The 70926-nt window shown below is 34.3% G+C and overlaps 8 protein-coding genes across 27 annotated transcripts; 4 read left to right on the plus strand and 4 right to left on the minus strand.

Annotated features, from left to right (window-relative positions):
- Positions 1–253: 253 nt before the first annotated feature.
- Positions 254–1370, plus strand: LOC122303064. Its single transcript, XM_043114596.1, has one exon. The coding sequence runs from the start codon at positions 468–470 to the stop codon at positions 1029–1031; it is 564 nt and encodes a 187-aa protein (XP_042970530.1). The 5' UTR covers positions 254–467; the 3' UTR covers positions 1032–1370.
- Positions 1371–5018: 3648 nt separating this feature from the next.
- Positions 5019–8059, minus strand: LOC122276990. 11 transcript variants are annotated; one of them, XR_006228942.1, is made up of 7 exons: positions 7838–8056; positions 7378–7489; positions 6876–7229; positions 6596–6783; positions 5794–5888; positions 5398–5461; positions 5019–5319 (listed from the first exon to the last, which is right to left on the minus strand). XR_006228942.1 is itself a non-coding variant. In XM_043086871.1 (6 exons), exons 1-5 carry the CDS (start codon positions 8011–8013, stop codon positions 5438–5440), a joined length of 546 nt encoding a protein of 181 aa, XP_042942805.1. In that variant the 5' UTR covers positions 8014–8058; the 3' UTR covers positions 5019–5319; positions 5398–5437. The 11 variants fall into 11 exon arrangements, 4 of the variants coding, with proteins under 4 accessions (XP_042942805.1, XP_042942812.1, XP_042942809.1 ...); XR_006228944.1 differs by adding an exon at positions 7625–7731 and having other exon boundaries at positions 5398–6783; positions 7860–8059; XR_006228943.1 differs by adding an exon at positions 7588–7731 and having other exon boundaries at positions 5398–6783; positions 7860–8059.
- Positions 8060–17291: 9232 nt separating this feature from the next.
- On the plus strand, positions 17292–21191 carry LOC122277016 (malate dehydrogenase). Its single transcript, XM_043086900.1, has 7 exons — positions 17292–17498; positions 18445–18603; positions 18716–18891; positions 19576–19853; positions 19935–20070; positions 20154–20265; positions 20870–21191. Exons 1-7 carry the CDS (start codon positions 17456–17458, stop codon positions 20962–20964), a joined length of 999 nt encoding a protein of 332 aa, XP_042942834.1. The 5' UTR covers positions 17292–17455; the 3' UTR covers positions 20965–21191.
- A 5138-nt stretch (positions 21192–26329) lies between these two features.
- LOC122277022 (transcription factor MYB13-like) lies at positions 26330–28473 on the minus strand. Its single transcript, XM_043086907.1, has 3 exons — positions 28154–28473; positions 27844–27973; positions 26330–27287 (listed from the first exon to the last, which is right to left on the minus strand). The coding sequence occupies exons 1-3, from the start codon at positions 28284–28286 to the stop codon at positions 26708–26710; spliced, it is 843 nt and encodes a 280-aa protein (XP_042942841.1). The 5' UTR covers positions 28287–28473; the 3' UTR covers positions 26330–26707.
- A 7491-nt stretch (positions 28474–35964) lies between these two features.
- LOC122277026 (chromatin modification-related protein eaf6) lies at positions 35965–39740 on the minus strand. 2 transcript variants are annotated; one of them, XM_043086911.1, is made up of 7 exons: positions 39578–39740; positions 39257–39351; positions 38826–38926; positions 37763–37832; positions 36709–36736; positions 36543–36603; positions 35965–36377 (listed from the first exon to the last, which is right to left on the minus strand). In XM_043086911.1, the coding sequence occupies exons 1-7, from the start codon at positions 39588–39590 to the stop codon at positions 36269–36271; spliced, it is 477 nt and encodes a 158-aa protein (XP_042942845.1). In that variant the 5' UTR covers positions 39591–39740; the 3' UTR covers positions 35965–36268. The 2 variants fall into 2 exon arrangements, with proteins under 2 accessions (XP_042942845.1, XP_042942848.1); XM_043086914.1 differs by lacking the exon at positions 39578–39740 and having other exon boundaries at positions 39257–39361.
- A 4230-nt stretch (positions 39741–43970) lies between these two features.
- LOC122277033 (actin-depolymerizing factor) lies at positions 43971–47497 on the plus strand. 2 transcript variants are annotated; one of them, XM_043086921.1, is made up of 4 exons: positions 43971–44159; positions 44200–44264; positions 45555–45820; positions 47065–47497. In XM_043086921.1, the coding sequence occupies exons 2-4, from the start codon at positions 44250–44252 to the stop codon at positions 47213–47215; spliced, it is 432 nt and encodes a 143-aa protein (XP_042942855.1). In that variant the 5' UTR covers positions 43971–44159; positions 44200–44249; the 3' UTR covers positions 47216–47497. The 2 variants fall into 2 exon arrangements, with proteins under 2 accessions (XP_042942855.1, XP_042942852.1); XM_043086918.1 differs by having other exon boundaries at positions 43972–44264.
- A 2215-nt stretch (positions 47498–49712) lies between these two features.
- Positions 49713–52194, minus strand: LOC122303069. Its single transcript, XM_043114609.1, has 2 exons — positions 50818–52194; positions 49713–50726 (listed from the first exon to the last, which is right to left on the minus strand). The coding sequence occupies exon 2, from the start codon at positions 50511–50513 to the stop codon at positions 50106–50108; it is 408 nt and encodes a 135-aa protein (XP_042970543.1). The 5' UTR covers positions 50514–50726; positions 50818–52194; the 3' UTR covers positions 49713–50105.
- A 9393-nt stretch (positions 52195–61587) lies between these two features.
- On the plus strand, positions 61588–66936 carry LOC122277044 (cryptochrome-1-like). Of its 8 annotated transcripts, none has more exons than XM_043086932.1 (7): positions 61588–61803; positions 61930–62036; positions 62126–62917; positions 63636–63857; positions 64121–64827; positions 65354–66032; positions 66429–66705. In XM_043086932.1, exons 3-7 carry the CDS (start codon positions 62608–62610, stop codon positions 66479–66481), a joined length of 1971 nt encoding a protein of 656 aa, XP_042942866.1. In that variant the 5' UTR covers positions 61588–61803; positions 61930–62036; positions 62126–62607; the 3' UTR covers positions 66482–66705. The 8 variants fall into 8 exon arrangements, with proteins under 8 accessions (XP_042942866.1, XP_042942874.1, XP_042942870.1 ...); XM_043086940.1 differs by having other exon boundaries at positions 62129–62917; XM_043086936.1 differs by having other exon boundaries at positions 61930–62024.
- The last annotated feature ends 3990 nt before the right edge of the window (positions 66937–70926 follow it).

A 70926-nucleotide genomic window follows, 5' to 3' on the forward strand; every position in this document is an offset into this window, starting at 1 on the left:
TTTCGTCATTCAAAACTTGGAAACCAAGCTTGCTCTCTATTGAGTTGGGCCCGGCCTCGCTCCATGGCAGCTGAAAGTAAAGTCTGCAGGACTAAGAAATCACTTGATTTGTGGGCCACAACTGTTCCAACGCCACAGTTGTTCTCCTTCTATTATTGATCCTTTTCTTTCTCAAAAAGATCTCAATGCCTATATTGTCCTTCGCAAAGATACTTTTTGCTTCCTCTTTCAAATTCCCGAAATGGCATTCTGGTAACTTTGTTAAAAATAAAAGAGAAACAAAAACCAGAGGGAAGTTGGAACCAAGCTTCCATTAAGGCGAGTCTGTGATGCAAAAAAATTCTTCAATAGAAACATCTGATCGATCTGAAGTTCAGATTCTGAACTCTCTCCAGCTCACTGTCAAAGCGTACGACGTCTCCCTTCAAAGAAGACAAATCATTGTCACATAACGAAAACCATCTTTAATGTCCCGGTCGAGCTTGGCAAAGAAGCTTCACCTCGCTAAGAAGGCCTGGAAGAGCTTCACCCTCACGTTCCAATCCAAACTTCACAAGCTCAAGACCTCCAAAGTCATCACAACCACCACTCGTCGCCTCCGAGTCCTGCGCACCTTTCGCTTCCTTTTTCCCTTCAAACGCCATCCTCTCCCTAGACCTTCCTACTACAGCCAACATTACCATTACAGCCACCACCACCACCACCATCACCACAGCCAGTCCCATAAGATGAAATTTGCTGCTATACACATAGACGAGCTCTTTGAGGGGACTGCTGCCTCGGTGAACAGAAGCACCCTGCACGCGCGCGCAGAAACAAGTAAAGGTAAACAAGTGATTGACGAAGGGAGTTTGCCCAAAAGGAGCAAGAGCGTATACAGTGTTGAGGACGCATGGGAAGCGGTCATTGCTTCGTCGCCACAACTGCGAAATGTGGATGAAAGGGCGGAGGAGTTCATCTCCAAGTTTCGCGAAGATATGAAGCTCCAGAAGGAAAGATCTTTCCAGGAGATGTTGGAGCGCAGTGCCTAAATTTGGTTTTTTCTTTTTACTTTAAAAAAATGGGGTTTTTTTTTCCGAACATTCGTATTTTCTTCAATCTATTTTTCAAATACGAAGTATGAAAGCTATGCAAGATGCTTGTTGCTTTGAGATTTTGTTCTTTTTTTTTTCCGAGGGGTGCAGTCAACGCTTTGATTTTACAATGGGTTTGAAAATGTATAGGAACTTACAGGTTGTGGGCTTCTTCTGTGTTCTTATCAAAGTGGCTCCCCCTTTTTTTTTTTCCGTTGATTTGGTATTATATAGTGAGAGAGTGTTCTTTGTCTAGTTGTGTGAAACAAATGAAAAGTTGTTAACGATGTAGAGCAACTCTATGTTGATTAGTTAGAAGAGAAATGATATTTATAATTTTAAAATATATAAATCTCGCTTATTCTCTTTTTAAAAAAGTGAATAAAATTGAGATTAATCTGAAAAATAATTTTTTTTGTAACTTTACTGTTTTATAAAGAATATGCATAAAATGTGTAAATACTAAGATTCTATATAACATTACTATAACTAAAAATGGTCTAAAAATTCAGTGCATTCAATATATGACTCGGTCTGACTTGGCCAGCCGTAAATGAAAAATTGTTGACAATGAACATACGAATCCGAGAATGTTCATACAAATAACAAATCAAATTCCAGATACCCATATTGGAATTATAGGAACTCCCTTAAACCTCGAGAAAAGTATTTGGTAGCAACTTCTTGCCCGCCAGCTAGGCGGACACGAAGTCCACGAAAATATAAACAGCATCCTCTTTGAATTCCTTGTTCTACTCTACATGCATACACAGATACAATAGTACTCAAAACAAATTGCTCATTGAGCTCTCACGATGGCAGATTTTTGGAATGATGCTACACCCGCTGAGAATTCTCACCGACTATCCTTTTTTCAAGCATTTTTTAAAAATCCTTAAACATTAAAAAAATTCACAAAATGATTAAACAAAATTTAACTATTAATTAAAAAAAATATATAAGTGAGAATTCTCGATAGCCACTCTCGATAAAAGTGTCATTTCCTTCTTGAAAGTGTTCTAAGAGAAAATCTATTCCTAAGCCGGTTGGCAAATCACACACCACACGAATATGATGTGGCAAACCCGGTCTAACTTGAATCCGGTCTACTTGTGCCTCTCCCTCTCTCGTGTGTCTTTTTCTCTCTCTTGAATCTGAATCTCTCTCCCCCCTTCTCTCCCCGCACCAAATCTCTCTCCCCTGGTTCATCTATGATTCTCCCTTCATTTGAATCCTTCTCCCCCATGATGGACGTTTCATCTTCTCTCATCTCAGATCTTGCTCTCCCTTACGAATACCCAGTTGCAGATCCCATCTGAGAAATCTCTCTCCCCTGCGAGTATCCGGTTGTACTTCCCTCAATGCTTCTCCTCTATGCCAACTGAAGAAGAACCTTAGATTTCCAACTTCAGGTGTTACAGGTTGCTTCTCCTTTGCCATCGTTCGGTATGATCAACCAGAACCCTAGATCTATATTATTGCACGATTTTATGATTTATGAGTTGGGTTGTGCTTATGATTTTTGAGATGGGTTTTATTTCTGGGCTGTTATTGCACGATTTTATGATTTCTGAGTTGGTGTTGTGCTTATGATTTCTGAGGTGATTTCTGAGTCTATAGGGAAAGGCAATCCGTTTTCTACTCCACGACCCAACGCCTAGATAAAAACTCTCAGAATAAAAATGATCTCACTTTAAAAAGTTCAGCACAATGTCCTTTCTCTAGATTTTTCTCTCATTCCTCGCCGATCAGATATGAACTGTCTTCAAACTTTTCGAAGGTCTACTTAAACATTTCCTTCATCTTTTGTTTCGCTACCTTTTATCTATCAGTTATTTTCTTAAAAATTTCTATTTTTTTCCTCTTTTCCAATTTCAGATCCTTTGCCTTGCCTTGCCTTTGCAGAGCTGCAAAGGCCATCGAAGAAAGATTCTCTACTTTGTCAATACATTGGTACAAGGAAAATAATATTTCCAATATATATACATGTGCGTGTATTTATATATATATATATATATATATGTGCATAAATCCATATTTATTAGTATAATTGTATTCATGCATGTGTCTATGTACTCATGGAAAATTTCATGCTTCAATGCAGGGAGTGATGAGTAGTGCTGGTCTACAATGAAGTACGGTGGTTTAAGGTAACTTCAGGATATATTTCCTTGTTTGGTTTTGTAACAGTTCTTAGTTTTCTTTTTTTTCTTTTTTTTGTTAGATTCGATTTATTGGTTGTTTTTTCATTTAGTCTGGTTTTCTTGAATTTGACTTGTGTTTTTTATTTTCTTGAATTTGGTTGATCTAAAACTATTCAATATTCCGTGCTCAGTATCTTTAATGTTCATTAGTTCGATCATTTCACGAGTTCAATATGTTATATTTGTGTGTATGGGTTATATTTCAGTAAATTGAAATAGTCTGTGATTTGCTTTACAAATTCAAATGGATATATATAATGTGCAGAAATCTCCACCAATATATTTACTATTGTCCTTAGCTTGTTAGAATAATAGTCTATTTGCAGATTTTGAGTTGTTAGTAGTGTTATAACTGTATAGTGGATGCTCGTAGAATTAACTTGAAGCCCGTGGCTTAATGCTTTTTTTTTTATTTTGGTTGAAAAGGATTTGGTCCTCCAATCTCTAGGCTTGTCCCGAGATATGGAAATATACTTCAAAGACGATATAATCGACTGGATTTGTTCAGGTTCATGTAGAATATCTTCTCACTAGAGCATTTTGGACCCACCAGTTGGTAGCTCCCCACTTTCAATAAATTGAGCATATGCACTTTTAGTTTCTTGAAAGAGTTAAATATGCTCAACAGCCAAAAGTAAAAAGAAAGGGGACCAACAAAAACAGAAGGTAAATGTACTTAAAAATGTATAAAGTTGTTTATTTAAATTAGTAGTTGATTTATTTGGTCATCCAATTTTGCTAATTGCAATATCTTAACCCTGCAGATTACGGTACAAGTGTTGGTGAAAACTTACAAGTACAGCAACGAAGAGCTGAGTGAATCATACAGGGATGAAAAAAATATTTGTTGGTTTTCCCATGTGGTGAGTGTGTGGTTTGGACTTTACATTTGCTTCATGGGCTGTAAAAAATATTTATGAGTTCATTTTAATAGATGTGAGTGTGATTTTATCTAAGGATCAGGTTGATAGATGTGGATGTGCTTTTGTATTTGACAGCTTCTAATCGTGATATCAGGTTGGTAGATGTCGGTTTGTAAAGATATGAACCTGGAATGAGATGGTCTCATTTTGATTGCAAATTCTTCTGCTCCTGGACATTGATTTGGTATTTCTTTTCCATTTAGGGGATATAAGTTTTTGAGAGTGCAATTTTCTATAAGAGATAGTGCCGAAAACCAAAAAGATCCCATGCTTTATACACAGCAACATGTCGCAACAAAAAACTTCCCTATGCGTCAAACATGGACATCCACTAACTCAGTTACAATTTAAACTAGTTCCACTCATTCAAAATTTGTCATTACAAATATGCTCGCATAAAAACATAATTACATCAACTATGATTCATCATCAACACATTCGATGCTCTTGCTATGACCCTGTTAAAAATGCTATAAAAAGAAAATAATAGAGATTTATCATTGAAACACATTATAATGTTACTGTTATTCAGTTTACTTAAATGGAATACAGCATCAGAGATGACACAGAAATTTTAATTTGATAAGAAAATTTCCCTTCACTTTTTGGTATAATACGAGGATGGAAAATACCAATCTCATCAAGGAAGACTTTTAAAACCTAAACCTACCCAAACCCCACCCGACCCAGATATACTAATTCCGCAAAACTTGTCGGTGACAATCAATGATGTGTCATACAAATAGAATACCCACAAATCTATACATTCTTTACAACCATCACCTCCAAAAGAAAGCCTATAGATTTTCACAAAATACTTCAAGAAAGCCATAAAAAATAGAACAATGATTTTCATACAAGAATAACACCAAGAAATCTGTACATTATTTACAACCATAACCTCCAAAAAAAAGTATCCAAATTTTCACAAAATACTTCAAGAAATCCATCAAAATAGAATAATGATTTTCAACCCACAATTTCACATCTTATCATTGCCCGTTTGTTGTGTGACAGTACTGCATTGGGTTCCAATAACAACATCTTCAACGTTAGCACCAACAACTTGGGATGCATCATAAATTGTGGATAGTAAGCATTTTCTGGTCCATAATATCCCTACAATACACAAATAAAAATACATTAACTAGTTGGAACCGAGGCACCTTCCTTTTATGAATGACCAATATATCATACCTGAGCCGGTGGAATTGGGGTAGAACGCCTGGGTGGCCTTTTATCTTCCTCTTTGTTCATCACGCTATTTCAATTGAGTTTTTAGATCGACATTACAAGAAATAAATTAAGTTAAAGCAAACTTCTTCAAACTAACTACAGTTACATTTGACACTCACAATTTAACAAGTTTTAAAAGATGATCACCATAAAGTTAGACTAAATAATTAATACATGCATCACAAAAACGCAACTCCACATACAACTAGACTAAATAATTAATATAGGGTCCATCCATGTCTCAATTGGATAGATGCCAAGCTCGAGGGTCATATCTATCTAATTAGTTTATAACCACATACAACTATTCTCTTAATTTAAAGCATTAGAAATTAAACAGTTTGCCTTGATGAGTACTTGGGATTAGGGAGAAGCATTGGAATCTGATGGCTAGCAACTTCAACTTTTCTTTCTCTTCCATTTGATGAGCCAATCAAATCCAATGCATTTAGCTGGGCAAAAGTTCAGTATAAGATGAGAATTTTACTTTTTGCTTGCAATTGGAATGAGTGTCAAGGGAAGTGTGAATTTCGAAGGTGTAGCATTCACTATATCATGCCAAATTGCAATATTTCTAGCTAGCGCCTGGCCCTTTTCTCCCATTTAAATTCAGGAAACCTTTCATCATTCTTTAAATGTAATCATACCTTCAAGTTACATTTAAATAACCACCAGAATAATTACTTTCCAAAAAAACTAAGAAAACACATACCTCTCACAAAATTCTATGATATACTCACTTCCACAAATGCATGCCTGCCTATACGAAAGTACTCATTTCAAACTAATTTGGATGGGTGGCAAGGAATTAATTAGGTACCTTAATCTATTCGAGCATTATCAAAACCAGACTGTCGGACTTGAGGGAAATAAATAGTTTAATCCTAAATTAATCACAGGTCACAAAAATTAACTGAAAAACATAATCATTCGTCAAGATCTCCTAGATATAGAAACCTTTTGTGAAGAAAAGATATCTCTCAAGTTTGAAGGAACAAAGTTAGCATCTGTTTGTTTGGAAAAGCCCAGGTCGAGGAAATATTTGCCACCAAAAATAGCAAAATCCATGTGGTGTCAAATCATTCCTAGACATTTCTTATGAAGTAACGAAATATTTTTCACACGGCCTCAAAAATATAAACTTGGCTTACAGAAGTACCTCGCAGAATGAACTCGGTGACCTCGAATGCAGATGGTAGACGGCAGGCGGCAGACAGCAACCGAGCAAAGGGAACCAAGCGGGAGGGGTGAGGTGAAGTTAGAGGGAGAAGGTCTGGATTGAAATTCAAAGAAACTGATTTGGGGAAAAAGTGGGAGCTAGATTTTGAGTAAAACACGTGCATTTTACTGTAGCATTAAAAAAAAAAAAGCCAGATCAGCAGAATGTGTGGTGTATGTTACTGTAGCAGCTTAAGTATAGAAGAACTCATGTTCTAAACCTCGTTTGACAAAATCATAGATGTAAGTGTTCCAGGCTGGTAGAATCCAGCTTAAAGACCAAATAAAAATCAAGATTAGTGCAGAAAAGCATTCCTGGGATCTTCATTATGCATCTTGTTCATTCTACATGTTGTCATCTCAGAATGTAAAAGTATGTCCCGAATGGACTAATTGCAATCAATTCAGAGATCGCTAATTGAAAAGATTAACCAGACAAGGACTTCACATGTGATCGCTTGATAGTACTATAATAGAGGTCTTTCTTCATCATTCCATCTGACATTATATTTGCGATTTCTTTGTTCTTTTCTTCCTTCTTCCTTTGATCCTCCTGGTCATAGAACGCGCACAGGCTGCACAGCGATAGCAATTTTAAAAGATTAAAACCAAATAAAAGCAAATGGTAGAAAGCATGCCATCTGCAATTCATGTCTTGAATAATATCAAATGAAACGACACAAGAAGCAGAAGTAGAAAGCTTGAAAGATTCCCAAATTTCACCTTTCAAAAGGCCTCAGTAAGTCTTTTTTGGCCAAGGACGTCATCAGGTACAAAATCAGCTCCCCAATCAGGCAAGCAGCAATCCTTTTCTCCTCTGCTGGAGCTGGCACCTCTGCAATCAAGTTGAAGATCCAATTAGAATGGTAATGCAAGCATCAATGTTAAAATCAAAGGAAGTTACAAACTCATAGAACAATAAAGCTCAGATACATAAAAAGAACAAAACGTTCTGAGAAGCACAATGAACTTTGAACTTCGGAGACACCAATAAGGCCACACGGACATTCAGATGAACTATGAAACTCAACGAGACACCAATACAACCATGTGGAATTTCGGTCAAACAATGGATGGCTGGAATTGAACACAACAAAAATAAAATGTGTAAACTTTGCCGAGGCAAAAATTGCACTTGGGAAGAAGAGAACATGCAAAATTCCCAAATTAAAATTAGGAATACCAATCTTCAGATGCCGCTTTACCAGCAATGTTTCCTTCATTAGGTCGCAGCAGCAGCCTCAGTTCCAGCCGCACCAGGGCGGCAGTGCGATCACTGTTCCATACTGTTTTCTTTCCACTAGGGACCCCGACACACTTGTGTGGTTGTGTGGTTATTACCGTACAAGTCCTCTTCATACTTTTAGGAAGAGAAACCTCCTTCAAGAAAGAATAAGAAAATAAGCAAGTTGAAATGGAAAAGAAGATACTTACTATTTCACTACAACTCATTTACTATTCTTTTTATATTTATTTTTTTAATTTTTTATTTCCTTAATAATTAAGGAAGTAAGTATTAGTAAAGTTATATTTTTTTTTAATTTATTCTTAATGATTAAGAATCTTAAAAAAATACTTTAAAAAAATGAAAAAAAAAAAAAAAAAACTTGTAATAAACTTGAGTAGTGGATGAGTAGTAATAGAATTGTAAGTCTATCACTACCAGTTGAAATTCTTGTTGCCGAAGAAATGTTTCATTATAGAAAAAAGCTAGCGTGCCTCCCAATTAGTACAGTATAGCTTCCTAATTTTTTTATTTTAAATTTAGTGATTAAAAAAGGAATTTTAAGTATATTGATGTATTTTTTTTATTTTTAAAAATATTTAAATATATTAAAAAATGTGTAAAAAAAAACTATCTCTCAAATGGAATGGTGTTATTCAGACAACAAAATAGCCTATTGCCATACAGAAAGGGCGATTCAAAGCGAAGGATTAGAATTTAGAATGACAGTAATAAATCTATGAGATTACATATTGGAGACAGTATAAGTGATGTATATTATGTGTGAACTGTAGGTTTAACGAAGGTTGTAATCATAAAAAATTTCCTTAGAATGCTGGTAATGCTCCACAATCATTATATCAAAAAAGCAACTGTAAATAGTTTCCAAATTCTCTAGCCATTTCCCAGGCTGTTTATGAGTGCTACCCACTCGTCTAAGTTAATAACGTAATGATACGGTGAACATGACATACCCCATGGATTTTACATACCTCAAACATATATATAGAATAATATCAATCTAGTTTGGTTTAACAATCAAACACAACTTTAATCGCACCATTTTAGAATGTGTTTATATATATTTGATTAAAGGGTAATGATGTGGACACAATATATTTTAAAATATAATATTTTTATAAAATGATTTTATTTTTAAAAGTCTCATTTCAAGATATAATTACGTAAAGTATGATGAAAAATTATGTGTGTCTATTACTTTTCTTTGATTAATGGAATGGGTAATATTTGGTTAAAACAAATTTGTAAAAGTAAAGTTAATAAATTAATGTGCTTCTTGTGATGCACAGATTGTAAAGTTTATTTTTATTATAAAATATAACGCATTATATCTAATAATATCAACTTGTGAGTTATGAAATTATTTTCGTGAATCTAGTACTTCTCTAAGTAAATCGGTTAGTATCTTACATGCCTTATATATAAAACAATTCGAAAACATCTTACAACTTTACATAAAGGAATAAGTTCGTACCTTACATGTCTTATATATAAAATACTTAGAAAATATGTTATAGTTCACAATAAAATTATTATAAAAATATCTTTTGAAATAGTAATAAAAGGAGTTATACGAGAGAAACACAAGTTTGATTGTATAGATTTTCAAACCGATGGTATCACCGAAAGCTAGAGTTAAAAGGCAAATTGAGGCTATATTTTAATACATCGATTATGCTACACCAATCACATGAATACCAAGTTTGACGCTCGACCAGAATAAAAGATTATTATGATGGTTGGTTAAACAACAGAAGTTAGAAATTGAGATTGAAAAAATTATAAATAGAAAAAAACTCTAAGATTAAGGTTTTACTATAACATAAATCAAGGATCTCATCTGAATCCTATAAGCTGGGCTTAAATAGTTAACAAAAAATGGCAAAATTGTAATTAAGGCCAGATAATAAAATACAAAATAAGATAACTATGGTTAAAATCTAACCTAAGAATCAGGAATGAAATCCTTACTAAAGATAAACATTACCATAGAAGCAAATTAACAAAAAATAAAAGAGTTAACTAAAGTTGACGATTCAAAAGTAAAAACGGTTGATTTTGGGATCGAGAATGTGCCCCACCAGGCAAAACGTGGTGACCAAGACGTGTGTGTTGAAGAGAGCTTTCCAAAGTGGAGTCATATGTACGATTCAGACACCTGAAACCAAAGTTATAATTAAAGTATTGATGTCGCTAAATCTCCTCGCCCAACCGAGAGATAAGTCTTATCGTCCAATTGAGTTATAGGTTCAAATATGCCGCTTCTTACCCAAATCTCTTGCCTCCCGCTCAAATCTAATGTCTCTCACCCAAATCCTAAGAATATTCATCATTTGGGCCTGGATCCTCCTACATCAAAGTTTGTAAGGCTGTTGTAATAAAATTTGTAGTGTATTTCTACTACTTCATGAAATATTTTAGGCACGAGAGGAAACTTATTTTGTGGAAAATGAATGACAAAATAAATGAAGAATATGAGAGCAACAGGAATGGCACAGGCACACCTCTAATGTACTAGTTATCGTCCTCAAGATAAGCGCTCGGTAGTTAAATGTAAAGTGGATAACTCCTAGAAGCATCAAAGCACATTGAAGATCATTCTATACCTATGAAAAGGAATAAAGTTTTTCCACTAAAATGAATTGGATGAATTTTCTCAAACTCAATTGATTAAGAATAATGTTAGTATGGCCTCTTATTTTGACCGCTCATATATAAAAGTGCAATTTGTACTAAAGAGCACACCAAGTGGACAAATTGAGGGGGCATAGTAGCACTACCCATTGTTTAAATAGTACATATATGAATAATCAGTCCATGCCTCTTTTTTGGTTGTTAGTTGACAATTTCTTAACTCTATTTGGTCTATATAACATGCAATCTTCTAAATTGTGTAGATTGTTAATTATGAAATTAGAAAACCTCAAGACCCAACTTGATGATATGTTTTATTGATTGTTTATCATATTATAATTTATAACTGCAAAGATATGTTTAATTTAGCTCGAGTTTCAGACAAGTGATGAATTTCCATATAAAAAATCAATTTGATATTAAATTATGTAAATTTGAAGACTTAGAGCATGAGATAGATAGACATATAGAGTGAGCTATAAAACTGATATAATAACATTTGTTGCCCAATAAACTGTCTTCCTCTTCTCTTCTATATATAATAATAAATATTATTGACCTTTTTGATCCACCCATTTCTCAGTATAATTCTTACATCTTTGATAAAAATGCCATGAATCTTAATCTTATGCTTTTCAAGACATTCATGATTTCTCTGTTTAGTTGTTTCTTTTATGCTCCGAAACTTTTCAAGTGTTGCTTTTAAGTAGTTTATGTTATGAAACTAAAAGAGAAAGAGGATATTGTAAGAGAAAGAGTTGTTATTCAATACAAAAATTTGATCATATACAAGTGAATGATACCCATATATATATGAGTACAAAAGAGTAGGTATAGCTTAAATCTTAATTGATGGCTAAAGACAAGTCTTAATTGATGGCTAAATAGTCTTAATCGATGACTAAAAATGGTCATACAAATAAGTTTATAACACTCTCCTTTTGGATAACCATATATAAAGAATATGCCTCGTTAAAACATTGCCAAGGAAAAACCTAGTGGGAAAAAAACCAATGGCGAAGGAAAAAGAGTATAATATTCATGTATATCGTCAAGTGTTTTAAAATTATCTCATTAAAACCTTTCAAAAGAAAACCCAGTGGGATAAACACTCTCCTTTTGGATAACCATATATAAAGAATATGTCTCGTTAAAACCTTGCCAAGGAAAAATCTAATGGGAAAAAAACCAATGGCGAAGGAAAAATAGTATAATATTCATGTATATCGTCAAGTGTTTTAAAATTATCTCATTAAAACCTTGCAAAAGAAAACCCAGTGGGATAAAACCTTAGCGAAGGAAAAAGAGTACAATCAGCACAAGTCTTCAAAACATTACTCTCCCTGAAAAGTGCATGATAATAGGTCTTCAAGTCTCCGCATTCTAATGTTCTGCACAATCTTCTTAAATGTTACAGTTGGTAATGCTTTAGTGAATAAATCTACCAGATTATCACTTGACCGTATCTGTTTGACATTAATTTCACTTTTCTTTTCATGAATTACAATGATCTCTCTATGTGGATCTAAAAGATAACATGCATCCGTATATCCAACTAATTGTGGACTTGATACATATTGATAAAATAATCACATATCAATCGTACATCGGAGGTAACGAATAACATCTTTAATATCATTTAAATGTCTTCGAGTTGGTGCGAAACTATATCTCACAAGTAAATTAACTGAAAATACAATATCAGACTGAGTGTAATTTGCAAAATACATCAAAACTTTAATTGCACTGAGATAAGGTACTTCAGGATCAATAATTTCTTCATCGTCTTCATAATGATGAAATGGATATTTCTGCTCATCAAATGATCGAACAACCATTAGAATACTCAATGGATGAATTTTGTCCATATCAAAATGTTTCAAGAGTTTATAGTGAAAGGTCTTTACGTTGATGCATCTCAATATTGTGTACCAACTCTTTAAATAATGCTGTTGGTAATGTTTTGGTAAACAAATTCACCATATTGATTCAAGATCGTTTTAACATTAAATTCACTAATCTTCTGGAGTTGTGCTCTTCTGGAGTTCTTGTAAATAACATAATTAGTGGGGAAGTCATCAAAATTAAGTCGCCAACTTCTATATTCAACAAAAACAGTAGCCACCTTTTTAGACCAAACAAGCACAGCAGGATTTTACAACTCTTATGTAGCTGTCAGGCGCCGAAGGGCTATGATGCTACATCTCTCTTGTCTCTTGTAGAGAGATACTTCACGAGAGACACTGTAAAGTAATAGAGATGCTTTGTCCTTTATTTTACTCACCCGAGGATGTTTCTCTTATGATAGAAGCATAGATTCATTTTTCTGAAAGGATTTATTCTGATGTCGTTTCAGAATCAAGATTTCTCCATGCTCAATATTTTGCCTCTATTATGACCATGTCTGAGAGGTTATTAGCTAAAGTGAATGAGGTCAACCAACTCAATAATCAAATATCTTAATTGCATTAGAAACTCTCTGTGAAGAGTCGTAAGAACAAGAAACTGAAGGAGGAGAATAGGGCGTTAAAACATTATACCCATGATCTTCAAGATCAGCAGCAATTGATATTTGAAGAAGTCCAAATACTTAGAGAATAAGGACAAGCTGCATTTAATCTCGCCGTGGATATCTGAAAAAGTCCAACTTCTAATAGAGTAAGGGCAAGCTGTTTTTAATCTCACAGCCTACTAAATAACTGTAGGATATCTGTGTTTAGCGTATCCTCTATCAATATATATAATTTTGTCTTGTTTTCATAATTTTCTTTATAAAAGAAATATTCAGCTCGTTTTCATTCGCATCCCATCTTCTTTACTTTTCTGTAATTAGTCTGCATTCTTACTCTGTAATCTCTTTCTGTAATGGCCCTACATTTTCTCGTGATTAATATATGAAGTATTCTACATCTCATTCACCAGTTGTTTCTGCTTCTACCGTAGGTGCTATAATGCAATACAATAATGATCTGACTAATAAGTCAGATAATGATGCTATCTACGAGATTGTGAGTCTCGGTACCTGATACTCATTAATCATTGTCACATTTTCTCAACGACTACAATCCAAAATTTGTGAGGTTGACAAATTCAACGAGAAAATTTCTATCTTTCAACAACTTCTTCTGGAGTTCAACATGAAGATAAGAGTAATAAAGAAAGAGAATAGGAATTTAAAATTCTTACTTAACTTTTCTTTTTGATTGTCTACTCCTTTAGATAGGGATGCCATACAAATTTTTCAAGAGCAAGATTGTTTAAAAAATGAGGCAAAGAGCCTCAAATTTCTGTAATTTTGTTTTGAGATAATAAAATAATATTTCATAAATATTCATATTGTGTTTCTATCTTCTGGTATACGTTCTATGTACTCCATTTTATTTTTCTTTTAATAATGCACATTTCTTACAAAAATGTAATATGAATCTGAAATACTAATTGCATTTAAAATAAGCTATTTCAAAACTAATAATTTCATTCATCTCCCATTCGAAGTCAAAAGGGTTTTTGATTTTATATTTTAAATATGTGCAGCTTTCATGAGTTCTTCTGGAACCTCAATGATATTTAAATCATCTATATAAACTGCAATAAAAGCTAATCTAGATAGTGAAAATATATGAAAAATAACTTATTCCACGTGTGTTTGGATTGTTTTAAATCATATAAGGATTTTTGAAACTTGATAGAATAAATACTTCAAGACTATATATTTCATGTATTTCATATCTAGTGATTCATATAAATATGCAGTTAATCATGCATATCCAAACTTTCGGTAACTATCAAACTAATAAAAATCTCCACATAATTTTATCAATTTCAAAAACATATCAATATTATTTCTGTGAGAAACTGATTCGTGATTTATATATCATATTTTCATTTCCTTTATAAAAATATCTACTGATATTCAACAATCATCACCTTTTAGGTGTTTGGACTACAAGTCCATATGTATCACGTTTTACTTATGATATCAATTCTGCATTCTGTAGGAATTGTTTTTTTCTATTTTGGCTAATATTTTTATATCCGTATTTTTCGACGGTTCTTGGCTTACTTTCTTTATTACTTCTAGTAATGTCAAGTATCATCTTATATAAAAATACGTTGTCAACAACAGTTTTATTTCTATCCAGAATTTCTCCAATACTCATGAAATGTATCGAGATCTCATTATTTTCAGGTACCTATCCCTCTTTAAGGGAAAACATTTCATGAAAAACCTCTTCAGGAGGATTATACTCTTCAGGAGCTTTTATTATGAGAGAATTTTGTACAGAAAGTTTGGATGGATCTTATTACTTGTTTTGTGGGTACGGCCTCTTCAGGAGCACCAATTTCTTTTCTTTGTGCTTTTCTCTTTCGATACGCTTTATCTTTTGTATTCATAGGTCTTCCACGCTTTTAGACATGTCTTATGTTTATTAGACTGTTAAATTTCTTAATTGTTCTACGAAGACTTTAATTCTCGCTGGGATTTTAGTAACTAGAATATGAGATATTTTTATCTTATTGAATCCATAAATTAATTATCATCTGAACTTTCAGTTCATCTATGATAATTAAGATAACGTCAAATTATTTTATTTTATTTGCTTGTAGTAAATTTTTCTTTCCACTCATGGTAGGAAGATTTTATAGTAAAAGAATCTTTTGGTTCTTTATAGACGTCCATATGAAAATTATTTGACTTATTGTAATTGATTTCGGATGATCAAGATAATCATAAAAAAATACAAATATTTTAAATCATATCACTTTTGATGCATCATAATATTTGATTCAATAATTGTATAATATCATCTCAAATAGAAAGCTGGTAGTTTTTCTAATACAAACTTCTGGCCCGAAATCATAGAAGTACTATAAAGATATTCATTACCATGTCTAAACTCTTGGTTTTTTTGAAAAAAAATACACCATTCGCTTATGGGAAAGATATAAATCCAATACCATTCACTTTAGGGAATAATGTGGAACTAGTAGAATGTGACTGATGATTTCTTAACAAAAACTCATTATTTTACTTAGCCACTAGAAGACCAGATATAAATTTATAATATATTATGAACTTTTACACTCGATATTGCTACTTTATGAGCACATTCGAGGCATTCATTTTAAACATATATTTTTTAGTAGATTTTCTCTATACAGTTTCAATTATGCAACTTCAGGTGCATTAATCATAATGAGTTTTTGGTACACGTATCACTTATTTAAACTATCTCATAAAATCAATAGATCTTTTATTATTGGATACTCAATAAAATTATTGGTTTAGAGCGATCCTTCAGGGATGCTTAATTTTTATTATAAGATAATCTTATCATCAATAATTCATAACAAGTATAAAAAATAAACAAAACTTGTATATAAAATGAATAAGTATAAAATTTTATCAAGTAATAATAAGAAATATAATCTTTAATATTCACATTGAGGATTGAAAATAATATATTGAAAAATTTAATTGAAATATAAGACCACTAGCTTCAGAATCAACAGAATTTCGTACTAATAATGTGTTATAAAACTAAAAGAGAAATGATATTGTAAGAGAAATAGGATATTACAAGAGAAAGAGTTATTATTCAATGCAAAAACTTGATCATATATAAATGAATGATACCCATATATATAGGAGTATAAATGAGTAGGTATAACTTAAGTCTTAATTGATGGTTAAAAATATATCTTAATTGATAGCTAAATGGTCTTAATTAATAGCTATAAATGATCATACAAATAAATTTATAATAATTTACTCTTTATCTTGAATTTTTCATACTTCATAGTTGAATGATATATTTTATTTTGTATAAAAATTTTAAAAAATTATAATAATTAAATAAAATAAAATGAAAATAATTACGAAAATAAACAAAAACTAAGACTTTGACTTTTCCTTATAGCTATTGTTGCTGGAATCAATATCTCGTCAGCAAACATAATGGTATAGGCTGTAGAAAAAAAAAATAATAATAATAAAGGAAGTAGGAATTTCTGAAGCCACTCAGCTATTAATTAACAGATGGAAAATGATATTTTCACCGGGGAGCTACAGCTCATATATATATATTATATTTTTTAATGATGTTATAATTAAAAAAAAAAAAACTACTAGCGGTGTCTACCGCTGAGAGCGGTGAACGTAGCACCCGTCCTTTACCGATATATAGCAAGGCAACGGCAGGACCTAAATAGTAAATGCAATTATATTTATTAAAATTTTGTTATATACAAATACAGTCGTGTATTAATCTGTATATCAATACTGATTCATTCATACTTAAAATTTAAATTAACACTATTTTCAATAAAATTTACTTTTTGACCAATTATATCATATTAGTATACAGATTAATACATAATTATACTTACAATTATATTTTTCCTATATTTTTCTTATTTATTATTTTTATAGAGCTCATGCACCCTCCCACCCAATTAATAGCTGCACCAGTTCTCAACTGAATTGTTATAAAGACTTTTGGGAATGACCTTACTTACCCTTTGACTTCTTGGTCTGCCACGTCACCTCACATTTAAAATCAAATTTGATTTATATGACACCCGTGGACATACCCGTTGTCATGCGCATCTTAACGGAATATTCCTCCTCCAACCCTACCACCCCACCAAGACAAGTTAACGACTTACAAAAAGCAAAAGAGCGAAATGACGACTTCGTCCTGTTTGCTCCTTTTCTTTCATCACTAAAACGCCGACATTTGTGCACACTTGCGGCTATCAGCATTCCCTGATAACATCGTAAAACCATTTCCACGCCAATAAATATCCGAAGGTTCCCCTTTTTGTCCCTCGTTCCTGCCAGTAATAGACTGATTCGCTATCCGATTCCGCCTTCGTCGAAAAGCCCATTCGTTTCTCAGTCCCCTCGATCTCGATCTAATGGCGAAAGAACCAGTCCGCGTCCTCGTTACCGGAGCCGCAGGTATTGAATCCATTACCACTTTCTTGTTGAATCAGATCTATTACTTTCATTTTTTTCAATGATTTATTGCTTTTGTCTGAGACTCATCCTACTATTTTTTTTGTGTTCTGTATTCAATTTACTAGTTTCGGAGAGTGGTTTAGATCTGGTATATGACGATCCACAAAATGTCCCATGTGTGCGAAGAGAATCATTGATCTTTTGATTCTAGATTTCATTTATACTTTTTTTTCTCACGATTAAGAAACAATCAAGCGGATCCGTGCTTGTGATTGACTTTTTGTAACACTTTTTTTTATTTGCTTATTGAGCTGGACAGAGTATGTAGTTGTTTGAATCTGGTGTAAATATTGTTGGTTCGGTTGCATTCTTTGTGACAAAAATCCAATATTGCGGATCTAAGCTTGCGCTTGGGGTGCCATATTTGGTTTGTGTAATGATTGTTGTCGTTGTTACCGCTTCCCCCCCCCCCCAAAAAAAAAACCAAAAAAAAAAAAAAATCGGATTTATTTCTTTGCTTGGCCACGAATCAAATCCATGAATTATCGATAATTGAATAAATTAGTGAAACGACTCAACTGTCCGATATTAATTCTCACACGGTAACAATGAAATACCCATTGAGCGAGATATTTAAGGTTTAGTTAAGGAGAATATCATTATTTGTACTCGAAATGATTTTTCAATGCGTGAGTCGTGTTGCCAAAACATTTTCTGCAGCTTGAGCAACATCGTCATGATGATTCTTCAACCATGCACGTTACGCAGTTAGTACCATGCTCAATATAACCTTGGGAACTTGTTATTTGTTTCCTTTTTTAATTCTTTATCATAAAAAAGTAGCCTTAGTACCTGATACAGTTAATTCTGTAGTTGCCCGCTATTGAACATCCTCTTTATAATTTATATTGAGTGATGTGCTGAGGATCTATTGCTGGATTTGCAGGACAAATTGGATATGCGCTTGTCCCTATGATTGCTCGGGGAGTGATGTTGGGTGCAGACCAGCCTGTAATCCTGCACATGCTTGATATCCCGCCTGCTGCAGAGGCATTGAATGGGGTGAAAATGGAGTTGGTGGATGCTGCATTCCCACTTCTTAAAGGTATACTTATACTCTTTAATGGGTCAAATGACTCAAGAATCTGGATGCCCTGGCATTTTACTCATATTAATGATATGTAAGATTATGACGTATAGTGTGATATATCTAACAGGTGTTGTTGCTACAACTGATGTTGTTGAGGCATGCACTGGGGTTAACATTGCAATCATGGTTGGTGGGTTCCCGAGGAAAGAAGGCATGGAAAGGAAAGATGTGATGTCGAAAAATGTGTCAATTTACAAGTCTCAGGCTTCTGCCCTTGAAAAACATGCAGCTGCAAACTGCAAGGTGAATGAGTTCCTTGAAATAAGGAAAATAGAGTTTTGGGTAATTTTGGTGTCTAAGATGATTGAATTCAGCTAATCATATATTATGTGTCATCTCAAATCCAAAACCCTCTTGCAGCACGGATGGCAGTTAAAAGCTGGAAATAAATTTTGCCTGATTTTTTCTTCCTTTTTCTTAAATGCATCCTGATATCAACTCAAATAATGTGACATAGTAGACATCTAAAGGTTGTCTGAAAAACTTCCAAGTGTGTATGTATGCCTCATGAGCACTAAATGGTTTTTATTGATGTTTAGATTGCATTTACAAATTTATCACATAGGTCAATGATGTCTAGTTTGAATGGCACCTCCTTCCCTTGTAGCAAAGGGTGGAGGGTCAAGTTGTAGGCTCAAGATCTCCACGGTAACTTACCAAGAAGAAATCATTACTCAGAGTCAGTTAGTTTCAAATAGCTACTTTTACAGGTCATGATAGTTGGCATAGGTTGGAGTGGCACCCGTTCTGAATTTGGAACCTTTCTTGTGTACTAAACCATTTAGTTTGAAGTCAAGTAGAACTTGCCAGATGATTTCGTGTCTTTGTCATGCCCATACATGAAAATGAACAAGCAAGTTCTTGTACATGAATTTGGACCAATTTACTTTGTTGAGCGCATACTAATTGCTTCTGCTTCCTATGCAGGTCTTGGTTGTTGCTAACCCAGCAAATACCAATGCACTGATCTTGAAGGAATTTGCACCGTCTATCCCTCAGAAAAACATTACTTGTTTGACAAGACTCGATCATAACAGAGCTTTGGGCCAGGTTTCTGAGAGACTGAATGTTCAGGTTTCAGATGTTAAAAATGTTATTATCTGGGGAAATCATTCATCAACCCAGTATCCTGATGTCAGCCACGCAACAGTGAAAACGCCATCTGGAGAGAAGCCTGTCCCTGCTCTTATTGCTGATGATGCATGGTATGAAAATGGATAATGCTCATTTTGATGAGTTTTTGGTTTAAGTTCATTGAAGTATTGATATAAGTTCCTTTATTAAAGGTTGAAGGGAGAATTCATAACTACTGTTCAACAACGCGGTGCTGCAATAATCAAAGCTAGAAAGCTGTCAAGTGCATTGTCAGCTGCCAGCTCTGCTTGTGACCACATACGTGATTGGGTCCTTGGAACCCCAGAGGTTCGTATTATTCTCTCTGTTCCTTGATTGTATACTGTGTAAAAGTTGGTTCCCTATCATTGACAATTTGGCTGTAAATTCAGGGCACTTGGGTATCCATGGGGGTGTACTCTGATGGTTCATACAATGTACCTGCTGGACTCATTTACTCATTCCCCGTCACTTGCTGCAATGGAGAGTGGACGATAGTTCAAGGTAATTTCATGCTACACAACTAATTTTGCGATTTGAAGGTCAATTCTATTCAAGATTTAGCAACAATATTAACTAATGATTGGCATTAGATGATGCTCAACATGCGTAGTGTTCAAGCTATGACCTCAACTGGAAGAGGGATGAGACGGTTTAAAGTTTTATCTTTTTCTCAAATAAAAAAAAAAAAAAGTTTTATCTTGTGTCGAGGGAGAGTAGATTTTTCTTTTTTTTTTTCTTTTTTTTTTTTTTGGTTTTGGGGGAGGGGGTGTGGAGGTTGGGGCTTTGGTTCAAGGCCTGCTGCTGCCTTTTTTCAGTGCCTTCTGAACTCTCCCAGCTTCTTGCACTTGGGATATGCCTTTTATGTTTCTTAATAACATTTTCGTGTACTTGAATTAAAAAAGCTCTCCCAGCTTCTTTATCATTGCTTTTGAATGATGGAAATTAAGATCTGGTTGTTATTTTGACTTGTATGTGCAGGTACTATTAATGGCTTCGATATAAAAAAGTTGTTTGTAGATAGGATTTGTTATGCTCTTTGGTTGTCTTCAGTGTATGATTCTTTTGGTGAAGCTCACATGTTTGTTTTTATCCTTTATCTGCCCAGGACTTTCAATCGATGACTTCTCGAGGAAAAAGCTGGACTTGACAGCAGAGGAGCTCACTGAGGAGAAGGCCTTGGCTTACTCATGCCTCTCTTGAATGCTCTCGTTCCTTACATAACGTGGTAGCACGTTTGGTTTTTTCCTGTTTGTCTCTAGAAGTAGCTTGCAGTTTTGAATAATGCCATTGTTAAAGATTTAGAGAAACTGTTAATGATGGAGAGGCTGCTTCTTTAGATTTTATATTTGTCGCAGCTTTAATTTCTACTCGGACTGTTGAATTTATAACGGTTATCCTTATATTGCTATCAAATGCGCATTTGAACATTTGAAGTTGCTTTTTCGATCTATAATTTGTGGGTATTTTTTTGTTGGTTCTCCCTGCTTTTGCATAAGAAAAAGCTACTTTGCCACCCAAACCGTACCGCTCTAGTTGACTGCCCGGCAAATTTTTTTTTTTTTTTTACTTAATGATTAAAGAAGTGATTTTAATTGTATTGTGGGTTTTTTTTTTTTTAAAAAAAATTATTTAAATATATTAAAAACATGTAGAAGGAAAAATGAAAAAAAAAAAAAAGGCCTAAAAATGCATGGTGGTAACAATGAGTGATGCTATTTAAGAGTATTCACATTTGGTATTGCGGTTTGGAACGAAAAGCGTCCTCTATCTCGATCCATAAAATGGGGAAGATATTTTCAGGTGCTATAGAAGTTTTTTATATTTGGAGATTTAATGTATATCCACAAATCTTATTTTGGTTCATGTCCTGCGTTTCTTCTCTCTCAACGGTTGGATGCCCTCAATCGTATTGTCCCTCCCTCGCATAGCAGCCATTTGCACTACACGGACCTTAGACACATTACCGTCGCGTCCTCACTTCTCCACCGTATGAAACTCAGCAAACCAACAAATTCTCCTATGTTCCAACCATTCAAAAACAGAGTATGCTATTGTATGAAACTCAGCAAACCACCAGATCCACCATGAATTGAGGCCGCTACCATGTGTCAACTCAGATTCATCGTTGCCAGCCTCAAGCCAATCCAGTTTCGCCACCGGCAACTTCAATTTTTTAGTGGGTAATGGATGGTTGATGAAAGAGAGAAAATTGAGGCCAATGGACTTGAGGTAGAGCATTTTCTCTCTTAACTGGGATAGACAAAGGTTGGGTTGATGGAAAAGAGAGACTTAAGCGAAAGAGAGAAAAAAAAAATTGGGAAGTGTACTTTCTTGGGCGAGAAAGTGTAGCAAAGTCATAGTGGAGAAAGTAGAAGCAGGATTTCGGATGAAAAGAAGAGAAAGTGAATGAGAAATTAGAAGATAAGAATAAGGATTCTAACACGATATATATATATATTTTTCTAATGGGAATAGAATGTAATATTTGAAAAGAAATAGAATAAGATAAAAAAGTTAGTAGTTAAATTTGTAAATGAAAGTGAAAGAAAAAAAAAAAGAATAGAGAAATATTATTTTAATAAAATAGATAAATGATAGGAAATGAGATGTAGGGAGTTCTTGAAAGATTAATAAATTTTAAGAAAAAATTTGAGGGAATGTAGTTTTTAATTAAATTATTGAAAATTTTATGGAGAATGGGAAGACAATGCTAGAGTAACACCGCTCTTGGCGTAACTGGGATTTGATGAGAACTGGTTATTTTCATGGTTGCCATATGCCAGCTGTCCATTCGTTACTTCCCCGGCTGGTGTTACCGAATGTTTTCACTTTTTTTAGGAGTTGGCACAAAACTTAACGTCATCTTTAATCGTGTTGTATTAACTTAATTCAGATAATTAGTTATAAGTTAAAAACACTTGTCCAGATAATCAGAAACTAAGGCAGTGGTTTTTAGACAATAGTCTGCAGCTGTTCAGCACCAGAAATCATCTTTCGCCTGTTGCTCTTGGAAAAATTAATTGGTGTTTTCAGAGCATGGATGACTGGTAGTTCTATCCTGTTATAAATGTCATGTTTACATAATTACTCATTTTTAATGACATACCACGGCATGTTAGCATTATGCATTATGATACTACTACATAAGTAGTTTTTTTGGCATTTTATTTTTTATTTTTTGGTAAACTGGTTGAAAATTTTAATTAATTTTACTGGCCCATTGACGATGAGGATATGCGATAATCTAAATCAACCTGCTAGTTGTGGCGTGGTCCCTCGATTGGCTCCGCAGCGACCGAGTCAGTGGTTACCGATATCAATCCCTACAGGGCAGGCATTACCACACCTCCCCTTGGGTCAGAAATCCTCGTAGAATTTGCGCTTTCACGCCCATAATAGACAATCTACTATCTAGTGATCTACATCCTTTCGCAGTCCACATTGTTGACCATCAATTCTGGTATGGGACCATTTTTTGAGGATTTTGCTGAAGAGAAACAGCTCAGCCCCTGAAAAATTGGTTTAACACGAGAGTTGCTGGGCTCGTCTTCATAAAAAAAAACCAGGCTTTTAGGTATCAGCTCATAAAATGGCTTTATTACGCAACCAACCCTCCATGCACCTGACCAATCTCAATCGCTTTCATCCCTCCAGGTCGTGATGATTTATTTAGCTTTTGGTCTAAAACTTATTTGACACGGTATGAGAATTCCATGGAATAGGGAGCCACCAGCGGTAGTCTAAGTATTTTTTTTTTTTTCTTTTTTTTTTTTTTATATTGGAGATTTGGAGAAGGGGATCGAATCTAGGATCTCTCTTATGGAGGTTGGGTCTCATGCCATCTGAATCACATGCTCTTGGTTAAGCATTTTCCTTTAACAAGATGTGCAGAGAAGTAGAATCAACTTTAGAACAATAAACCCAAGTGCAGTGACTTCTAAAGCTATCGGAATTCTGGTAAAAAAGGAATGGAAAATAAATAAATAAAGCAACAAATGGCATTCAAAATCGATGAAATGATGAGAGAAATTCTGGGAAATTCCATAAAAAAAGTGATTGTTTAATTCATCTTTAGAAAAACCCTTTTTCTTTTGTGGGGGAGTGGTGGCAATTCAATGCTAGGATATAGTACTATAACTGGTGATGTAAAGTAATTGCATTTCATTTGATGAAAAATTATAAAGAAACCAACCACAAGAGATAAAACTGCATGCGTAATCAGTGGTGTTTAAAAAAAAAAAAAAAAGTGAGGCAGTCTTTAGATATCGTGGAAGAAAACCTTGTGAAATAACGAGGAAGTAGCATAGATAATTAATTGGCAAAGACTAGAAATTTTGTTGAGTAAACGATCACCACCAATGGAAAAGGCAGTACTGATGGGTTAGTGGACAATTATCTAAAGGCCCAGAGGCCATATCTAACGAGAGAGCCTTTCCTGTCTGTCTGTCGCAATTAATCCCCTTCCATGTTTTTTCTAAGCTTGGTTGACTAGATGCAGTAGTAATGTTGTTGGTTAGTGTTCAAGTCATCATGTTGAGAGGAAGATAAAATAAAAAGGAGCCAAATACATTGAAAGTAAATAATACATGATATCCGTTTGATGGCGGTCTGGCCTGTTCTCACAATCAACGCAGTTTTATGATTGGGTGTATAAGCTTTACATGGTCAGCAAAGGTTGGCAAGTCTATTCTCAAGCTCTTCAATATCTTCAGTACCTATGAACCATCTTTTTCTTTTTTCTTCTTCGTGAAAATTTAAGCATGACCTCACTTAATTGTGCTTTGATGACACTATTCCTACTTTTCTTTTCTTTTTCTTTTTTAATCTTTTTTTTTTTTTTTAATCAATTTCTTTGCTTCATTCATTAATGGTCCTCTTTCATCTGCATGCGTTACTTGTGATTTTTCCTCCTTTGGAGTCGAATAGTCAATAGACCATGATTTTTTCTCTCGTGCGCCAAAATGTGTATAGCCAAACGGTCAACAAAACCTCTTTTTCTCTTCAATTTAAACTTTTGAGATAAATAATAATTTTACATTATATCAAAACAAAAGTCATAAGTTTAAATTCTAATTCTATACTCTATCTCACTCAATTAATTAAATGTTACACATATACATATTGGGCTCAATAGTTAAGGAGCGTGTTAATAATATAATCAAGTAATTAAATCTATCTCTTCACATAACATCAAAGTTAAGCTCTTGAATTCAATTAAATTAAATATTTCAAATTTGGGCTTACTCATTGAGGAAAAATCTAATACACAAGTGAGGATAATCAGTATGAAGATATAAATTAAATAATAAAACCTACCACTTTTAGCATTAAAATTTACATCTTTCCCTAATAGCAATTGCTTCTTTTCTGTCCCAATATTTCTGAGATTGTCATATGATGCTCAATTATATATATAATGCTATTATTACGTTGTACGCCCCGAAATCTTATTAATTTTCAGCTCATCTGTCAAATCGACTAATTCAAATACCAGCTGCACGTTAAAATTCTATCTTCTATATATGACCAACACAACAATTCACCCTAAGCAAAGAAAAAATCTTATTCCTTTTCATTTTCCACGATCAGATCAGACAAATAGGAGTGTAAGAAAAAATCAGAAAACCGATTGAATTGGACCAAACCAAATCAAATTGGTAGATTCGATCCGTTTTGTAAACAATCCTGTTCGGTACTGGTTCTTAAGAATCAAAACCGGTCTTAAAATTGTGCAATACAAATTTTTATATTTTGAAAACCGAACCAGTCCAATATATATATGTTAAATTGATAATTAATATAACATGAAATTTTAATCTTATTATTTAAGTATATTAATCTTATAACATAAAATTAATATAACATGTAATATAATATAAAATTAATTTTATAAGTTTTAATATAACATTTGATATAACATATAATTTTAGATTTAAACATAAACATAAATATTAAGTTATTAATATAAACTTACTCTTGATATATATATATATATATATATTATCAAAAATAAATACATTTTTGGCATAATAGATTATAATATATATATATATGTTCTTTTTGTAAATATGCTTTTACACATTTGATCATATATACTTATATAAAAAGTCTATAATTTATATAGACTATAGTTAAATTCAAGACTATACTAGTATGCGTTAATTATTATAAAATAATGTACTTATACTATAATATAAATAATATATATAAACATTATATTATTATTAATATAGACAATCTGTAAAATTGGACCAGACTAGATCGAAATTGGAAAAACTGGAATTCTGGTTTCGGTAGTGAATCAATTCAGTATCAGTTCTTAAATTTTTAAAACCGATATATACTGATTTGGTTATAAAAAAATGTACAAAACTGGACCAGTTACACTCGTACAAATAAATAATTTATCCAAAGCAAAGAAAGAACTTAGTCTTCCTCGAAGGAACAAATATTAATGCCATGAATCAAACAATTTAATTCCTGTCATCTTCTATATATATAAATATATTTATATATATATATATATATATATATTATGGTAACAAGAAAATTGACATGGATAAGCTGAAGAAGTATAATTTATTTGTTCAATGAAAGATTAGAATGCGAAGATATATATATATATATACTCTATTCTTCTGTGGTCCTCCTGTCACTTTACAAAGCTATTTCTAAGTAACTAATCTTTTTGTTTCCCTATAATTCCCTTCAATTCATCACAATTGTTATCAGTTTAGATGTATTTTTCCTAATAATTTAAACTCACGGCCAAGACCTGCTTTTAGTTCGTCGATGGATGATTAATTCTAGCTTTTGGACTTGGAGACACATCTGCCCCCACACTAAACATTTGTGTTGTCCTTTCGCTGTCTCAACGGTCAAAACATGATACCTTGCAGCCATTGATCAAATCCTCCAAACCGCCAAACAGAAAGCGAAACTTTCAAAATTCTGATAATTCCGGTGAACCCCCGGCTCCGATGAAAAGGTTGTACCAGAACTCCATGCCATCGTCAACAACTGAGCCATAAGGATAGCCTTGTTCCACTTGTTCGATTGAATTGAAGTGATACTGAGCTTGTGATTCATCGGTGATCGCCGGTAAATCAAACGGCGCCATGGTGTTCTCTGGCAGTGGTGGTGGTTCAAACCACATACTACTGTCATCAATCTCAGGAAAAGTTCCCGACAAGTCCATGTCTTCAGCCTTAATATGGCTCATCATGTAATTGTTTGGTTCCATGGTTAATGTAACTGAGGTATCCGTGACCGATGAAAAATCACTAGAAGATGGTTGCGGTGACGTTGATGTGTATGCTGGACCTTCAAACCCTTGATGGGAAGCAAGATTAAAGTTGGAGGATTGCGATTGGCTTTGAGCATTGGATTCACAGTTCGTGGATTGCAGGATGATTTCTGGGTTTGTCTGGTTTTGTTTCAGTCTTTTCTTCAAGTGGGTGTGCCAGACATTTTTTATTTCGTTGTCAGTTCGTCCTGGTAATTTAGCTGCAATGGCTGACCACCTGAAAATTGGAGGAAAAGAAGTTTCGTTAATGATGTTAATTTGTATGTGCTAGTAGAAGTGGCGACAAGAAGAAGAAAAGCTTACTTCTATTTATACGATTAAATAGCTAATAGATTATAAGTCTTACAATCATGCACATAATATAGACATGTATCATCACTGCATGTGCTTCAACAATATTGTTGCAGTCATGTCGGGTCAACCTAGAGAATCTTTCAGCCCACTACTTGATTTTCTTAAGAGATAAATCTTCCTTTTTTTATTCCAGTAATGGCTAGTCCCCACTACATGTGAAAAAAGACTTGTCATTCGTAGCAATGGCTCCAGTGTCCTCCGAATGATTGAAAAGACTACTTAAAAGCTTTTGGATTATAGAATCTCCATCAAGATTTAGCCTTAAAAAATGTCCAATAAGATGTTGAAAGCGAAATACAGTGACTTGCTTATAAATTTACTCTGTTATGGTTCATGTCAGCACCAATGAATTTATTTATGAAATAACCAGAAAGAAAAACAATCTCTTAAAGCTGAAAAACCCCAGTATTGGTGCATACCTATTCCCTAGCATTTCATGCAACTTAATGATTGTGTCCTCTTCTTCTCTGCTGAAGTTTCCTCTCTTGATATCTGGCCGCAAGTAGTTTGTCCAGCGGAGTCTGCAACTCTTCCCACATCGTAGCAGACCTAAACAAAACAAAGGAAATGAGCAAACAGATCATTATTAAGATAACTAATGATTAGTTCCCAGTCTGTATAACTTTGTTTTCATCCCTTCTTTGAAACTTTTTCGTTGGATTCTATGTAGTGGTATCTGCATGGCCTGGACCTGTTCATAGAGAAAAACAGATAGGAATTTGTAGTTACCGGCTAGCTTTGGAAGCGCACGCCAATTGCCATGGCCATAGTTTTGGATGTAGGAGATCAAAATCTGATCTTCTTCGGAAGTCCAAGGCCCCTTCTTTAGTCCGACTTTGTCACAGCAAGGAGCTCTAACCATGATGATCTCAATTCTTTTCGCGCTCTCTCAAATGCTCTTTCCCTTTACTTTTCAAATGAGATCCGTGAGCTCAAAATCTTCCTAGCCATTGTTTGGATATTTATAGTGGAAATATTCCACAAACCGAAAGTAGCTTGAATAGACCAAGACAAAATGAGCATCAGGATTATTTCATTCTTGGCAACTTCCGGGAAGGAGGATCTCTCCCTTCACGAAGAAAAATAAACGTAAATATATACAATAGTATTGCAATTTAAGGCTCGAGAGCCGGAGACTACCTTGCTTGGCATGTAGCGACTACTGAAAGCACACGAGGGAGTGAATCAGACGGAACGTCGTCCCTCTTTTTTATATAGAATAAACATTTATATTACAAACCGCCGCCAAAAAGACGCCCTTATTGACATTTAGTATTTTTTTTCATAATTACTAATTTTCTACTTATTAGATTATTTAAAGAGTAATTCTATATATGGAATATACAAGTGTCGTGTAATCACTTAAAAAAAAAAGTAAGATTTATTATTAAAAAATTAATTTTTTTATCATATAAATATCGTATTTATTTACTTGTTTTAAAATGATTATACGATGCTTATATATTTACGACTGCAACTACCATTTCTCTTATTTAAATGAAAAATTGCAACATGAAAATGGTGGGAAGTCAGCTGCATGCACTTTCATATAATTTCTTATTAGCATTTTTTGTCTTATTTATAGTTGCCATGCACTACTAAACATCATTAACATGATTTGGAGATTCTTTTTAATTTTCGGTCCGAAGAATTTTATAACATTTAGTTGCACGTAGAAAGTATTAAATGTTGTAGAGTTCACATATCATATATTTTTATCTATCTTCAAAGTAATTTTCCGTTTTGTTATGGTATATACTTTTAAAATAAAAATTTTATTTACAATCATTTTTGTATATTCTTTTATGCACTATATTAGTTGTGTATTAAAAAAATTAATACAACCAATCACATCAGTAGAATGTATATAAAGTACGCAAAAGTAACTGTATGTAGTATTACTTTTTAGGTTAATGTGTGAACTTTCTTGCTATCCACACACAGTCTAATTAACACGATTGAGAATAGGATGAAACCAAGCAAAATCTATGATGCATGGTTAGTATTATATGTATTTGTCCTCCAAATATTGGAGTCTGGTGGAGATCGAACACTTGCAATTGCATTGGCATTCTCATAATTAAGAGATGTCAAAAGGACCTCAAAGTAAAATTACATTCAAGTTTCGACCATCCATGCAGGGGAACGGGGATACATACATGAGGATTGGACAAAATTGCATGTAAGAGTTCATGGGTCGGATTAGGGAGGTTAGCATTTACCAAATGGAATTGGGATTATAAAGGTAATCAATTAAGAGAGAGTTTAGTGGGATTAGAGTCGCCCCATTTCTCTGTATTTTTATCATAAACAGAAGGAATATTAATCCACAAAGAACAAAAGATAGTTTGCCATTTTGACTTGGTCAATAGGAGGAAATTGATCAAATAACTAAGAAAAATATTTTAGCTACAAATGGATCATAAAAAAGTGAATCTACAAAATGATATAGTTTGATGCAGTACGTTAGATTGTAAAGTTAATTTTAGTGTAAAGTAAATCTAACGAATTATATGAAACCACGTCAATTTGTAAATTTACTTTTGTATAATTTCTTTGTGTCTGTAATAATTCTCACTACTTAAAAGGATAATAATTGTTTATGGCCCGCTTGGGTTAATGGTTTTTTTATGAAACTCCTAAGACTAATCATCATCATACGATATGAGGATGCTCCAGAGTCAAATACAGGGACAATGGTGAATTTATCATTGTTATCTTAAATATAATATAATGCCATTTGGTTGCCAAGTGCACATGGACTAGTGTACCTCGTCGGTACGTGGAACACTGCCAATAAAATGACTTGCCATTTTCTCATTGGACAAGCCGATTGGTTTGACTGGACTAGTCAATGAAAATTACAAGAGAACCAGACGTTGGAGACCTTTAATATTATTAATAGGAATTTCTCGATTAATTTAACTGAAAAGTTTCATATTATTATTATTATATATATATATATCACAAATCAAGATTTGATTTTAGTTTGCTGGCATATAAACCACTTCAATATATAATTGTATATTTTTCTATTAAAAGCACACATACGGATGTGGCCAAAACTCCCAAAACTTTTGTTTCTTTTTTTGAAAATGTATTTATTTATTAAAAATAAGAGCTTAATAATAAAATTGAAATCCTGTTCTGCTTCCAAAAGGAAAAAATGGAATGCGGCCACTTCCACATATTGATCATAGCAATTTGATTAATGGGTACATGCATAGTCCAACAAAATAATGATTATAAATAATGGCTGCATGGCTATTGATCAATGTGTATTAATACATTGTTTTCAATTACGAAAAAAGAACCAATTAAAAATAAATAAATCTTGATGAAGAGTAGGAAACGAGCCGGAATATGGAATTTCAACTATGGAGGCAAATTTTGACCAATATATGGATATATATATATATAGAGAGAGAGAGAGAGAGAGAGAGAGAGAGAGAGAGATGCACGTGTGTGTGGTCTATGACGGCAGGCTTGGCCATCCGCCAGCCTCATAACCAAAGCCTTTTCCTTCTAAAGTCGTGTGGCCTGATGTCTAATACACCAAAAACAATTAATGCAACGTTTTTTGTTTTGATTTTTTGCAAGTTTTCTAGCCCCAACAATCATCTACAATATACGAATTGAACCTTTATTATTACATTTTATTGACATCATGGTAGTATGGCCGGTTTAACAGAAAATTAGTAATAAGCGTGGTTCCTGTATATTGCACATGCCATTAATTATTCTTAGGAATTATAGAGTATGAATGTGTGCGATTTGTTAAATTTATTCTACAATAAAAATAATTTTAGATTTTAAGATACATGATATCAAATTATATTATTTTATAAATGAGTAATATTAGTTAAATATAATTATAAATTGTGCAAGTACCGCATATTCATTTTAATAAAAATAATATTATTATTTTTAAAAAATTAATTTTTCATATAAGTCTTATATTTATTCACTTTTTTTATAAAAAAATATATATTATTTGTATACTGGTAAATATTATTTATCTTTATTAATTTATTTTTGTATAATTATAATATATTTCTCTAAAAGGCCGAGCTATTATGCCCGCAGGGCGGATCACGTGCCGCTCAGGCCAATTTTTTTTTCATATTTTTAAAAAATAAAAAAATACAACAATATATTAAAAATTATTTCTTTAATTATTAAATAAATAAGTAATTTACTGAACGGCATACTGGGCAAAGTAGTTTTTTCCTTGTTTAAAATGATTACTTCTCCGGGATGGATGCAAGTGAGCTGTTTGATCGGGTCAAGTCAAGCTAGCAAATGAATAATTACCAAGATTGGGGTGAGAAAAGAACAGACAATAAATGGTCAAGTCAATATTGTGGGCTATTTGTCAATTCAGCAAATCTGCATGTGCACGTCGTTTTTTAATTTGTAATGCTAATAATTTTTTAGATTAAAATTATATTTTGTAGCCATTTATTTATTCTGCAGTCAGTATTCTCTGTAGATTTATCCAGGGAAAGGTTGCTACACGAAGAAGCTGCAGTCAAAGAACGAAAACAATAATAGGAATGAATATCCATCATACATGCTTAGTGCTGCATCTGCTGCATACAGCTAGCATGCATGCACGTTGTAGATAAAGGCATGCAATATTATATATATGCATGAATCTTTTTAGTTAGTTATATTATATGTCTGCATGCATAACTCAGAATTGGGGATGATCTGGCTGTACAGTCAAAGACGAAATAAATAGAAAAGAACTCCCTCCCAATAAGTTAATGAATCTATCGTATGCTAAAGTACAATCTTCGCTTGCAAACCATGCATACACTATTAATATATCCCTTGATCTCTAGTTTACAAGTGGTGCTTCAAGGTTAATTGATCTTTTATCGTACTGTAGCCTTAAATATATTCTAAATACAGTGAAGGCTGCAGGATTAAGATAATTTAGTAGGGATTTACGCGACCGAAAACGACTTTGATATATATATAGTTGTTAGAATTAATTAGAAAATTAATGATCAGTAATACTATACATATATGACTAAATAATATTGATATATAAGCCTAAAATGTACAAACTCCGTGTAGAATTTTATTAAAAAAAAAAAAAAGTGGATATTACACTGAAAAAAATAAATAAATAAATCACTGTTTTTTTTTAATGGTGGCAGTCACTTTTTACAAAAGATTTGCGCAAGACTAGTAAGAGATCGATTACATTAATGTCGCCCAAAGATTTAAGATTGTCTGATAAATATGGTCCTGATCATGACTCCTCACCTCATAATTAATACATCAGAAGATGTGAATTAAATATTTAATTAAGATTTGTTAGATCTCATTATATATATATGTGTGTGTGTGTGTGTGATCAATATTGACTAGTCTGCATGCATGCGCATAATTCTCCAATAATATTTTGACTATTCAAGATTTTCACTCCGGTCATCCCACTTAATTAATTTCTTTAGACTGATAATGTTATCCCCCACTAACTTTATGCATGCCATTTGTCCATTAGTCGTAATCGATTCCTTTACGACTCTTCTTTTTAGCACTGTTATTTATGGCATGTTTTATTGTATGTGTCGAGAAATTTCCTGTTCATGTCCAAGCAGCCCATGATGGAATATGACACAGAGAGAGCTAGAGAGACGATCGACGTTGCAGCTTGCTTAATTAAGTACTCTTTAATTGTATACAAGTTACCAATTATTAGTCATATATGATGACTAATCATGGTAATTAAGGATCATCAATGCCGCATGGATGCAATATTCATACATGACTGATGTATTACCTCTTCTTTTGTTTTTCGCTAGCTAGCAGTTTCGTCTCATTAAACCGGTCGGAAGATATCATAGAGTGAGAGGAAAAAGAAAAAAAATGTACGTTTTACGTACGTACAGTGAATTCTATATGTATATGTTTCTAAGAAGGCGAATTCAGGGCTTGATTTGGTGATTCCAATTTAAATCACATCCAATATGAAATTGTCGATAAGTTTTACGTACAGCATATATTTATATGTAGGAGAAATGAAGTCTGATTCAACTGCTTGTCTTGTTAGAAATAAGCATTATATATATAAAAGTGAGTTCTGTCTTTCTGGAATTTTGACACACACACATATATCTATATATATATATATATATAATTATAGAGTATCCTGATCTTGAAGTTAAAAAATAAAAAACAATATTTTTGTAATTGGTATTCGAAAGTCAAGTATAGAGCCCCCAGATTGTATGCTCCAACTGATCATATATAGAAAGAAAGAAATATCATGTTGCGGCAAAAATACATATACATATATACATATATATATATATATATATATATATGTATATGGTTAAAAATCAAAACAGAACAAGTAAATTAAGAGGATAGCGTCGTACGTAGGTACCCCTAAATGGGAAATCTCAAATTATATATCCAGCTTCCTTAATTACCTGAAGCTATATATTAAATTATATGGCTAACCTCGTAATCACTCATTAATTATGCTCTTATTCGACCATATTGGATTTATTGTATTAATCTATAATGTTTTGGGAATTAATCAATACTGTTCTAACTTTTTGTCTTCCTCACGCCCTACATATTTTCTCGAAATGCATACTGACACAGACCCCTTCAAATGGGTAAAATTTGAATGATTCCCAGAGCCAACCAATCTTGAACCCAAAAAAATCTACCCACGATCATAATTAGCTAGCTAGGTCATATAAATGACTGGGTAAATTCTCCCACCATTTGCAATGTGACAAGGGTGTTTAATTTAAATTAAATTACTGCATCTTTTTTAGATTTTACATGGATTGGTTGATTTTGTCACCAGTAAGTACGTCAACTCAGTAATGAAACATATTGGGCCAGGATGATCACTTCATCGTTTCTAGATTGGCAATTAATGTGCATGCGAACATGCAAGCTGCATATCCACTCAATGGGGTTCCCATGTCAACTGTAGGCAGCATCAAACGCGTACGTTCGTTCTTGATGCAGCAAAAATTCAAACATCTGTAGTACTTTAAGATAAGGTTTGCAAAATATTCTAATATCTCTCAGGGAGGAAACACAGAGATCCGACTATTGCCGGATCAAATTCAAACTTGGATTGATCATGCATGGGATTGAAGAAATATCAAAGAATTAGGTAATACTGGACCAGGAAAACGGGTATTACGTATGATTTCTGTTATAAATTAGTTGTAAATTGTGTGGTGTTGAATTAGTGGGCGAAAGTTTCAATGTCCCTACTCTTTTAATGCGGGATCTAGATGCTTGCTTGATCTCTTGGTGCAGAGGGAATTTCGAAAGTCTTTGCCAATTGAGCTAACGAGAGAAGAAAACCAATAACATCATCGTACGTGGTGGATCACAAACTCAAACTGCTGATGCGAAAAAATGTACCATGATGATAAGGGGTATCCCATAATTATAGAAGTCCAATTACTGGACTAGCGGTGGCCCATTTGTGTATAATTTGTCGCTGTCTTGTCACATCAGGCTTTAAATTTGACATAAGCAAGCCCATGGATCAAATCGACACCTTGGATTAATTTGACCGTCACACAATTTTCAGGATCGAATCTTAAAAAAAGATTCAGATTATCTTGTTTTAATAATTTAATATTGTAAACAGTAATATGTCAATTTTAGTAATTTAAGATGCGATTGCAAAACCAAGACGCAAAATGCATTCATCTCTTAGAAAATTTATCGAGTGGTAATGGTATTGGCATATGAAGCCAAGGGGTGCTGTACTTAGCTTATGGATAATCCAATACAAAACCTAGCACCATTCGAGATACCAATAATACTCTTTTTTTTTTTTTGGCCTCGTCCGGTCAGGGCCCATGTTTAATTTAACACAAAGAAGCACACTAAGGTAATAATATTAACCAAGACAGGAACGAACGAGTCAAACGACCGCCCAAAAAAAAAAAAAGAGGTTCTCTTAGTATCTCCTGTTGAACTCTAATAATAAAGATGATGTGCATCGTTTTAGCAGGATTCGGAAGAGAAGTCAGGTGATTTCTTGAAGATATGAAGAACGAAATACCCTTTCGTGCATGGTCAAGGGCATGTGAGGGAGGATAAAAAGAAGAGCCGTACATAGCAATCAAAAGTCATTCCTTCTGGAAGATGTTCCCAAGTCCTTCACTACAGAACCAAAGTCATTCCTTCTGGAAGATGTTCCCAAGTCCTTCACTACAGAACCAACAAGGCCTTTTCAAATTAAACAAATCATTCCGGCAATTTGCAACCCTCCGGATTAAGGTTTTCTTGTGGTTAATACTTTCCCGTGTTGGGCTGCCTGCATAACTTTGAAACGTTCTTCTAATTTTATTAAGAACCACGCTGCCTGTCCAGAGAGAGAGAGAGAGAGAGATGCGTTCAACAAACAAGGCCGAGTCAAAGAAAATTAAAAATAAAAGAATAGACGCAAGCTTGTGCTTTTGTGTGTGTTAAAGGAGGGGGGGGGGGGGGGTGTTATAAATTAATCTGCAATTATACCTTCAGAAGATTCTTGCCTGTGACGAATAAATATATATATTGTTCACTCTCTCTTTTTCCCGATTATACAATAATACTTACACCTCAATTGGAAGAGAAACAGAATTGGGTAAGAACCCTAAGGTGAAAAGAATACATAAATTAAGGAGGCATTTCATTGCTAAAGACAAGCTAATTATGCAACGCAGCCATCCTGAATCAACCTAGTCAGCCTGACTTAAAGAGAAAATTCCTAGGATACAGTAAAACACAGTCTCTCTTTTAACTCCTACAACCTGCAATTACACTGGATGTTTGTATAGCAATTCCTTCATCGAGTACAGTTCATCTCAAGCTCAAATCAGGATCATCTTCCTCGTCAAATTCTTGTTCACTTGATGGCCTGATTCTCTTTCCATCTCTTGATGCTGTTCTTCCCTTCTTTGGCTTCCCCCTAAATATGGTTTGCGTTATGCATTGAAAGATGCCGAAAGAATTTCTCTTGAATGGTAAATTCGGTATAATTAATTATGATTTTTAAACATTTATTTATTTATTTTATTTTTTTCGCTACCGATATTCAGTACTTCAATGCATTGAGACGGAAAGGTACACTTACTGGCCATTGGTGGGGAAGCTTCCACCCTTAGACCGACCTGGACCAAAATCGGATCTTCCATCTGCAATGAATAGAAGGAAGAGGGAGAAAATAAAAGAATTACGGAATTTCCAACCTATCATTTTCGGACAGAAGGAATATATGTAAACAATGGATATGGGTTCACCATCGCGCCCAACTCCAAGTTCTTCAGCCTGAACATAGAAAAACAATTTAAGAGATCAGTCCTGTCAAGTCTGAATATATCTCTACCCTATGTGAGATGCAGCCTCATCATAACCATTTCGCGATTTCAGCTTCTGGTAGAAAACAGAATAAACATCGCACAAACATGATAAAAGGGAAGCAAACTCATTCAAAGAAGGTAAAGTGGCGGCAAAAAAAGAGCGCCCCCCCCCCCCAAAAAAAAAAAACATTCCGGGGGGCGGTGGATAAAAGTGATTAGCAGATAGATCATAGAAGTAGATGAAAAAGAATCCACTTTTTTTTCTATTGGCAGGTACAGGAATTGTTTATCTTAAATCAACATTGCAAACAACAATTAGCTCAAAAAGATTCATATGAGAAATATAGATTGAGAGGTGACCACTTTGTACTTCATAATCTCCCCATGGTATTTCTCCATTAATTTGTATGCTCCTTCAATTAAATATATGAGCACAGATCCCCAAAGTGAGAAGGGTAAAAAGAGTCTTAATACATCATCAAATTTTATATTTCTCAGAAAATATAGCTTTGAATAAACTTTTTCCAATCTCTAAACTTTACTTGAATCATTTCTCAATTGAAAAACATATACTTGCCTTCAACATGTGATCGCATTGGACATCCCACACCCCTTTTTATTTTTTTCATCCCCAATTATCTGAACCAGAAAATGATTTCAGATTCAATGCTTTAGGACATATTTTGTAAAACGCCCTTTAAGATACATCATTTTTTGTTTTATATAAGTAAATTTGATTAATATCAATAGGTGTAGCCAAGTACACAAGCTGTATAAAAGAAAAAACAACTAGCTAGGAAGAAGCCCTATATTTGCCTTGGGTGCAAGCCCAATCTACATCTAGAGTTCTATTAACATAAGCAAAGTTGTGAGGTTATAGGTGCACAAGATCAATGGCATTCAGTCTAACATGGAGTTTTCAGCATCTACAAGAAGATAATTCTGTTTGATCTTGAAGAACTTCATCAAATAGAATGTGAAATTCAATACATACTGCTGGTGAGGTAACTGAAGACAATGAGAAGAGTCTATCTTCAGGCTGGAATTTCCTGGACCTCTTTAAGCTGCAGGAACAGTTTTAGGCAAAACTTTTGTCACAAAAATCTAGTCAAAAGTCACAATTGAATATTTCACATTCACTGCAAGCACCGAAACAATGCATACAGATGTAAGAATACCTTGTACATAGGAACCAACGTTGTCTTGGTAATATGGTTGCAATTAATAAATCAAGTCAACAATCACGCAATTGAAGTTTCTAATACATACTTATTTTGGAAAGGACATTATAATTGATATATTAAGTGAAATCATAAGGTATTTCAGAAATAGCAATAAAAAGCAAGTAATTTAAGAAGCTTCAAGTGTCTGTTTTAGAACTAAAATGAAAAGTTCATGATTCTCATCTGATATCATAATATCCAAAAGCAGCAGATTTGAATGCAATTGTTCATACACCCCCTGTGATAATCAATTTTCTTTGTATGCCTGTTCAGCAGTTCACTCCCTACAAGATATGAAAGATGAAATATTTTATGAACTTTGGTTTCAAATTTTATTTTTAAAATGTAACGTCTACAAATTATCCTTCAACATGCCTAGAGCTTCACAAAGAAATTTTCAATGTCTCCTGATCTTTACACCAACGATCAGGTTCCTTCCTGATATTCTACTTATCAAATAAAAGTTCCCTCATTAAAAAATAAAAGAAGAGTGAGCTCACTGTGCTCGCAACCAGTTGCAGTTTCTCATTTCAAGCTTTGTAACTATTATATTGTTTGCATATATTGTAAGACTACTCGCGCTACAACCCTGCAAGCAACATAACGAGGAGCTGCTTATGATCTTCACACATCATCTGCACCCATAAAAGAGTAAATTTTCCATTCAAACATGCACAATTCGTTGACCAGAATCGCTTTCCATGTGATGCAGATTAACAACCACTACAATTAGAAAGGAAAAACATACAATTCGCATTCAAATCACCAGGAAGAAATGGGATATGTATTTGCATGGCAAGGAATCGGTGCATTTACTGTCTAGAATTCAATTACTTTGTTGTGTTCTTGGACGAAGAAAGAAAGCCTTCAAAACCTTTCAATACGTGCCCAAAATGGCTGGAATCATGCAAGTAGCTCGTCTCAAGCTCATAAACCTACAATTTGATAACACGGGTAATCTTTAGCTTAGCTCAAAAGTTATACTTACAAAGAATATGAATATGGGTGTTTTGCAAGAAATGAGTGTACTGAATAAAGAAGTAAATCATTAAATTAAGGAAAACAAAGAAAATAAAGAAAATGAAACCATTGGGAATTCAACTACTTCACTGTGCTTTGCATTTTCAAAAAGAGGGCATAATAAAAGGCATAAACGTTACTTACCCAAAACAATTAAAAGATAAAAAGCACAAATCCTCATTATGTTATTTACTTTCCATTTTGTTTTGCTTAGTTTTCTTCGCAACCAAATAGAGTCGAATTACCTGCTTTTCGATGTTCCGGAGCTCTTCTTGAAGCTTCTCCCTCTTGCTCAACAGAGACTGGAGTAAGGCCGTAGGATTTGTAGAACCTCTTTGCCCTAAGAACATTTCATGCAGACCACAAATTCAAAGAATTCTAAATTAAGCCCGAGAGGGAAAATTATAAAATAAAATAAAATATAACAACCGATTTCCCAGAGAATCGGAGGCAGGAAATAGTAAGTATTGTAAAGTTGAAATTGGAAAAAGATTGATTCTCTCTAATTTTCCGCGGATATTTTGGGGGGGATGAGAGTAAAAAATTCGGGTATGGTTGCAAGTTACCGTCGGAATCCATTTTCGCGGCGGATTACAAATCCCGAGAAAGGCTTGAAAAATCTTTCTACAATTAAGCGCTACGGCCTAGGGCAGGGAGCGAGCCTGTGCTTTAGATAGAGCCTTTGGAGTTCGGATTGAATGGACAAAGAGCTTGATTGAAAAAATCGTATAATTATATATTAATATATTATAATTAGATAAAAAATAAATTTTATTAAAAATAATGTTAATTTAAATTTTAAATATAAATAAATCAATATTAATATACAAATTAATACTTAATTTTATTTATATATAATAAAACTCTTTTAAATTTAAGCGTTCGCTCCTAAAATCATCACATTTTTAGCTCTAATTCGTCCCTCAGTTTTACAGAAACTGTTTTTATAATCTTTCAAAACTCACTCTCAAATCCAAATAACACCTTACTATAAATTGAAAGGTTGGTTTGTGTCGATTTTTCACTTAATGATATTGCTTTGAATAATTTTATAACTTATCTTTACAATTTGGGTCCCACCGGCTACTTCCCCATCCCTACTCTAATCATCCCCCCTCCACCTGTACACGCTGGACGTGTTACCGAGACAAGACTGTCAGGATAAATTCCCTTGTCTAGATTGAATTCATGATTCTTAACCATGATAAATATATATGTCACATTTTATTTAATAAAATAAAAATAAAAATAAAAGTAATATAGTATATAAAATTTTTTTAATTTTAAATATGTAAACCAAGTTTGAGGCCAGTGAGGATTTCATTTTTATATAAATTTAAGAATAATTCTACATGTAAGTCAGCATGTAAAGCCATACTTTTCATATCATTAACATGTTTAATACCATTGACATGATATTACTTAATTTGTAAAAACTTTAAATTTAATTTTTTTTTTTTTTTTATAAATCAAGTCTTGTCCTGTCAATATATATTTTACAGATCAACTTGTAAAATTAAGTTTTAAACTTAAATCTCACATCAAAACCAAATCCAATCAATGCCATCTAAGATCCATATTCCTTCAAGACCAAATCCCTGTATGGATTTGTGAGGACAAGACCCACAACTATGTTGGGTCTGTGATCGTGTTGGATAACGTTTCTTTTAGACCCACAACCTTGATTGTAACAGTTTCTGCCTTTGAGGTCCATGGCTCGTCGCCCTTCAAGACCCAGGTGTGGTTGTGGGTCCATGCATTCGAAACTCTCAGCCATGGTCGTATGTGTACTAGACCCCGGCTTTGAGACTCACGGCCATGGGCGAGTTTGGATGACCTACCTCCCAGTCACACTATAACCTTTTAGTTGAATTAAGTTTGGCACAACTACCATTCGTTTTTAAAAAAATAGTGCCACAGCTATTTATAGTTTAACAAATCTAATTCAAAAAATTGACCTCACGTCACATAAGATTTATCTGACCATTTACTTTAGAATTCTATAAGATTAGTTAAAGTGCGTGCAAATTAGCTACGATATCCACCGATATTAAAAAAAATAAAAATTTAATAAATTAACGTAGTTTTATATAATTCGTTAGATTTATTGTACAATCAAAATAATTTTAGAATCCAACAAATTTATGATATTACTTTTGTATAATTTATTTATGACTGTAATATTTCTCTAAAAGATATTTGTAAAAAATATGAAAAAGTAATCTTGAGTAATGTTATATACAAACCACAATTACGTAAAGAGAAATGATATTTGTAATCATAGAGTGCGCAGACGCCACACACTTATTTTAATAAATAAATAAATAAATATAAGATATATATAAAATATATATATATATATATATTTTTAGTCACTATAGGCAGTTTATATATGGCTTCTCTATTGATTTTGGGATTGTTACAAATGTTTTTGCATAAATTTTTATAGTTAAAGCTGGTCTTTCTTTATATTACCAACTGAGTTTTTATAATGTCATTATTGAGTTGGATGGTTGCTGGTAGTTAACTGGTATTAAAAAATAAAAAGGAAAACCTTTAACAAGTTTCTAAGTTTTGATGTGCAACATAATATAGAGAGAAGGTAATGGTATGACAGATGAATTAGATAACCTTTAAGTGACATTTATTACTTTAGATGAATAAGAATTTTACAATTACCAAGGAAACTGCATGGGATTTTTGTTATTGATAAATCTGGTTTCCAAACTTTCGATGAAACTTTTTTTAACACTAGCTTTTATTTCTATTATTGTACTAGATGGTATGGAACAATTATCTTATGTATTAGTTTTTCTTAGAATATATAATTTTACAAGGGATTTGATTTTGGTATTAACGTAAACCCTTAAAACTCTTCCACTATTTGTAAAATTATTCATCCGCCATAAAAGATAATTATTAATAAAATTGTAAGTACCGTCTCTCCTTAAAATAATGCCTAATAAATGTTTCAGACCACTATGTATTTATTTTTCTCCCTGTCTAAATCTTAGAGCTAAATAAAAAAAAATTTTAAAAGAAAAATTATCACCATTTATTCATCAAAAAAACTTATATTTATGACTGAATATATTCTAAGATGTCATCATATCAAATATGACATTATAAATTAAAATAATTGTTGCCCAGATGACTAACACAAGAGGGGGGGTGAATTGAGTTGTATTAAAAAAAATAACAATTATAAATCAAATATATAATATAAAATATAAACAAAATATGAAATAACAATAAATATAAGGAGTAAGGGTAAGAGAGAAGCAAACTCAGTATGTTAACGAGGTTCGGCCCCACTGCCTACGTCCTCGCCTCAAGCTACCCCTTGAGGATTCCCAAATTCACTATTCAACCTCCTTCAGGTGGAGATAGAAACCTATTACACCTTTGAACAACACCGCTACAAAGGATCCGTGTAGAACACCCTCTACACTTGCAATCACCTTACACGTGGTGATTCAACTATTCCCTGTGTAGAATACTTTCTACACACACAAGGGTTATACACACCCTTTTTCTGATACAAAAGCTAATAGTGGGTAGGTTATCAGAAAACACTCCTCAACGAGTGAAATAAGAACAATACAGCGCAAGCTATATCTCTCAAAATGAACAAGGATTAAGGCTCAATGTTTAGAGAAGAGAGAATGAAAGCTTTGAATGAATGTTGTATGCTCTTGGTGTTGTAAATGTGAAGCTCTCAAATGATCTATTTATAGGCATATGAGACTTCATATTCAAATTTAAAAAGATTCACATGTCAAAGACAACATCATTCACTTTTTCAAAAAATTCAAATAAAAGGTTCTTCTTTTTCAATTGTCAAAGACAACATCATTCACTTTTTCAAAGAATTCAAATAAAAGGTTCTTCTTTCTCAATTGTCAAAGACAACATCATTCACCTTTTCAAAAAAATCAAACCTAATCTTTTACTTTTGGCATATGACAAAATGAGCACACTTTCATTTTCAAAAAATTCAAACCTAATCTTTTACTTTTTGTATAAGTCTAAAAAAGCATCAATCACTTTTGAAAATATTCAAATAAAACATGCACATGTGAAAGATGACAATCAATCATCTTTAATATTTTCAAAGTTCAACCTTTTAATCAAGGCATGCACATGCAAAAGATGACAATCAATCATCTTTCAAAATTTTCAAATTTAATTTTCAAAAATATTCATGCACATGTGGAAAATGTATTTTAATGCTTTATGATAAAATATTAATTTTGAGCATTAATCCTAATTTCGAATTTTGAAGAGATTTACAACATTACTCTATAATTTTAATGTGAACTTGTTCCCTTCTTGCTCATGCTTGTTTCCTTGATGTGCTTGACTCCATTGTGTAGACAACTTGAGCTTGAGACTTCTTTATTCTTTGAATTCATTTGTTATCATCAAAATCCATATGTAGATTTATAATCACATGAAACTTGAAACCTTGAGTTCAACAATAATACATTTAAAATTTCACTAATATACTATTTTTTTTTTTTGTGACTAGTTTAGCTTTCACAATTATTAATATCCAAATTTTTGCTATAGCCCTTAATTCTTGAAGAGATAGGGGACGGTGGCCCCTCAAGAATGAAGCACATTTGAGATAATAACAGATCCAATTATTTTTTTAAAGGTGTTATATATAAGCAAATTGATGTTATAAAATATAGATTGATAAAAATAAATTTATAAATTAAACTAACTTAATCTGTTACGTCAAATCAATTTTAGAGTAAAATTTTTTTACAATCTCATATAAAATTTGTGACTTTAATTTTAGAAATAAAATTAAGATCTTCATCAATTATCTCGTCTAGGGAAAAAAAATGAACAATTAAAAAATTAATTTTCATCACTTCCCATCATCTGTTCAGTGATCACCCATCTACAATCACCAGTGCCACGCGTCTGTCGCGACAAAATCTAACAGCAAAGCATGACGGTGGCTCCTCTCCTTCCACCGGGTAATGGCAGTTCCTTCTTGGAAGGGAAAAGAATAAAGAGTGAGTGACGCGGCGCCGTTCCTTTCGGCTTTATTTTCTTCAGCCTTAAAGCACGAATCCTCCTCTTCTCCTCTTTCTTTTCCTTGTTTGAATTTCTTCGGTGGCTGCCTTTTCCCATTCTCTCTCTCTCTCTCTCTCTCTCTCTCTCTCTCTCTCTCTCTCTCTCTCTCTCTGTGTTTATCTCCCTTCCACAGCAATCAAAGCGGCAATGTCTTTCAGAGGGGTAAGCTTAAGCTTTCACTGCAAGTTTGCAACTTTCTCTTCTTGTTCATTTCACTTCGTTTCGATCCTGAAACTGTTTCCTTTAGATCTAATGTTTGGTTCCTTTTATATTTTTAATATATATATATATTGGGCGTGCATCTAAATCTTATATAGATCTTAATTTCTTGTAGTTCAGAGTAACTCTCTTTAAGTTCTCGGATTTTATCTGCCTTACTGATTTTCCCTTTTTAGTGTTTCGGAATTCTGATTCCTTGTCAAGAAATGAAAGAGTATCTGTCTTGCACTTTTTTAAAATAGTTTTTTGTTTGAAAAGCTTGTGGTTTGTTCTGAATACCAGTTGGTTTTGGTTTTGTCCCACTGCTTGGGGAAGTTTTTGTGGGTATCAGTGCCTATTTCCGCCCATTTTTAATTAATCTGAAATTGCGTATGTTTTACATGCATCTTTTTTTTATTTTTTTTTAACATACATCTTATATCGTAAATACCTGGGTTGATGCTATTTTCAGAGTCTTGCTTGTGGGGTCTGAATTTCTGAGCAGTTATGGCTTTTATGGTTGCATGCAAATGGGGGAGATAGTTTAGTAATAATATCTGAAATTGGAATCCAATTATATAGTATTACGAATCGAGTTCCCTATTTGTAATCCATGGCAGTCTGGATGAATGTTTGTGCTGTTCTCATGTTTTAAGGTTTAAACTGGGGAAGGCTTGAAGCATTGTGCATGTTGAATATTGAATGCATTAGAATTCATGCTTCATGGATGATTCTTTATTAATGGGAGCAGCCATTATTTTGAACCCAAAACCGTGCTTTGCTTCTTAAACCAATGAACCGGTGTTTGAAAACACCAACGTGAACCAGGAAACAAGTGATAAAGATGATTGATTAAAAGAAAAAAGAATGGAATACTTATGTATGCTATACTGCCATGGGACTTACCAAAAATTGTGTTCCATTTCTCAAGAAGAAGCCCCATAACCAATGTCTTTGGGCCATTCCACGTCAAATGGTAACAGTTTTAGAGGGTAACCAAGTCCTACCAATCAAGAGCCTCCCAACGTAAAGACGTTCACCTTGCCAGAAAAAACTTGATCATAGAAACTGCCACTTGGAGGATATTTTTAGGATTAGCATCGGAAAAATCACAAAACAATACAGAATTATCTTTGCCATATTGTTATAGTTGCTTTTTTACTATTACCGTTATTTTCATCAACATCGTTCTCATGGTAATTATATTTATTAACAATTTATCAGATCAAGTACTTTAACGAACTTCATTTTCAGACAAATGCTTCTTCTGGCATGGGTGTTGCTGAGCTCAGTAAGTCCACGTTCCTCGAACTGCAGAGGAAGAAGGTGCACCGCTATGTAATTTTCAAGATTGATGAGAACAAAAAAGAGGTTGTGGTTGAAAAAACTGGTGGCCCGGCTGAGAGTTATGAGGACTTCACTGCTGCTTTGCCAGAGAATGATTGCCGATATGCAGTTTATGACTTCGACTTTGTGACTTCTGAGAACTGCCAGAAGAGCAAAATATTTTTTATTGCATGGTTAGTCTCTTTTGCAATTGCTTAGTTCTGTACTATTTGGTTGGGAACCGGCCACAATTGTAGTATTGCACTCAAATGTGCCTTAGATCCTGAGACCAGTCATGCCAGTATTTTCCTGTGTTTCTTTTTATCGGCAAAAACTCTGGTAAGTGCTGAAGTTGCAATCTGAATACATCATTGCTTTATTTTTTGTCTTTGTTTGAATGAGAATGAGATGCGTACATTGAGAAGGAGCTATACACAACTGCATTGTGTTCCTGGACCTTCCTCAACTTCTATTGTGTGTTAAGATGATCTATTCCTGCAACCACTATTTTTTTTCCCCGATGATTAGTCTATTACAGAACGTCTAAATGAAGTTTTCCTGTCCAACCTTGATCTGCTACCATTCAACTTTCAATCTGATTTCTAAACTGTCATTTGCTTGGTACATGTGGACTAGTAACTGACACAGGAGCATCTCCATCTCGATCAAAGTTTCATGTTTCGCTCATTTTGTATTTTAGAGTAGCAGCGTGGTGATATACATAGCTTCCCTTCATCATGTGGTTGCCAATGTCATTATGTGGTTGCCAATGTTCTTCTCTATGAAGAATAGCTTCATAATTCAAGTATTTGTGGCTTCCATGCACAATTACACGAAAACTGGGTAAATAAAGTGAACAGATGGCCTTGTCTTTCTGAGAATAGCATCATTTGTGTTGCTCATTAGAAGACAGAGGATTGCTAATGTATGGGATAACAATGATGTCTCTCTCTGGTGTGTACCACTGGATGAGCATTTGGAAAGGGTGCTTTCAATAGTCGAGGATTTCTAGAGTTTAACTCTTGTAATGAGATTCGAGCAAAAAAAACTCTTGTAATGAGAAGGTTGAAGTAAGGTTTTAATGGTTGGTGTTTGTAGGTTCATTGAGAATCCACTCCCCTTTCTTTGGTTTCATGATCCTCTAGTTCTCTTGAATTTGATGAAAGAATGATGTTTGAGAATGTTTCAGAGCTGGAATCTGGTCTCCATGCAAGTGATGCCGAAGGCATCTTGACAAGGGCATGTTTCCAAATTGTTAAAGTTCCTATCTGTGCTTGGCTCGTTAATGTGGCTGTGAATGTTCTCTGTTCATTAATTTTCAATGTTCCTTGTGGAATGATTGGAATAATAGTCTTGTGGGAATGCCTCTTAGCTGTATTTTTGCTTGTGTTTTTTTTAATCTGTGATGTTAATAATTTTTCCTTCTCAATAAATCTAGGTCTCCTGCTGTATCCAGAATCCGTGCTAAGATGCTCTATGCAACTTCAAAAGACAGGTTCAGAAGGGAGTTGGATGGCATCCATTACGAGATCCAGGCGACTGACCCAACTGAGATGGATCTTGAAGTCCTCAGAGACCGTGCAAACTGAGCACTGGATTCAAAAGGCTTTGTTATCAGGGAACGCCTAGGCTTTGTTACCAGACCGTGCAAATTGCAATTTCCTGCTGCAATTAGTTGGACACAAATTATATATAGCTTTACTGTAAAATAATTGCCACCTGGGAAGGCTGATTGGGGGCTCGTAGATATGATGTACGGGGAAATTTGGGCTTCCTTATTGACATGATGCTTCCCTGGTGAAAATGGGTATGTTATGTGTATTGAGAATATGACTGCAATTTTACTGCGGTTCTCCGTAGAGTTCATTTTAGCGCTTATCATGGCAAGTTATGGTTTTCTGAACAGAACTTGGACCTCGGAGGTTCGCATACTAATGCCGAGGATTTGTCGTTTCAAAAATACCCATACCGTGGATGCTAGGGGTTGTAGTCAGCCTAACTTACAAATTCTGGTTGAGTTTTCCTTCGTTCCTTGAACGAAGTTTGTACGTGGCGATGGCAAATTAGGCACCTGAACTGCATGTTTGGTGTATAGAAGATATGAAATGGTCCCATGTTGTCCAGTTTCCACAAGCATTTTTATATGAACTTCAATCTATATTTGTGTTCCCTTCTGAAGAACCTTATTGATAGTCCCATGTTGTGTTTGCTCTGTGCCACTGCCTAATCGGCTTTTCAAGTAAATGAGTTGGACTGCAAATAATATTATCAGCTGAGTAAGGACATCGGAGACGTGGGTCCATGTTTAATGGTATTGGGCATCAAACGTGCAGTGTCTTGCGAGTTTGATAATTTTTGCATTAGGATTGTCTTGTGAATTAGGTTCTATAATTTTTTAGAATTTCTTTTTTTCCTAAGCAGGCAACTTTCATTAAGGAAAATAGTATGATAAAAACATAAAATATATCCTATTTATCCTATATAATAAATAAATAAAATCAATTAAACGCTCGGAAATTGTAATAAGAGGATGATTCCATACAAATTAGTGAATGTGCGTTATGCAAAGGAATGCATGCATCAATTTTGATATCGATGTATTTATACTAATTTTCAGCTATCTTGGAGTAAAATTATGGTATCTCTGACAATTACTTTCATTAAGGAAAATAGTATGATAAAAACATAAAATATATCATATTTATCCTATATAATAAATAAATAAAATCAATTAAACGCTAGGAAATTGTAATAAGAGGATGATTCCATACAAATTAGTGAATGTGCGCATTATGCAAAGGAATGCATGCATCAATTTTGATATCGATGTATTTTTACTAATTTCCAGCTATCTTGGAGTAAAATTATGGTATCTCTTACAATTACTTCCATCTTCTAGTTTAGAAGCACTTCAAGCTTGTGAGTCTACGTTAATATTGATCTTCCTTATGTGTTGTGAATGAGTTTCTTGAACTTCCATCTTCCACTTGATTTGGGTGGTACTGTATGTGAATATGGTTAAAATAAATTTCAAAGAGCCATCTATTGATCTACAAATTACTGCTGATGTGCTTGCATTTGGTTTGATTACTAATAAAAAATGATTGAATAGTGATTTGCTTAGGGAGGGGGTCATCTTTGAATTGTTGTTTTGGATTTTCCAGTCCCATTTATTATAGTAGTGTTTATAAATTCTAAGGACTCTAGAGATAAATTGATCAATGATAGGGTGGAGGATTCATGAATAATACGATTTTTAGAGAATTAAAGGTTGCCCATAGCAAGAAATGGAGGGCACATTCCGCATTAAAGTCCAGTATGAAGGTCTTATATAAGCAGGCTCGAATTGAAAGGCCCAACAAGAATCTGCATACTACACAACACCTTATTTGGAAAGAGATAAGTTTCATGCATGTACATACTTCAGTTATGTAAGGATAAACTCAGTGCAGAATAAGTATCATAGGATAGTGATCTCGTACGAGGATGATTTAGTCCAATAGATTTCCCCTATATATACTAGGTAATTCCCAAGAATGAAGTTAAGCTTAATGATATATACTTTTAAGAGGTGTTGAACTGATTTAAGCATCAGAATATTCTCAGGTGTAACCCACTGGAATTCTCTTGCTATTTGTAGGTAAGCGGTAGCATAGGCGGTGGTGGGACACATCCTCAACATTGCATAGGCCATGAAAAAAGGGTGCGGAGGTCACCAGACCACGCCACTCTTAAACACTTATGACAAGCCTTTGTAGCTTATGATATCACGAAAAAAGGGGGCAGAGGTCACCAGACCATGCCACCCTTAAACACCTATGACAAACCTTAGTAGCTTGCGGTGCCACGAAAAAATGTTGCATACATCACTAAACCACGTCACCCTTAAAACACTTATGGCAAACCTTAGCAACTTGCAGTGCCATGAAAAAGGGGTGCGATGGTCATTAGACCACACCCCTTCCTAAGGCACCCGTCACGAGCGTCATTGACTCACAAAGCAGAATATCAATAGCAAGCGGATCAAAATAACACAAGTGACTAAGAATGCATAGCAGAAAAATTGATGTGCAATTGTCATCAAGGTTTATTATGGTTACTTGTACAAAGTTTGCATATGGTACAAAAATATAATGAATAAGCGCAAAAAAAGGGGTAGGGGGCACAAGGAGAAAGCTAGGGAGCAGGTGGCGGCAGTAGAGGTTTGCCTATAAAGGCATTGGGCATCTCTTCCTACTTGAAAGTGTCAACATGGTGGCGGCGAGCAACTTCAGCAACAAACAAGCCCCAATCTAAATTCTCGAGGTCTGTAATAGGGTCAGTCAGAAGGCAGGACCTTAGCCTCAGAATGCCAGCACCATAACCATAAGCGAAGGCACGATCCTTGGTAGTAGGGGCCAGGACTAATTGGCCGCGTAGGCTGGCAATTTCTGCTTGGGTAGCAGCTAGTTCCTCCATCTTCTCGGTCAATTATCAGTCTTAAGCAAGGAAAGCCAGGTTGGACTTCCTAAGCTCCTCGTTTGAATCCTTACAGCTATCCTTGTAGTGCTGATGGAGCCTCTGGAGTTCTTCCAAGGCCCCCCGTGCCTCCGAAAGATCGAGAGCTGTGGGACGGTTCTTCTCCATAGCAACTACCAACTCTTGAGCTAGCCTCTTGCCGTGTTGTTGCAAGCGGTCCAACTCCTTGTAGGTTGAACCCAACTCCTTGTTAGAGTTAAGGTAGGCGAGGTCTGATTTGAAGCCTTTCCAAGCATCAACAAGTTGGGACTTGGAAGAATCCATTTCTGACTGAAGAAGCCTTAAGGTGAAGTCGTCCTTAGCCTTCACCTCTTGGGCAAGACGAACGGCGTCGCGGAGCTCAAGAACTCCACCCTCCAGAATCTCCATGTCACTGTGCAAGGAGTGGGAGTAGCCTTCCGACTGCTCTAGCAATATCTTTAACTCCTTTTGCTTCTCCACCAAAGCCTCCAACTCAGTCTAGTTCGCCTGCCATTTCTTGAAAGCAAACTTGGCGACGTAGCATAGCTGTTGCCGCTCTCTGACCTCCTCCTCAAGATGGGCACAATCTGTCAAGATCCATGCAGCTAAACCATTAATGCCCTGTGAAAGTAAAAATAAACAAAGGTGCGCTCAAGTAAGAAATTGCATGCAAACTTGGAAAGAGAAAGAATAGGTCAGTTACTGATGATACCTTAGAAAGCCAATCCTCACGGGCTGGCCATTTAGGCAGTGGCTTCAGCTTGGACGTTGGCAAAGGAAGAAAATGCACCACCACTAACCTCCTTGCCGAAGATCGCTTTGGGGTTAGGAGCATCTCCAGGCAAAAAAGTTTGGTTGATCCTTGACATTGAATCCACCATCCCTTATGGGGGACCCCCAAAGCTTGCAAGTGGGAGGAAGGTCCTAGTGCATGCCAAGTCAGCCTCAAGTAGGCAGGCGTCTTCTCCCAATGCACCACCCAATCCCTCAAGAAGGAAGGATTTAGTATCTCTGCCAAAAGATTGAGCGTAGGGAGAAGAAAGTGAGGCACTCACTGTGGCCAAGCAGTGAAGGAGTAGTACCCCCAGAGTCAGTGGTTGGCTGGGTCTCTGAGAGAGGTGAGTTGGTATCCATCTCATCACCCCTATCTTCATGGTGAGTTGGCGAGCCCCCGATTACACCACCCAAGTCTCCTGTTTAGGCAGGAGCTCTATCCACCCCTTCAGTAGAAGCAGTTTTCATTGTCACTTTGCAAACGCTCTCAGGGTGGTCGCGACTTCAGGGTCCAACTCGCCTTTCCCCACCAAGTTGTCGAAGATGGGAAACTCAAAGATGGGGCTGGACACCTGGGTGCACTCCTGTTGGGGGGGTCGAGTTCGAAGGTGGCGGCCAAATCTAAGAAGGTCAAATCTACCAAGCCCTCAGCATCTCCTAGTCTCGGAGAATGTAGCTGTGTAGAAGACCCGCCCATCCTGGGAAGTTGGGCAGAGGCTGGCGAGGTAAAAGCCTGGGCATGGTCACTTTCTCGAGGAATCAAAGTTTTCTTTTGCTTGAATGCGGGAGGAGATGTGTCTTCGGCACGTGCCCTTCTTTTGTTTCTTTTCTTCTTTCTCATTCTCGTTTCTTTCATTTCTTTCTTTCTTTTCCTTTTTCTCCTCCCTTCTTCTATTGCTTCTCTTCTCCTTCTTCTATTTTCCTTTTTCTTCTTCAGGTGGCCTATTCTTCTCATTCTTCTCCCACGAGGCTTGGCCACCTTTCATACTTTTCTCTAAAAGCCTGCTGACGTGGAGAGAAGGAATTGTGGCAAAAATTATGAACGAGAACCCTTGAATGTGAGAGTGGTCGGGGGACATCAGGAACCAGTCGATGTGAGCGGGCACCAGTAGGAAATCAACATTATAAATTGAGTAATAGTTGAAAGGGACAAAATATAATTAACCCATAATTCAATTAAGTAATGTGACGCCCACAAATTCCGTTTGGGATCGGACGAACATTTGAAGCGTCGAGACATGCAACACAAAGTTACCTGCCCCCGTTCATGACATATAAGATGCAATGTTCCTAACATGCATCTAACATTATGCAATATTCGCAGCGAATAATTTTTTTCTTTAGCAATACTATGCACCAAATTAAAAATATCCCAAATGCTTAAAACATACTTCATACATAAAGACCCATTGAATAGATCACAACACTAGTCCAAAATGGTTATAATCCAAAAAGTACTAAAAATGCAACTCCATTGTACAAGTAGTAATTTACGTTAATTACTATGTTAACATTGACGTCGCACCGTCGCTTAGTCAACTGTATCTAGTTGATCAGCTCCTGATTCTCCTTCAAGTCCTGTAACAAGATCTACCATTCGGGGGAATGGTAGTTGGGACTACCAAAGTGAGATTTGATTACAAATCTCAGTAAGTTAACAAAAAACTTCCATACAAGCTAATGATGCATGCATGACAGTAAAAGCATAAATGCATAATCAAATTCATAAGTAATTAAAGCATAACTTGGCGTACAACATAGCATAATTGACATAACTTAAATTGAAACATGAACTGAACTTGACTTGATATGAATTTGATCTGAAACTTGATTTAGCATGAACTTGTTCTGAAACTTAAATTAACATGAAAAATACATACTCCACAGTTGTTGTGGCCCCATGTATTCTACGTGTAAATACATACTCCACAGTTGTTGTGGTCCCATGTATTCTACGCAAACTTGACTTAACATGAAAAATACATACTCCACAGTTGTTGTGGCCCCATGTATTCTACGTGTAAATACATACTCCACAGTTGTTGTGGTCCCATGTATTCTACGAAAAATTATTCTTTAACTGCTTAAATACATACTCCACAGTTGTTGTGGCCTCATGTATTCTATGTGTCGCAATTACTGTGTCTCACGTAGTGTATGCGTCACAATTGCTGTAACCCCATATATAAGTAATCAAGATGAAACGTGACTGGAATACGAAATTACTGAAGCCCTGACGTAACATAACATGACTTGAATATAACTTGAAATACATGACCAACTTGAGATAGAAATATTTCGTAACATTGCATAACATATAATAGACAACATATTTAACATGACATACTTGTAACAGTGAATATTACATGACTTGACATACATGTAATAGATGACATACTTAGTATGACGTACTTGTAAGGTACAGTAATACATAACAGAATATATTATGTAACAGATAAAAATTGACGACAGAATAAATTCTGTATAATAGACAATAACGTGATAACCTGGCATGGCATGACATATATGATAACATACATACATACACTGTAGTTCCTTTACTTAGCACACATACACAGTAGACTGCTAGTAAGTTAAAAGCTAACTTACCTCAATTTCCGCGTTTCTTATAAAACTTCAAGTGCGACCACGAGGAACTGTAATTAGTGATTCTAAAAGTTAGAACTAAATCACTAAATATTTGAAATATGAAAAATACTAACTTAAAGAGTAAAATTTTCATTTTACTCTCTACATGTGGGAAAATGACTGTTTTACCCATAACTTAAGGATTTTGCATACTAATTCCAAAAGTTTCCAAATTTTACATTCCTCATGTAAATTTTGTCCTAAACTTAAATATCAACTCAGAAAAATTTAAAACAAAACACAACTATGAAGAACACACTATGGCCGAAACATCTATAGGCCATTTCCCTTGATTTTTGTTGCAATTCCTTCCAACTTCAAAACTCATGCTTAAACCAAAATTTTGCAACAAACATCTTCCAATCCTAAGTTCAAAACCATACTTAAAATATCCATTTAGAAAAAGCTAATAATTAACACCGATCTTTTTTGTAAAAAGATCCAAGCACTTGAATCGCAAGTTTTGACTTTAAATCAAAACATCTCCAAGAATTTCAAAAATCAAATCTTACTTCTAACATATTCATAATATCATCCTAACATCAACCATGCTTTAAATCATCAAACTAAAGTCACCAAAATCACAAAATAACATTTGGAATTTTTGGTTTTACACTTAGTCCAAAAACAAAAACTTTTTCCTCAACTAGTTTTGATAAATCTCTTGATCTATGACTTATAAATATATGATCTTCAAACCAAACCATCATATGATTTAAAAAGATGTCATAAAACATATATAAGCTTCTAATTCAAGATCACATGGTTAGAAATTAACCAAAACATAAATTTAGCCAAGAATATTCACACTTTGGCTTATTTGAATATCTCTTTGCATAAAATTTCATATCTTTGAAACTAATATCAAATATTTTCAAAATAATAATATAACATGTATATAAGATACTTAGGATCTTCCAATAAAATTATTAAAGTCATTAGAATAGGTTTAGACCACCAAAGAATTAAACTTTCTCAAAACAGAAACTGTTTTTCTTTTTCCAGTTTCTAAGTTTCTAAATTTAAGAAAATCTTTCATCAAAACCTTTAATCATGAAAAAATCCTCAGCCAATAGTCACATATACATGTTAACAATACTCCATAAAATGTTCGGACTAATATCTATCCATTAGCTTGGTCAAAAACTCCAAACTATAACATATTCTCCAGTTTATCTCCTAGAATGACCTTTCTATAGTTTACACAATATTTGACTGACCAAATGATCTTCAAATGGAGCAAATAAGATATCCATGTAAACTAGACTAAAAAAGGAACAACTTATATGAAAGAGACTTTATGATAAAACACTTACAAAAACTTCGAAATGGGTGTGCAAAAGACCTCCTAAAAGTTGTCCTAGAGAGAGTGTTTGATATTTTTTCAATGAAAAGTGTAAATGAAGATAATTTCGTGGGGAGAGGTGGCTGGAGATACTTATGGATGAGATATGGAAGAGATGAGGCTGGAGTTGAGAGTTGAGTGTAGTTTTCTCCTACCCAAAATATCTATAAAAGATTATCTCATAATATTCTATCCAATAGTATCTACAAAAAATCAACTTAAGATATTTTTATCTAATAATATCTATAAAAATCAACTCAAAATATTTTTATCCAATAATATTCATGAAAATTACTGTGACGCCCCCAAATCCCCACGCCCGAACACGGGAAAATTGAGACGTCCGGATGGTGACAACCCGGGTCACCATCCCATCGACGGGTGCCGAGTGTGTGCAAGGCAACAGATGTGTACAGAGAAACACGCAGCGGATAACGAAAGTCATAACTAAGTACCAGAATTTTCTTAACGTAATACAAGCTGTTTAAAACATACATAAATAAAATATTACAAACACAAATACAGTTTTAAACAAATATAAAAGATAGCATCAGTAACCCGGCGGAGCCGCATCCTCGGGCTCAGCCTCCTCCTCTTCGTCTTCTAACTCTGCACCAAAAGCTACGGAACCACGAATGGTACCGCAGGTAAGTAAAACCCAAACACTACCAGATAAAAACACATAAAACTCAAACAAGATGTATGAACCATGCCCAATGCACAAAGCCCATAAAACCCAAGTTTTCCACACACGCCAAAAACCCATTTGGCCCAAAAGCATATCCTTTCTGAAAAACACGCCAAAAGTCACATTTGGCCGTCAAAAGTCCATTTGGCCCAATATCTCGCCAGAAGTCCATCCGGCCCATGCCAAAAGTCTCATTTGGCCTCATAAACCATTATCCAATTTTAACCGTATGCACCATGACCTCCCCTAGGGGTCATCCGCACACCCTGGCTCCAGTGTCACACCGTAGAGTACCACCACGCATGTGACACCTAACGAGCGATGCCCAGTTCCGCCCCGCGCGTGCGTAGCCAAGCATCCTTTAGCCCTCGCCAGCGAAGGGCCACGGAGTCGGTGAGTAGGGCGATGCCCGGTTCCGCGCCCGGCGCGTTCGTAGCCAAGCATCCCCTAGCCCCGCTCCCGTCATCTCTCTCGACAACTCAGGGGACATCACTCAGTTTATTCCGCTCCCGAGTGACCAGAGGAGCTCTACCGAGATAATAACCCATCCCGGCTTGGGCTCGTGATACACACGCACCCGTAAAACCACTCACGCCAATACACAGGCTTTTCACACATGAACAAAAATACACGTGCATGCACCATGAAATGTCATATCAATGCATAATAAAATAACCAACCAACATAAATCAATTAAACAGACAACTCCGTCCTCCATCCATCCGACCCCCGAAACTCCTCAGACTCAGTCCGGAATCAACAACCAACAACAGTAAATAAATTGAATGAGCGATATATATTTAAATCTGAAAATAGGGTTTGGAAAATACTTACAGCGCTATATGGCAATTTTAGAAAACAAGCGGCGTTACAAGCGGCGGAAAAACAACGTCACAGTGAAAATTCACTGTGGCCGTGGGTCTGAAAAACCCACTTTTGAACGGGGACAAACTAGGATACGAGATTGATAGGGTATGGTCTAGGGATGGTTGTGAAGCTATTGGAAGTGACGAACGGCCGTGGGTGGCGGCGGAATGGCCGGAAATGGCCGGATTACCCAAAACGGAAACTAAGCTCGTAGGAGCTGTTCCGGTGGTCGTTGGAGGCCGGAAATGGGTGGGTTAGGACGGCAAGGAGTCGGTGATGAAGTGGTGAAGAAATGGTGGCCGGAGGTGGAGCGACGGCGGCGGATCGGAGCAAAATCCGTGCGCCCTTCTTGGAGCTTTTCCGGCCAAACGGCCGGCCGGTTGGGGGTGGGTTTTGGAGGGGTGGTGCACCGGAGGGAGAGGAAGAGAATGGGACCGGTGGGAGGCCGAACGGTGGCCGGACGGCGGCGGTAGGGTAGAGAGAAGGTGACGCCGGCGTGAGGGAGAGGGAGGAGAGAGAGAGAGAGAGAGAGCACGGGGGGGTCCAAACGCGGGAGAAGAAGAGAGAAAAGAAAAAAAGAAAAAAAAGAAAAAGAAGGAAAAAAGGAAAAGAAGGGAAAAAGAAAAAAGGAAAAAGAGAAAAAAGGAAAAAGATGTGAAAAGAGATGAGGTCCAATCCTCACTCCGGGAAAACGAAACAAACCGCCAAAAAGATTAAAACCACAAAACAACTTAAAGAAATAAAACACAACCTCAAATAAATTAAATTAAATTAAAACCTAATTTTTAAAACGTAAATAAATTAAAATAAAATAACTGATATATTAATTAAAATAAAAACAATTATTTCCGCGAAAATGCACTCAAAAGCGGGTCATCACAATTACCTCAAGATATTTCTTTTTATCCAATAATATCTACAGTTTTGAACAGACGTTTTGTCCGAAAATATGAAAAAATGTTATTGCGCTATAAGACTTTAAATAACCCTCCGAGTCTAATGGCACAAACCATAATACATTTGGACACTTCTAACTATCTCCAATAATCAAAAACACACTTCTGATACTATAGTAAATAATAACACTAACTATGTAGTTAGACAAAAACCTATACGATTAATGGATTCGTGAAAACTTATGGGATTTTCACGAGGTTCCTAAAGTTAATAGAAATTTCACAATTGAATTTCTAACGGGCTGTTACAAGTAATACATATAATGTTGATGGCAAAGCAATTTGGCTAAATGACTCAATTCATCTTGCGATAGACAAGTTATTTTACCGATTTGGATTTTTGAGTTGTGCTAAAAGAATTGGACTAAATTGACTTTTAGTAAATCAATCTAAAAAATTCTATGCGGAGTCACTTTTGTAGACTCATTTGTGCATTCCAATGATATGATTGGTTATATATTAAAAAAAATTAATTCAGCCAATCATATTAATTAAGTGTGTAAGAAGTACATAAAAGTGACTGTATGTAATATTACTCAATCAATATATTAGTGTCGCGTCGCAATCTTTGTCTTATAGATTACAAAATGAATTTTACTATCCATGATCTCCACTCACTACATTTATCTTTATTATTTTTTAATTTTTTTAATTTTATTATGTTTAAACTAATTGATTTCTTCTACTCATCATCTATACATTATATATTTAATAAAATAAAAAATAAAAGTAATATGCAGGGTGTGAGGAAGAATTTTTCTTACAAAATAGAAGAGAACAAACATTCTTCTAATGAAAATGTCTTGATGACATAAAGTAAATCATATCTATTTTGTATAAATTACGAGATATTTTGATTATTCGCTTATTATAAATAAATAGATAATCTCTTTATTTATTTATATTAATTTAACTCATTAATGCCATAATAGAACCATCCAGAAGCTTGATATCCAACCATGTAGCATTTCAGGAATGCGCGTTCTGGTCCTTACGGAATTTGGTTGGATAAGCTTATGCTCTGATTTAAAAAAAGGGAGGAAAAAAATTAATTGGCGGAAGTATTGGTATAGATTTGGAAATTATTTTTATCTCATTTTATTTTATTATATTTTATTTTTTTAATATTATTTAAATATAAACACTTTTAAATTAATTATTATAATTTTTCTAAACTTTCAAATAAAAAATAATTTAATTTTTTTAAATCTCAAAATAAAAATAATATTAAAAAATTATTTTATAAAAAACTTTATAATATTTTTTATTTAACTTTTTTTTTTCTTATTTCTCAAAATCTAATAAATACCTAATTCAAACTATCTCATTACTATTCACAAAATTCATATATTATTTCATTCTCAAATCATCTCATAAGAAAACTCAAGAAAAAAGTCAAGAAATTGGTACTTTGTATTATACATGATGTAAGCACGCAAGATTGAGCATATTTGGATCTTATAATTTAAGTCTCGTTTAGTTACACAGTTCATATGAGAAGAGATATTTTGTTAAAATTTGAATAAAATATTTATTATAATATAATTTTTTAATATAAGTTCTGTTCTAAGATTTAAAAAAGTTGAATTATTTATTATATTTTGTATATGAATTTGAAAAAATTGTAAAAATGAGATGAGAAGAGATAATTTAGATTTGGGTAAACAAACGTGGCCTTACTTAATTAAGATAAACTAAGATCTTTGGTCAAGAAAAGCAATAAGGGGATACTTGATAATGTTTTTTATCCTATTTCATTCAATCTCATTTACTTTTCAAATATCATTTAAATATAGACACTTAAACTAATTATTAAAACTTTTTCAAACTAATAATTACAACTTTTCTAAACTTCCAAACATAATACAAAAAATAATTCAATATTTTTAAGGTGCTGTCTAGATAATTTATTGAGATGAAAGTTAAATAAAATATTATTTTTAATATTATTATTGTTTTAGGATTTGAAAAGGTTGAATTATTTATTATATTTTAAGTGAAAATTTAAAAAAACTGTAATGATAAGATAAAACATTTTCACTATCTAAAAATAAATATAATATTAAAAAATTATATTATAACAATATTTTTATTCAACTTTTTCTTTCTTATTTTTCAAAACCCCATAAATCATTATAACTCAAACTATTTTACTATTATTCACAAATTTTTTATCTCATCTCTTTCCGCATGCCCTTCTATAAATCTATCCGCCTTTTGAACAATTGTTTAGATAGGAAGACCTGAAGTGAATGTTTCACTTATTAGCTAGGGAACTAATTAGCTAGGAAGGAAGGATTGGAAGAGATTTGTTAATGTCGAAAAAGTCGCAAATAAGCCAAAAGGGAAGAAAGAGTTATTTTCGGCTCGTTATAACGATTTGAGTCACGATTGATATGGTCTGGAGCTCCCGACAATGGTCCGATGTGCTCCATAGTGTTGATCTGTACATCCATAATGGTGAATAAGAAGCAAATGCATAAAAAAAATAGAGTGGCTATACAAATTTAAGTAGGTTCGGCATAATGCTACATTCACAGGTATTTAGAGAGGAGAAATCCACTATAATATTTTTTTTTATAATCTCTCGTAATCACTCATTTCTCACTGTATAATAGAAATCGACGATCTATTTGTTGGAGGAGATATTCACGTTGGAGCTTTCATCGTGAAGTTAAAGAAGTTGAAGAAAAAGTTGAGGCTCCCTAGAATCACCTAGCCATTTCCTTTTTATTTGACCCATCTTTTTGTGTGCCCCTCGATAGTGGTGAGGAACAACTTTTTTTTTCCCTTATGTGTCTAACATCCCCTCCTTTGTTTTCTTTTTTTCTTTTTAATTTTTACCTTTTTTCCTTTTATTTCTTCCTTATTTTCCTCCTGACACATTCTCTTCCTTTGTCTTTTCTTTATCTCCCATTTCTCTCTCATTCTTTTATTTTGTAATGGGGATCATTTGATGAACTGGCTTGGATATCTGGGCTTGAAATATTTTATCCCCTGCAAGATTTTTTCAAAATTTTTAAGGGAATTAAGATTTCGATTGATTTTTTTGGATGCCTTTTTATTTGTAATATTAAATATAGTCATAGAATATATAAACACAACACCTTCTATTTGAAAAAGAATAAATTTATTATTAAAAAAATAATTTTTTTATATAGATTTTTATTTATTTATTTATTTTTCAATAGAAGGCCACGATACTTGATGTATTGAATTTTTTTTTTTAACTCTTTTAATAACACTAGGTTTGGATATGAAAAAGGTTTCAGCTTATCATATTTCATTATTATAATTTTTTTAATTTTTATATAAAATACAATAAATTTTTTAATTTTTTAAAATTTTAAAAGAATAATAATATTTAAAAATAATATTCTAACAATATTTTATTTAATTTTTAACTTTAATCTAAAATTATCTCATCTCATTTCACTATACAAACCTTACCTAAATCCTTAGGCCTCGTTTGTTTATATAAATCTAAACTATCTTATCTTATCTTATCTTATCATTCCAACCTTTTAAATTTTTATACAAAATATAATAAATAATTTAATTTTTTTAAATGTTAAAATAAAATTAATATTAAAAAATTATATTATAATAATATTTTATTTAATTTTTAACAAAATTTCTTATCTCAATTAAATTGTCTGACCAAGTCACCAAACGAGCCACCGCGTAACAGCAGTTGTCTAATTTTATTAAGGTCCGAAGCCGTTCCGAAGCCGTTACACTCCCGGGAGTTCGGTTAGAGTTGGGCTAAAAGCGCAACATAAAGCAGGGCTTTGAGGCCTTTTGACGGTATGATTTAGGCGGTGTGTTAGGCAGAGGCCTGCCCGTATGACAGGAGGAGGTTCACGAGGGAGAATTGAATTGAAATAAAAATTAAAAATTAAATAAAATATTATTTTTAATATTATTATTATTTTAAAATAAAAAAATTAAATTATTTATTATATTTTATATTAAAATTTAAAAAAATTGTAATAATTAAATTAGATATGTTAAAATTTAATTCTCCAATTCCTCTCAATCCATCTCATTTAATTATTATAACTTTTTTAACTTTCAATACAAAATATAATAAACAATTTAATTTTTTTAAACTTTAAAATAATAATATTAAAAAATAATAATACTCCCAACTTTTATTTCAACCTCAACAAAATTTAACTTTCACGCCACCACTATCAAATTATTGCTACTTGGGGGATTTTACATCACTTCCGTAGACCCTCACAAAAAGACAGTTCTCCGATTCACTTTGTGAATTAATATGATCATCATTGATCATAAACAAATTATTGCGTAGTTCGGGGATTTTGTCGTTGCCTTTTGGTTTATGAACTCGGTTTTGTGTTGGTGCCTTAATGGGTATTTGGTGGTATCTCTCGGTCATTGCTCAAAACAGATGTGAGTGCAGCTGAAACCCTCGTATTCAATATCTCTTATTGCTTTCTATAGTATTTTCCAAATCTAGCTGGTTGTGGATAATTTTCTTTAATGTGTATTATTGAATAATATTTTGGTTCATTTCAGATCTATATTCTTTACTCACATGGAACCTGTTATTTTCAATAGAAACATCTAGTTGAAGAGCACAGGTGGATGGTGGACCATAGGTGCAAGAACAGGTTTGCAGAAAAGTACTTAGCTCGAACTGCCCTTTCTTCTTGCAGTTTTATTTTTAATTTTTGCAGACAAAACCTTGTAACTTTTATGTTGTATACTGCAGTAGTCTACAAAAGGGTTCTGGAATCGGAGATAGTTTGCGTAGTGGCGGAATTTCATTGATGGTTAGAGGTGGGATTGGGATGCTTGAGTTGGGGTAGCTTTAGGTGGGATATCTTTGAAGTTAAAGCGGTATATAAGTTGAACAGCCCGATGGTCTGGCCGTTGGGGTCTTCCTTCGTTACAGCTTTTGTGCAGCGATATTTGAAGATAAGCATCTACTATATGCTTGTTGAGCTATTGTAGATATTTGGAATTCTTTGGCGAAATCCCCGTTCCAATAGTGTGCTGCAAATGATTGTCTTTGTTTTGAGGTTCTTTGGGTGGGGTTCTCGAATTGGGAACTGGTGAGCTGTTTGATAGAATATCGTGAGTGATAAGGATTTTGTGGGTTTTCCTCCTTCTGGAGTAAGGCGAGAGACGATACCGTAAGCACTATGAAATTTAGAACTTTGGTTTGAGTCTGGAGGATCTTAGTCATCTGATATGGGTGGCATCAAGACTGTCGTTTGGTTTAGGAGGGACCTCAGAATAGAGGATAATCCCGCCTTAGCTGCAGCTGCTAGGGATGGTTCTGTTTTTCCTGTCTATATATGGTGCCCTAAAGAGGAAGGACAATTTTATCCCGGCCGAGTTTCAAGGTGGTGGCTGAAGCAATCTCTTGCCCACTTGGAACGGTCCCTGAAGTCCCTTGGGGCTGAGCTTATGCTGATCAAAACTGACAGTACTCTTGCCAGTCTTTTCGAGTGCATCAAAGCAGTTGGGGCAACAAAAGTAGTATTCAACCATCTTTATGGTATTTTCTGGTTCCTTTCTTCAAAGCAGCTTGACTCCACTGATATAAACTTTAATCGACTAAATAAATTTAGTGAGCATATCAACTATGACCTTATTCGTTGTTAAATTATCAATTGTTAAGATAATAGGAAAGAATTTCATTTATGTTCTAACACTCGCAGTCACACGTGATCTAAACTCCCCTTTTATAATTAAATTATCATAAGCTAATAGGAAGCAAGTGAATCAATGATTTCATTTATGTTCTAACACTCGCTGTCACGCGTGGGCTAAACTCCTATTTTATAAACGGAACATAACATCTAAGATATTCAATTTATAATGGGGAGGTTAGGTGTGTTGTCGTATATCATACTCAGGACTTATGTTTTGGCACCATCTTATCACTACTAAAAGCCCATGTTGATGAGAATAAGTGAAGTTAAGCATTTAATATATATTCTAACATTCTTTTGTCGCTCATGCTTATATGTCCATTGTACTTGAATGGTATATATTCAGTGGCAAACTAATCCATGTATGAATCTTTCAGCTTATTATAGCTGTTATTCTTTAAGTTTATAGTTCGGTCACATGATTACTACACCGATATAAGATATGGGTGTCAAAGAGATAAATAAACAAGTCTGTGAACTTGTAAAACTCTAGTGACCTCTGGTACATCTGAAGAGCTTTAATTTCCCCCCCCCCCCCCCCCCCCCCCCCAACAATCCCAGATCCTGTATCACTTGTTCGAGATCACAACATTAAAGAAAAACTGGTGGAGCTTGGAATTTCTGTGCAAAGCTATAATGGAGACTTGTTGTATGAGCCATGGGAGGTATTCGATGAAAGTGGTCAAGCTTTTACAACCTTTGAGGCATATTGGAATAAATGTTTGCACTTGCAAATAGAACCTGTTTCACTTCTTCCTCCATGGAAATTAGTTCCAGCTACAGGTACATTTTTAACAGAACGTATTTTAGCTTTGTTCTTCCATGATGGCACAACTAACTGTCTACTTCAGAGGTTAAAATAAATAATATGTTCTAGTGATGTAAAAGCTAAGAAGGTAGCGTACTGTTTAACATAATTCTATAGGAAGCAAAATGGTCATGATGTTCAGTTCAGATTTTACCCTCTCAATATATTCTGTGTGTAGAAGAGTGAAGGAACAGTGGGAGTGAATATCTGAGAAGTGCTTCTTCTGTATTTATGACAGGAACCGTTAATAAGTGTTCAATCGGGGAATTGGGCCTTGAGGATGAATCAGAAAAATCTAGCAATGCCTTGTTAGGAAGAGCATGGTTTCCAGGTTGGAGCAATGCTGATAAGGCACTAACTGAATTTGTGGAGCAGCATCTGCTTGAATATTCTAAGAATAGACTAAGGGTTGAGGGGAACTCCACATCACTTTTGTCCCCATATCTTCATCATGGAGAACTAAGTGTGCGGAAAGTTTTCCAATTTGTGAGAATGAAACAGGTACTATGGACAAAAGAAGGGAACTCTGTGGGGGAAGAGAGTGTGACTCTTTTCCTCAAGGCAATCGGGCTTAGAGAATACTCCCGTTATCTTTGTTTCAACTTCCCCTTCACTCATGAGAGGTCATTACTGAGCAACTTGAAATTTTTCCCTTGGCATGCTGACCAAGCCCATTTTAAGGCTTGGAGGCAGGGTCGAACTGGCTACCCATTAGTTGATGCAGGTATGAGAGAACTTTGGGCAACTGGATGGATACATAATCAAGTAAGAGTGATTGTTTCAAGTTTTGCAGTGAAAGTTCTACTTCTTCCATGGAAATGGGGGATGAAGTATTTCTGGGACACACTTCTGGATGCAGATATAGAAAGTGATATCCTTGGTTGGCAGTTTATATCTGGGAGCTTACCGGATGGCCATGAACTTGAGCGACTGGACAGCCCAGAGGTATATTGGGCTTTGTTTGATTATAAAAGCGGTTGAAATTAAATTTATAACAAGCTATTGGACTTCGTTTCAAGACAATACAAGATTTTATCTTTAATATGCAATGATGCATTATGTGGGTATGTCTTGTAATTGTGTGGCGACGTGTAATCTACATTCCTCGCATTCAAGTGCTGCTCTGTGTGTGTATAAAATTTCCACAGAATGTCCAAATGCCCCCATAAGAATAAGCCATGCCATCAGATGTCGACTGGAGTAAGCATAAAATTTTTTGCATACGAAATTTTTCTTACAAATCCTGGAAGTCTTTTGCATGATTCGAGAAAGGTAGTAAAAGTAGATATTTTTGAAGAAAATCAAACGCGTTTTTTTACTCCTTTGGTGTGCTGATTCTCATGCTGAGCAGAATGGAGTTATGTTGGTGGACAGTGAGCCCCAAATTTAGATTTTGCTGAACGAAATAATATTTTTCCCTGCCTGTTCACACCTGACTTTTTGTTTCTTTCTATCTAATTTTTGGAGTCAGATTCAAGGCTCAAAATTCGATCCAGAGGGTGAATATGTGAGGCATTGGCTGCCTGAGCTAACACGGATGCCGACTGAGTGGATTCATCATCCTTGGGATGCACCGTGTTCTGTACTGAAAGCTTCAGGGGTGGACTTGGGATTAAACTATCCAAAACCAATAGTTGGGTTGGATTTGGCTAGAGAACGTTTGTCTGAAGCTATATTCAAGATGTGGGAAATAGAAGCAGCTGCTAGGGTCTCAAACACAAATGGTGCAAATGAAGTTGTTGTTGATAACTCTGATGGCACTGAAAATTTAGCCATTTCAACGATTGCCTTGAAGATAAATGCTCCTTGTCCTACTGTTTCATCAAATGATCAGCGGGTGCCAACGATTCAAAATTCCAAGAAGCACCCACTAAATAGGAAGAGATCAAAATATGTGGTAGAGGAAAAGCTACTCCCAGATTTTTCGCACAAGCTTAACAATGGAGCTGGGACCCCAAGAATAGATGAAGATGTATGCTCTACGGCTGAATCTTCATCAGTTAAGAAGCAAAGTACCAGCAGAAATTCTTTTTCCGTTCCTCAGTCGTGTTTTTCATCAGAAGGCAAGTCTTTTCCAGAGTACAAATCTTCTGCCTTGAAGCGGCCACGGCAAGAGCAGATTGACATGGAGCAGAGTCCGAGCGGAGATGGTAAGTAATATCAGTTATTTTGCAATTAATTACTCAAGTTCTCATAACCACATATATTCAAAGCCGAATAAATTTAAGTATATTTTTTAATCAGTAGGAAATCTTATTAAAAGGCACGATAAGATCATTTTCAATCTGTTTAGCCACTGTTTTTGGTTTCTTGCCAATATTTATAAGCTGATGATTGAGAAAGCTTGTGTCCTTACTGGGCATACGGGTTATCCAAATATATATAAAATGGGTTTTAGGCGTTTGAACTCACTCTCTTGCACTTTTTAAATTGCTCAAATAATAATCATGGTGCTCTTACCTGTAGCAAATTACTGCTGAAAACATGACACAAATAGGTTTACAATAATAGGTGCCTCAGTTTGTAATGTATTGCCACTTTCACAGAAGTGGCCTGCTCAGATACGAGATTCGGACATGGATTACTGTCATCTTTCTAATTGAAGATTCCACTTCAATCAATTGGAATTCCAATCTGAAAATTAAGTCTGATTATGGAATGTCTTCCTTTTATTATTTTTTCTCGGTTGAGGTTAATCACCTTGGAGTTTCTTCTTTGGCCTCAAAGGTAGCGTTTAAATTCTACATCTACTTTGTGCAGGAGGTATTGGAGGTTAATTCCTTTCACATTCCTATATTCAGGGGCAACTGTTATGTTAACCAAGAAAAATGTTTGTTACGTATAGAAGTGTGATGTTCCCTGTATGAATATTATGTATCCTTGATTTTTCTTGACGGAACTGTAGGGTTTGAAATCTGTTGGGTTAAGAATAGGCTTTAAATATTTAGCCCTCTGTTTTGAAACACGGAAGCGTTTCATGTATGTTTTGGTACGTTTACTTACCAAGATAACTTAGTGAAGAAATGATAATTTAGCGTCCTTTGGATTGTTTAACTACTTGCAATATCTGCATTCATGAGCCATTATTGTCGTTTTTTGGACCGATCGTATTTCTCCTCTTACGACTTGTATATGGAATTTCCTCCTTTCCTTAATTTCTCATGTACATTTTTATGTGTGTATACCTTCTTGCGTCATTAAGCTCATTTATTTCATTCATCCATTGCTACTCTTCTTCAACTTATTTATATGTTCAACCATACTAAAATAAATAACGGACAACCTAAAATCCATGTTTATTTCACCAATCCATCATTATCCTCCCAAACCACAATATTTGAACGTGACTTTATTTCCTCAGCACCTGCAAATTAAATTTCTCACTTGAAATCATAATCCCTATTTTATAAAACCTTCCAAAAAAAAAAACTATTTCTATAACTCACATGCTAACCCTTAAACGAAATTAAGGGAAAAAAAAAATAGAAGTCGCTATGCCTTCCTTGATCAAGATCTATCTCCCAAGTAACGAAATGAGATGGGTAATAAAAAGCAGGACCAGGCCGCAGCAGCCATTGTCAATTGATCTCAAGTAGTGATATGGGTATATCGTACACAATGTGAGATACCATCCAATTATAATTTACAGTGGAGTTTTACTATATACAAGCATAATCGCGTACTAATTTATGTACAAATACTGATTCATTCATATTTAAAATTTAAATTAATATTATTTTTAATAAAATTTATTTTTTAATCAATCACATTATATTAATATACAGTTTAGTACATAATCTTCTAACTATATTTTTTCTTTACGGTGTCACCGCATGGTCACAAAATGATAGTGTATGTGAAGTGTGGACTGACGCGGCGTGCACCGTGCGACATGCATGGGAGCACCTGGCCGGCATGCACCCCATGCATGTTGTCATGTCCTGACCTCTCGCTGACACACACACACAAGTTTGAGAAGACATTTTAAAAAAAGTTAAATGAGTTTCGTTTCATCTGTGTAATTTTAATTAATTATTTAGTTGGTCCTCTAAATATTGGGGTGCTGAATTGATTTTTATTTCTGCAATATTATTATTTCTAAAAATTTATTTTTCAATATCCCTAAAAGTTACTGGAGTGACATTTTCTTTAATAGTATGGTAGAGATTTAAAAAAATAAAAAAAGTATAATCAGAATGAAAACAAACTTACGGGCAGTTGAATAGACAATTTTAGTTTTAAAATAAGAAATGATATTTGCAGTTGTAGTTGTATAAGCGACGTGCAATCGTTTTAAAAAAAATGAATTAATATGGGACCCACATGAAAAAAAAATAACTTTTTAATTATAGACTCTACTCTTTTTCAAAGCGATTGCGCGGCATCTACAATTCTACGACTATATATAGCATTACTATTTTAAAATTACGTATATATATTCATAACAAAAATGATCACGTCAGTCAATTTTATCACTTTCGTAAATAAAATAATAAAAATAAATACATAAAACAAATATCAGTTTCTTTTTATGTTAACTGGTATAAGAAGTTCGTCTTAAATTTGTTCATTCAAGCTTTAAGCTTTAAGATCAATTAAAGGGGAAAAGGACGGCAAAGAAGACTTCAAAGTCGTACCGTGTTCATGAAAAAAAGAGTGGAAGGCGTGGGGCAGCCCATACAGACCGAGAGAGCAGAAGGAAAAAGGGAAATTGTGCTATTAAGTTTCGAGGGAATCATGTCGAATATACCCTTCCTTCATTTTTGGTTTCTGAAATGAAATTTCGACGAAACGTGAAAGGGCTCAGGTTCCGGAAATAGGTGGTAGGTCTGTAAATTCAAGACGAAAATCATTTACGGAGAAACGAATATTCTAACATTGCTTACAACTTGGTGAAAAGTCCAAAGTTTTTAAAGCTGAAGACAGACGGTCAGGTAGGCGGTGCCAGCAACCAAGATATCCCACTTATATTTTGTGGTCGTGCTTGCTTCGTACCTCGCATTGTCCGGAATCCGTATGTCATATTTTCTCTTGACTCTCCCCATAAAGGACTAAACGTACAGTTGAATTTCTTCCGTCCGAAGAAAACTCCATCGCCTCAGAAAACATCTCCTTCCATTTTTTTGTCCTTCTTTTTCTAAATTAAACGTTGTTTCTACTTTTATCAACGAGTTTAAGCACTTTCCCAACCCCCCCCCCCCCCCCCCCCCCCCCTTTTTTCGGCTCCGAGTTGGGTCCGAGTAAAGTAATAGTATTTTCACTTTGTGAAAAAAGGTAGCTTTAGCCTTTTTGCTTGTGGGATGCATCATCATTATTATTACTTGCGGCTCTTACATTAACAAGTTAGGGATGATATTGCCAACCAAACCACACTTTAAAGAAGTAAATATCTGTAATTAGGATACGAAAGTGATAAGCCTCAAACAGCATCAAGCACGCCTTGATCGATTCCGAATCACACCGCAATATATATGGTCTTTTTGAGTGTAGTGGGTATTTAGTACCAATTAAGAAGCATGCACTCGCACTATCAACATCCACATATCTTAAATATAGCATATTATTGTTTCTGTCCATGCGTTGTTTTTCATGCACATTGAATCAAAAGCTTTAGCTAGTCTGATAAAAAAAAAAAAACGAAGGAATTGCATTACATTCTCACCTCCATTTTGATTCTTCCAATTTACAGGACGATCCCATGAAGCGGATCAGCTGCAAGTTTTATAGTATAATATTAATATTTGGAGGAAAAAAAAAATATCACGTTCTTAATTATATTATATTATATATAAGTCACGACTTGGAAGATGGTCCCTGTTTTGAAAGGCATACTTCTGGACTGAACTACGGGATTAAAAGTCTTCGCATCTTGTGTGCTTTTGTACCTTCCATTGTCCGGATTCCGTAGCGGCATTTTGCATCCTACTCCCACACAACTCGATAGATTTGGCCTCCAACGCTTTGCTTCCTCCAAAAGCCATGAAAAGCATGGCCTCATATCACATCCCAACTTTTTTCTAATTCCTACCTCCCTTCTTTTCCACTTTTTTGTTTTGTTTTATTTCCTTCTTTTTCAAGGGTCTTACTAGAAAAAGGTTACCTGCCACTAGTCACTTCCCCGCAATCATCTCCGACTGAAGAAGCTAGCATTTCTCTAGAAGCATCCTCGGATGACGTGGTTCCTCCTAGAATATATATATATATATATATATATATGTACCAACCTTATTCATCATTTATCCCTTTCTTTTGACTTAAATATTTAAATTTTATTACATATAAATACAGTCGTATATTAACTTATATATTAATATTAATTTATTTATATTTAAAATTTAAATTAATATTATTTTTAATAAAATTTACTATTTAAATTAATATTATTTTTAATAAAATTTACTTTTTAACCAATCACATCATATTAATACACAGATCAATACAAAATTATACTTATAATTATATTTTTTCTAAATATTTAACTCATGTACAGTTTGTCTTTCACAATATGATCATCATTGTTTAATACGACTTGTTTGAGCTAAATGCTGCATGACTTCATATCTTATGTCTATCCTTCTGCGAGCTGTACTCCCATGCGCGCTTTAATTTGGATGAAGATGGCATTGTAAATAGAAAAATTTTAAAGAAAAATATAATTATAAGTATAATTATGTATTAATCTGTATATCAATATGATATGATTGGTCAAAAAGTATATTTTATTGAAAATAATATTAATTTAAATTTTAAGTATGAATAAATCAGTATTGGTATACAGATTAATATATAACTGTATTTATAGATTAGTATGTAACTGTGCTTGTATGTAATAAAACTTAAATTTTAAATAAAAAAATTTTAAATATAAATTCATACGTCACAAATCATATATTATATTATTTTTTATTTTTTATTTTTACTAAATGTTTAAGGATGATTTGATTGCATGCAGGCAAAAGGGGTAGTAGCATTTTATAGCAAATACATTGCCATCACGTCACGCCTTGAAGCGAGTCATGTTGATCAGTAGCAAGCGAACCTTTT

The sequence above is a fragment of the Carya illinoinensis genome, chromosome 1 (genome assembly GCF_018687715.1).
Source record: "Carya illinoinensis cultivar Pawnee chromosome 1, C.illinoinensisPawnee_v1, whole genome shotgun sequence".
Taxonomy (NCBI): domain Eukaryota; kingdom Viridiplantae; phylum Streptophyta; class Magnoliopsida; order Fagales; family Juglandaceae; genus Carya; species Carya illinoinensis.

Bases quoted from the DNA above. Each gene is read 5' to 3' on its own strand.
- LOC122303064 (XM_043114596.1), top strand. From the start codon at position 468: ATGTCCCGGTCGAGCTTGGCAAAGAAGCTTCACCTCGCTAAGAAGGCC.
- LOC122276990 (XM_043086871.1), bottom strand. From the start codon at position 8,013: ATGAAGAGGACTTGTACGGTAATAACCACACAACCACACAAGTGTGTC. The intron at 7,732-7,837 runs GTATTCCTAATT...GTTCAATTCCAG, and splicing joins AAAGCGGCATCTGAAGATTG to CCATCCATTGTTTGACCGAA. The intron at 5,462-7,102 runs GTGAAGTCCTTG...CAATTGAAATAG, and splicing joins GTACTATCAAGCGATCACAT to CGTGATGAACAAAGAGGAAG.
- LOC122277016 (XM_043086900.1), top strand. From the start codon at position 17,456: ATGGCGAAAGAACCAGTCCGCGTCCTCGTTACCGGAGCCGCAG. The intron at 18,604-18,715 runs GTATACTTATAC...TATATCTAACAG, and splicing joins TGCATTCCCACTTCTTAAAG to GTGTTGTTGCTACAACTGAT. The intron at 20,071-20,153 runs GTTCGTATTATT...CTGTAAATTCAG, and splicing joins GGGTCCTTGGAACCCCAGAG to GGCACTTGGGTATCCATGGG.
- LOC122277022 (XM_043086907.1), bottom strand. From the start codon at position 28,286: ATGGTTAGAGCTCCTTGCTGTGACAAAGTCGGACTAAAGAAGGGGCCT. The intron at 27,974-28,153 runs GTAACTACAAAT...TGTTTTGTTTAG, and splicing joins TGCGCTTCCAAAGCTAGCCG to GTCTGCTACGATGTGGGAAG. The intron at 27,288-27,843 runs GTATGCACCAAT...TCCAATTTTCAG, and splicing joins CATGAAATGCTAGGGAATAG to GTGGTCAGCCATTGCAGCTA.
- LOC122277026 (XM_043086911.1), bottom strand. The intron at 37,833-38,825 runs GTAATTGAATTC...CTGTTCCTGCAG, and splicing joins TCGTCCAAGAACACAACAAA to CTTAAAGAGGTCCAGGAAAT. The intron at 36,378-36,542 runs GTAAGTGTACCT...AACCATATTTAG, and splicing joins AGCTTCCCCACCAATGGCCA to GGGGAAGCCAAAGAAGGGAA.
- LOC122277033 (XM_043086921.1), top strand. The intron at 45,821-47,064 runs GTTAGTCTCTTT...CAATAAATCTAG, and splicing joins AAAATATTTTTTATTGCATG to GTCTCCTGCTGTATCCAGAA.
- LOC122303069 (XM_043114609.1), bottom strand. From the start codon at position 50,513: ATGGAGATTCTGGAGGGTGGAGTTCTTGAGCTCCGCGACGCCGTTCGT.
- LOC122277044 (XM_043086932.1), top strand. From the start codon at position 62,608: ATGGGTGGCATCAAGACTGTCGTTTGGTTTAGGAGGGACCTCAGAATA. The intron at 62,918-63,635 runs GTATTTTCTGGT...CAACAATCCCAG, and splicing joins AGTATTCAACCATCTTTATG to ATCCTGTATCACTTGTTCGA. The intron at 66,033-66,428 runs GTAAGTAATATC...CCACTTTCACAG, and splicing joins GCAGAGTCCGAGCGGAGATG to AAGTGGCCTGCTCAGATACG.